Below are 57,906 nucleotides of genomic sequence, written 5' to 3' on the forward strand. Positions count from 1 at the left end.
GCACTTGTTAAAAACTAGAGGCTCAGTGCATGAAATTCGTGCACTCACGGGGGTCCTTCAACCCGGCCTCTGCCCTCTCGCAGTCCGGGAGCCCTCGGGGGATGTTTGACTGCGAACTTAGGCCTGCTCCCCCCAGGTGAGCTGTGGAGGTGGGAGAGGCTCCTGCCACCGCTGCTGTGCTCACCAGCCATGAGCCCAGCTCAGGGCTTCTGACTGAGCGGCATTCCCCCTGTGGGAGTGCACTGATCACCAGGGGACAGCTCCTGCATTGAGCATCTATCCCCTGGTGGTCAGTGTGCATCATAGTGACTGGTTGTTCCACCGTTTGGTCAATTTGCATATTAGCCTTTTATTATATAGGATGATTGGATAGATCTATTTGTACTGGTATGGAAAGATATCCATGATTCATATTTGACACCATTTTTATATTTAAAAAATATATGCATAGCCCAGCTGGTCTGCCTCAGTGAATTGAGTGTTGTCCCATGGACCAAGAGGTCCCTGGTTAGATTCCGGGCCAGAGCAAAACCCAGTAGGGGGCATGCAGGAGGCAGCCATTCTATGTTTCTCTCTCTCTCCCTCTCCCTTCCTCTCTATCTAAAAATCAATAAAAACACATTTTTCTAAAAAGTAAGATATATATGTAGAGAGAGAGATTTAACCAGATTCTTTTCTATGCATACATTTTTAGAAGTATTTTTTAAATGTACACAGTTGTGTAATCATTACTACAATATAATTTTAGAACTTTTTTTTTGTTAACCCCCCAAAAGTTCCCTCTTGCTCATAGGCTTAACTTTCACAGTAGTTAGGTTGGGATTGAAGTTGGGTAGCGGGGAGGCAGAATGGGAGAATTACAGGCAGGTTCCTAATTTATCATTTCTATATTATTTCATTTAATTTACAACAAGGATATACTATCTTTTAATTTGAGAAAACAGTAAAAGTTTTTCAATTTTGAAAATATCAAAAAAAGGAAACAGACTTAAACCCTTTGACCCAAATTTGCTTCTGGTAATTCCCTAAGAAAATAATCAAATATGTAGAAAAGGATTTGTAGAGATATTCATCAATGTTTTATCTAAAGCTGAGAATCTAAATGTTTCATGTTTTAAGGAAACAGTTACTAATGGAATGGGAATATGAAATATGTAGGTTGCAAACCTTTATATTCAGTATAATTTAATCCATGTAAATAAAAGTCCATCCACAGCCAAAAAGTCCTGTTTGGAATTGTATTATATTTCCAAACAGGACTTTTGTTTATATCTGGATGGTAGAATTAAAGTATGTGTTTGCTTCTTATTTTATTCTTTGTGCATTTAAAAATTTTCCACAATGAGTATGTATTACCTTTACATCTAGTGCCACCTGCATAAATAATAATAGTTAAAAATAGATTAGTTTTTATTGCCACAGGTGTATACATCTGTCAATACATAAAATCGTATATTTTAAATATGTACAGTTTGTTGCATATCAATTCTACCTTAATAAATTATGAAAAAAAAGAGGGATCTTGAGAAACAAAATAATTTTAACCCTCTCACTGGAAGAAGAGTTTTGGGGCTGGAGAAAAAAATGGTTGGGCCTTATATAGATAGCAATTTGGCCTCTGCTCCAGATAACTTCCATTCATTCAAGGGATCTGCCTTCTCATTATATGCCAGGAATGTTGTCAGGTTCTTGAATACAATGATGAGTAACAAGCCACTGCCCTAAAAGTGCTCCTTTCTGGTGGAGAACAGGAAGGCAGGTCACTATCTGGTAGATTCCAGCCAACGCCCACATGGCCCAAGCCTTCTCTCACTCATGCTGCCCAAGGGGCCAGAGGCAGATCAGGAAGCCGAGGTAGTAAGTGGTTCAGATGGAGTCAGGAAGGGTGGCACGGGAACACGGCTGTTGAAGCGCCCAGCAGAAGGTAGATTACCCTCAAGGAGGGTCGTGGTCATCATTCGAGAAGTGGGTTTACATGCTTCATATTATCTATGTCTATCTACCTGCACACTTAAAAAAACATTTTTTAAAAATTGATTTCAGAAAGGAGGGAGAGGGATAGAGAGATAGAAACATCAAAGATGAGAATCATTGATCGGCTGCCACCTGCACACCCTCTATTGGGGATCGAACCTGCAACCTGGGCATGTGCCCTGATGGGGAATTCAATAGTGACCTCTTGGTTCCTAAGTCCACGCTCAACTACCGAGTCACACTATCGGGCTTACCTGCACACTTGTAACAACAGCAAGAACTAAAATTGAGCAGGGACCGCGCAAACGGCTTATGTCCATTGCCTCATTCACTCCTCTCCGTAAGAAAGGAAAGGTTACTGCCCAAGGTCACAGAGCTGGTAATCTCTGGCTCCGAAGCTCCCAGCCATCACACGTGCTCCCCTCACTGTACTCCTGGGCCCATTTGAAAGCGAAAAAATCCTTTCGGGCCCCCATCGGTACAGCTCAGCTTTCAGTGTTTACAACATTTCTCAGATCCAGAATGGAGGCAACATCCGCTAGCAACGTCGACAGGGTCGTGCCCGCGGGGGCAACTCCACCCAAATCCTGGACTGAGAGGATGTTTAGGGCTTAGAGGGTAAATGGGGAACAATGCGTAAGGAGCGAGGAACGCTCGAGTCCACGTCGCACCCCGGGCGGGACGCCTACGAGCCCCTCCAGGCCGCCAGCAAGCCGAGCTCAGCGCGCGTGCGCGGGGCCAGAGGGCACGCCCCCGCGCGAGCGCGCGTTGAGCGGGGCGCGCGACCTGCGGAGCGCGCGGGCGCGCTGCGGCATTGGCGTCGGCGTCGGCGTCGGCGCGCGCTCCAGAACGAGGCAGTGTGGGCTGGGAAGGGAGCGAGGAGGCGGCGGCGGCGGAGCCCGGGAGCCGAGGGGACGCGCGGGCCTCGCGCCGCGGGAGCGGACAGCTGCGGAGGGGACCCCGGGGATCGAGGCCGGAGGCGGGAGAGCGCGGCCTGTGGACTGCCGGCCCCAGAGGTCGCCGGCCGCGTCCCTTGCCCGGAGTGGCCGCCGCCCCTGGAGACTCGCCGTGACACGGGCCTAAGTCGCGGCGACCGCGGGCGTCTGGACCGCTCGGACCCATCGGGCTGGGCCGGTTTGGGACAGAGTCGGGGCAGGTGCCGCCCCCCTAGGGCCGACAGGGGGCAAGGCGCCCACCGCGCGGCCCGCGGGCCGGGCTCGGCCGAGGGACCGCCCGCGCAGCCTCTCCCCCGCACCCCCCCGCTCCCACCCCGTGGGTCGGAGCCCGAGTCGCGCCCCGCCTTCCCCGGGACGCCCAGCCGGAGCGGCGGGAGACGGGAGAGCCCGCGCCCGCCGCCGCCGCCGCCCGCCGGGCTCGCGCGGGAGAAGAGGGAGGAGAAACTTTGCCTTTTATTGTTGTTTTAGTCCTTAAGTGCCAGGAACTCTGTTGGGAGGAAAAATGTCCTTCTTCAATTTCCGTAAGATCTTCAAGTTGGGGAGCGAGAAGAAGAAGAAGCAGTACGAACATGTGAAGAGGGACCTGAACCCTGAGGAGTTTTGGGAAATTATAGGAGAATTGGGCGACGGAGCCTTTGGGAAAGTGTACAAGGTAAGAGGGAGAAAACGGGAAGTTGCGCTTGTGAGAGAAAACAGCCAGGGTCCTGGAGCGGCGAGAGGACCCCCCCCCCCGCCCGCGCTCCCCCTCTCCCCGCCCCTTGTCCCTTTCCTGTCTCTTGCCCATCCTTTGACTTCGGAAACGTACATCGGAACTTTATCCAGGCTGTCATCCAAGGAGCAGCCGAGACACTGGGGTTTAAGGTTGAACTTTAAAGAGTGATTGCTAAAGGGAGGTGGGGTTATTATTCTACGGGCTGCGCTGTCAAACTTTAAAGGAAGTGGGGGGCGGGGGGAGCTCTAATTTAAAGCAGGGATCAGGTTGTGGCCTTCAAAGCATTTTAAATCCATACTTATTATAGGAACTCATACTTTTCAGTGGCTTTATATTTGTCCACTAGCTGTTTGCAATCATGTGTATGATTGCGCTAAACCAGTCTCTTTTTTAGAGTCAGGGCATAAGCTTGGTTGTGTCTATAGGGAGTACATACATAACCCACGTCTGGGGGCGAGAGCACAGTGATTGCTACTCGCACACTATTCCTGAATTGGTTGCTTCACAGCGAACTATAAAATGGAGTGGAATTTCTGATAGAAAATTTCCAGAAGAAAACCTGCATTTAGTACTGGTTGCAGAGGAAGCATTGACTGGAAGTCAATACCAGTGCTTAAGAAATTAAAAACAGCACACTTTGTTTGTTTATTTATTTATGTTTCAGTAGAAAGAGTCTCGATGTTTCAACCTGAAGGCATTAGTGTGTTAGCAGTTTACTACCCCGTAAGGGTATATGAATGATGTCATTAGAATATTTTCATCCTGAAGGGTGAGGTTTTTATGAGACACAGGTTTGGGGGAAAGATCCACGTGAAAACAAAAGAACTAATGTTGATACAGGTTTTTTGCGGTTTTTAAAGCACTTACACATAATTTGGCCCACGAAAGTCCGGTGAGGTAGACAGGTCGGTGGTATGTACATTTCACAGATGAGGACACCGAGAGTCAGAAATTGTTCAAAGTCACACAAGTCAGATTTAGTCCGTCTCACAGTTTAGATTTGAACTCAGGTTTTCTGACCCAGTATGTACTGTTGTTTTTTACTTGGATGTCCATTGGTAAAAATGATAGAATTTCCCCCTCCTTTCTAAGCACCAGCGCACCTCTGCCTTTGCTCTGCCTCAGATGCATCTCACAGCCCCTTGCCTTGCTCATTCTTTACTCAGGCTGAAGCATACACTCTCTGTGTGCTTTCAGAACACATTCTTCACAAGGCGACTATGGCACTGTTACATGTTATAGTTAACATGTTTATGTTTTTATGATAAAACCGGAGGCCAAAATTATGATAAACATTTGGGTTCATCAATTGCCTTAGCACATGTGTATCTCTCTGTATTTGTTGAAATGAGAGAATGTATGTTACCTCATCTGAGTGCTATTGAAGCTATTGTATGCTGTGAAAGTTGGCAAAGTAAACTTCAGAGCTTGTGTGGAGGATAGAGAATGGGTTCCAAAGGGAGTTTACAGTTCAGATGTATGTAGGAAGAAGGGCTTTTAGTGTGGTGGGAAGATCACTCTGGGGAATTGTGCTTTAGTGTTGGCTGTCACAAACCAGCTCCGGGGTCTTGGACAGAACACTTAACTTCTCTGGACCTCCATTTTCTTAGCTGGAGAATCATAGATTTCCCCAAACGTTTGTTTTGATTTCTTCACATAGCAGAATTCTGAGTATGCAGTTATCTGGGCAAGGCAAAAATAAGTTACTCAAGGCACCTGGAATCCGGTGGTTAGAAGGTGGTAGGTGATTATAGGCAGTTTTCATGGTATAAGTGTCTTATTGAATAGAACATTGCAGTGTTAAAACACTGGCCCTGGAGTTGTACTATATCTTGGCTCCCTCAATAGCAGCCTGTGAGTTTGGACAAATTACTTAATCGTTTCATGTCTCACTTTTCCTGATCAGTAAGACCTGCTCTTAAATGTGTGAAAATTAAAGGAGATAGTAAATATAAGGCACATAAAAAGGGCTCAGTAAATGGTAGAAATTACTGTTATTATATTTAGAATTCAGAAGCAAACTAGGATGGGACAGGAAAAGGGACCTATGAAAATAGTGAACCATTTTCTTATTTTCCCATGGCACAGAATGATTGTGTGGACATGTTAATAATGCTCTGGGATTTAATTATTTAATGACTCTTTCTGCAAAGTGTAACATATTTTTCTGTAGTGAGATATCAATTGAAAAATTTCTGAAAAATAAGAGACTCCATATAGTTGAAACACTATAAAATTGTCAAGGATAATTTTTATGGGCTTCATGACTATTTCAGTGTGATATTTGAAGAGCTTGGATCCTTTGTATCTTTTCGTTTTACTGGTCTGTGCTTCCAAGGCTCTGAGTTTTTTTTCTTTTAAATTTTTTATTGAAAGTATTATATATGTCCCCCTTCTCCCCCATTGTCCTCGCCCAGCCAAATACTTCTTTAAAAGAAAATTTAAACTTATCTGACCCGTTTTTTCTCTTTTTCCTGAAAGTTTCTGTTTTCCAAGATATGCTAGAAATTTTAAATTTATAAACTTCCTTCTGTGTGGGGGAAAAAGCTATTAAACCTTAGTATTGTATGAAGTAGAAAACTATTTCTAAAATTGATTGTAACCATCATTTACTTATGGAAATTAGTAACTGTTATAAAGATTAAATTATAAACAGGCAATCATCTTGAGTACTTAGTTTATTTGAAACATTTTTCCATCATATACTTGTATTCTTTCTACTCAGTTCACTACACAAATCTGTCTTTCCTATTTTTAATCTATTTTCTATTTTTTAAGTCTCTGACTTATCTATTTTCAATGTTCTCTTTTCAATGTATTATTTGACATATAAATGAAAACATATATATCTCTTAAACTTTTTACTTTATTTATTTATTATTTTTAATCCTTACCCTAGGATATTTTTCCATTGATTTTTAGAGAGAGTGGAAGAGAGAGGGAAAGACTGAGAAATATCTATGTGAGAGAAAACACATTGATTGGTTGCCTCCTGCATGAGCCCTAACCAGGACCCTGGTTGGGGAGGAGCCTGCAACCGAGGTATATGCCCTTGACCGGAATTGGACCCAAGACCCTTTGGTCCGCAGACCCATGCTCTATCCACTGAGCCAAACAGGCTAAGGCTTATTTTTTATTATTTATTTACTAGAGGCCCGGTGCATGAAATTCGTGCACTTGGGGTGGGAGTAGAGGTCCCTCACCCCAGCCTGTGCCCTCTCGCAGTCTGGGAACCCATGGGGGATGTCTGACTGTTGGCTTAGGAGCGGTCCTAAGCTGGCAGTTGGACATTCTTAGTACTGCCACAAGAGCAGGAGAGGCTGCCGCCACTGCGCTCACCAGCAGTGAGCCTGGCTTAGGGCTTCTGGCTGAGCGGCGCTCCCCCTGTGGGTCAGTGCATGTCATAGTGACCGGTCGTTCAGCCATTTGGTTGATTTGCATATTAGCCTTTTATTATATAGGATTTTTTTAAAAAAATATATTTTATTGATTTTTCACAGAGAGGAAGGGAGAGAGATAGAGAGAGTTAGAAACATCAATGAGAGAGAAACATTGATCAGCTGCCTCTTGCACATCCCCCACCGGGGATATGCCCGCAACCCAGGTACATGCCCTTGACCGGAATCGAACCCGGGACCTCTCAATCCGCGGGCTGACGCTCTATCCACTGAGCCAAACCGGTTTCGGCAGGATTATTTTTTAAAATTTAAATTCCATTGTGTAGATATACCACAGTTTTTTAATCCACTCATCTGCTGATGGGCACTTAGGCTGTTTCCAAATCTTAGCTATGGTAAATTGTGCTTCTATGAACTTAGGGGTGCATATATCTTTCTGATAGGTGTTTCTGATTTCTTGGGATATATTCCTAGAAGTGGGATTACTGGGTCAAATGGGAGTTCCATTTTTAATTTTTTGAAGAAACTCCATACTGTTTTCCACAGTGGCTGCACCAGCCTGCATTCCTACCAGCAGTGCAAGAGGGTTCCTTTTTATCCACATCCTTGCTGGCACTTGTCATTTGTTGATTTGTTGATGATAGCCATTCTGACAGATGTGAGATGGTACCTTATTGTTTGATTTGCATGTCTTGGATTATTAGTGACTTTGAGCATGTTTTCATATGTCTCTCAGCCTTCTATATGTCCTCTTTCGAAAAGTGTCTATTTAGGTTCTTTGCCCATTTTTTGATTGATTATCTTCCTTTTGTTAAGTTGTATGAATTCCCTATAAATGTTGGAGATTAAACCCTAATCGGATATAACATTGGCAAATATGTTCTCCCATGCAGTGGGCTCTCTTGTTGTTTTGTTGGTGGTTTCTTTTGCTGTGCAGAAGCTTTTTATTTTGATGTAGTCCCATTTGTTTATTTTCTCCTTAGTTTCCATTGTCTAGGGCTTATTTTTTTTAATGTTTGGATTTCTGTTGTTGTTAATGGGAAAAAAAGGAGTAACATAAAATTATGTGTTGAATTGAAACTGACCTGACTGTATACTGGATGAAAGTGATTATTTTTATGACACTGATGGGTGTACACCTTTAAAAATATAGGTAATTTGGCATACAATTACCTAGAGCTGTAATTGTATTGAAAAGTATAAAAACACATGTACATTTATTAAATAATTATAATATGACAATATTAATCATCAGAGTCAAGGAATTCTGCCAGCACCCCAGAATTCCTCCCACCTTTCTTCTGAATTGACCTCTCTCCCTAAAGGAAAGCACTACCCTGCTTTTAAGTTATTCATTTCTTTTCTTTTCTTTATAGCTTACTAACTAGGTATGTAACCCTAAATATTATAATTTAGTTTTTTAAAGAATATATATTTTTATTGATTTTAGAGTGGAAGGGAGGGAGGGAGGGAAATAGAAACATCAATGATGAGAGAGAATCATTGATTGGCTGCCTCCTGCACGCCCCCTACTGGGGATGGAGCCTGACTGGGAATTGAACCTTGACCTCCTGGTTCATAGGTGGACACTCAACCATTGAGCCATGCCAGCTGGGCTATAATTTGAACTTTATATGAATGGAATCATATTGAGTGTCTTGCCTCTTTCAAAATCAGCATTATATTTGTGAGGTACACCTTTGTTATCACCTAGAGCTGTAATTACTTCATTATTGCATAGAATTCCATTATATGGTTACTCTTAATGGTAAAGAATGGGTGTATCAGTTGTTTCCAGTTTTTGGCTTTTATACACAATACTGATGCATCTATGCATGAGTTTCACTAAGACAACTCAGGAGTAGTATTGCTGGGTTATAGGGAAGTGTATCTTTAATTTTACTAGATGATGCCAACGTGTATCAAGTTACACTCTTACCAGCAGCATATGAGAATTTCCTTGCTCTGCATCCTTGACAACATTTGATATTGTCCAAATTTTTCAGTTTTGACAATCTAATGATATATATATACACACATATATATATGTATATATATATATAATTTTTTTTTGGTGGTTTTAATTCATCTTTCTCCGCCTACTAATTACTAATAAGTAATTCTTTTCATAGCTTTATTGAGGTTGAATTTCTTCTTTTAGGTTCAGTTCTCTTCATGTTCCTATTAGATGTCTTGCTCTTGTTTATTTGTGTATTGTGGATTTTAACCATTTTGTAAATCACTTTTATACCTTGCCAGCTACTCACTTGTAGTTTTAACGATAATGGAGCACTAGAGGAAGGCTGTAAGGAGGTGGATGAAGAAAGGACTTTCACCTTTTTCTTTTTCTGTGGGCTTCCTGTCTGTTTTCCTGTTTCTATAACCATCATCCTAGTGGAAATTCCTCACCCAGCGACAGGAGTGGAATCCAGTTTGTAGTTTTTGCAACACTCACAGAGCTAGCCTCATCATAACCTTTCATAACACCAGCTCCAGTTGGCTGGCCCCCTCTTCCTCAAAAATTCCATAAGACCCTCCTTCCAAGTTCAGAGAGGCCAGCAGCATTCTTGTTTTTATTAACATTTGTTTAGTTATTTTATTGTCTTTATGTGAAGATGAGATTGTTTCTTTATTTTTTCCTCAGATATTTTATTGATGTTTTACAGAGAGGAAGGGAGAGGGATAGAGAGTTAGAAACATCGATCAGCTGCCTCCTGCATATCCCCTACTGGGAATGTGCCCGGAACCAAGTTCTGAGCAGTACTCTCTCTCCAGGGATCTGAGTTTCAGCTCTGCAGAACCTTTCCTCCAAGCTTCTGAGTTTTAATAATTCCAATCCCTTGGCTCCGCTGGTCCTAGGGTAATAGTCTTTTCCTGCAGTTGTTACTTCCACCTCCCAGACTCTCTTAATGTTCTTTATTTTTTAATTACTAGTTAACAACAGAATCAATAATTATTTATATCAAATTCTCTCTTTTAAAATGATCAATATGATTTCTTTCTCCTGGCTGGACCCTGATTGGTTAAATAAACTAATAAATAAGCCACAGTTGAAACAAGAGTAATGTAAAATGATGTAATTTTTACACTACTTCATTTAGATTTATAACATGAAAACAGTACAGGAAACTTAAAAATCATTATGTTTCCCTGTAGCTCCTAGTTGTTTATGTAAAGTGGCTAAGCTCTATTCATGATTTATAAAAATTAAAGCAGTGAATTTTATGTGATCATTGATCTCTGAAAACATTTTATCAATTTCAAGTACTATCTTGGTGTGTGTATCCCATTCTTGTTTTTATTAACATTTGTTTAGTTATTTTATTAAGTCTTTATGTGAAGATGAGATTGTTTCTTTTTTTTTTCATATATTTTATTGATGTTTTACAGAGAGGAAGGGAGCGGGATAGAGAGTTAGAAACATCGGTGAGAAACATCAGAAACATCGATCAGCTGCCTCCTGCATACCCGCTACTGGGAATGTGCCCGGAACCAAGTTACTAGTACATGCCCTTGACTGGAATCGAACCCGGGACCCTTCAGTCCTCAGGCCAACACTCTATCCACTGAGCCAAACCGGTCAGGGCGAGATTGTTTCTTTTTAACACTAATATCCATTATATAATTTAAAATGTAGAATTACATGCTTATCAAATGTTTATTTCAGTTTTGAGTTTCAGAGTTCTTTAGAACCAGATTCTCATGAATAATAGTTATTTTAAAGCAATAAGTAGGAGGCACTATACTTTCTAATGTAACTTCTATTTATTATATTAAACCAAAAGGTTCCATTGTTGGTTTAATCAGTATCTCCAGGGGAATGGTATAATTAAATTTGTTACTATAAAGAACTTTAGAGATTATATAGTATTATTTCCTCCCTCTTGATGCTATTCCATTCATAAGTAAAAGACATCTTTAAAATCTCTCAGGACATTAGTAGAAGCATGAAGAAGTAGAATGACTTTTAACTCCACTCACAATATCCTTAGTCTACTACCAGGGTTTATATTTTATAGTGTGCCTCTTCAAAGACAGTTCCTCTGGTCTCTTTCTTCCCAGAGTATTATCTATAATAATAAAAGTGTAATATGCTAATTAGACCAGACATCTTCTGGACGTCCTTCTGAACAAAGCCACGGTGGTGGGGGCCGAGGCAGAGGCGGTTAAGGGTGATCAGGCTGGCAGGGGAGGGCAGTTAGGGGTGATCAGGCCGGCAGGGGCGTGCAGTTAGGGGGCGATCAGGCCGGCAGGGGAGTGCAGTTAGGGGGCGATCAGGCCGGCAGGCAGAGGCAGTTAGGGGCGATCAGGCAGGCAGGCAGACGAGCAGTTAGGAGCCAGTGGTCCCGGATTGCAATAAAAATATTTTTAGTGATTTCAGAGAGGAAGAGAGAGGGGAGAGAGAGATAGCATCATTTAGGATGGGGCCTAAACTGGCAGTCGGACATCCCCTGGGGGTTCCTGGATTGGAGAGGGTACAGGCTGGGCTGAGGGGTCACCCGCCCCTCCTGTGCATGAATTTTGTGCACTTGGCCTCTAGTATTAAAATGATGAGAGAGGAGCTTATGTTTCACTGGCATATTTCTTCTGACTTAGGGAGGTGGTGAGTTCTAATTATTATTGGCTCAACTGTAGTATCTTTCTTAGAGATACAACATAATGTTGTATTTGCACCAGTTATGACAGATTTCTTGATTTTTAACATCTCTGAAATTGGAATATGTCCTTTATTGATTGATGCCTTGGTATTATTGTTGGCCTGGTAGGGGTCATGTTATATCTGCCATTGAACTTAGTTGTATCACTGGTGTTAGTTGCAATCCCTTGATGTTCAATTAATAAACTATTTAAGGACCTTTTGAAGAAAAAATCCTGGTTGTTACCTAAAAATCTTTTAGCACCTGTGGTAAGATAAACAAAGTAGTATCATTATAATTGCAAAATGGGAGACAGTGACTTCAAATAAAATTTTGGAGATAGTAGTTAATTTAATGGCCAGAGAATGATATTGTGAGGACATTAGATAACTCAGTGAATAAGTGATTCAAAGAGTAGAACTTCAATATATGAAGTATTTAATTATATGTGAACCAGAATAATATACAATAACAATTTTTGTCTAAATATGTCCAAAAGTTCTTTAAAAAGGCATAATATAAAAATTCTAAATGAAAAAGTGTTGATATAGTTTAATTGGAAGTTTTTCTTCCTTAGTGAAATATAAGATATCTTAAAAGACATTGGAGATTTGTTAAAATATGATAGCTGAGAATATTCTTCTAGATTGTAAATCAGTATGAAGTCTTTTTTAAAAAGAAATATTTTTATTGATTTCAGAGAGGAAGGGAGAGGGGAGAGAGAGATAGCAACATCAATGATGAGAGAGAATCATTGATTGTCTGCTTTCTGCACACCCCCACTGGGGATCGAGCTTGCAAGCCCAGCATGTGCCCTTGACCGGAATCGAACCCAGGCCCCTTTAGTCCACAAGCCAGCTCTCTATCCACTGAGCCAATCCAGCTATGGCTGAGTCAAACCAGCTAGGGCTGAAGTCTTTTTTTAAAAAATATTTCCTTATTGATTTCAGAGAGAAAGGGAGAAGGAGAGAGAGAGAGAGAGAGACATCAATGATGAGAGAGAATCATTGATCGGCTGCCTCCTGCACCTCCCTACTGGGGATCGAGCCCGCAATCAAGGTACATGCCCTTGGCTGGAATCGAACCTGGGACCCTTCAGTCTGCAGGCTGACACTTTATCCATTGAGCCAAGCCGACTAGGGCTAGGGCTGAAGTCTTTTGTACAAAACGTATTATTTGAATCCTAAACATTAGGGTTACTTAATTAGTAATTAGTATTTTTGCCCCTATTTTTTTCTAAGGAAGTAAAATGTAGCAATAATGTACTTAGAAAATGTTAAACAAAAGAGTTCACAGCTAAAAGTTTCTTGAAAGAAAGGTTTTAATGAGCCAAGTGCTAGCCTGGAAAGGACCAGGCTTTGAGGCATGAAGTCTAAACCACCGGTAATGTGGCTAGATGGAAAAGTTAGCATGTTAGTACTGGCATTGATGGGCGCTTGTGTACATTCTGTTTTGGGGAAGAAAGATGTAAGTTGTTTTGAAAGAATATACATTGGCTACAGGTAAGGGAGGGTGGGAAAAGGTCAACTGGGGGCAATTTTGTGATAGTTACACAATCTATAAGGAAGAAATATTTACTAGTGTTGTTTAGTTACTGGCAGCAGTCCTGAAAGTTCATGCATACTTGCTAGTGGTTGGCTAGTAGACTCTGGAGATTGATTTAGAGCTCCAACACATATTCAGGAGTGAGAGCACTCTTTAGTTAGTTGGCCCACAACTATTAATTGGTTAATTGTTCCAGTTTCTTTCTCTGACTCTCCTGTCTACTGTAATTTAATTTAGGACATACAGAATTTTTCTTTTGACAAAAAATTCCCATAAACAGGCTCTTACCTGTTTTGCTTATTCTTTTCTTCATTATTGCCAAGATTAGATAATAGATCACTAAGAAATCTCCCACATACTGATTTTAAAATGCTTTATGGCGTCTGTAAAAATAATACATGTTCATTTTTAAAAGTTCAAACAATATGGTATGAAATACAGAAAAAGTCAAAAGCACCTGAAATTCCACCATCCTCACTAATGAAGTCTTTCTAGATATTTATGAAGCTATCCATATGTGAAAATAGATGTATAGTTTCTGTAAAATTACATATCTTTCATGTTTAATAAGTTGTGTTTTTTTCCCAGTCACTGATGTCTTATGGCTACTATTCCTTCTTAAGAAATATTAATTGGTTAGTCAATTCATTTTGGCTGTGTAATGTCTCATTGTAGAGTTATATTGAATAATTTAAGCAGGTTCTTGTGAATGGACATTTAGGTTGGTTCATTTTTCTTATTGTAAATAGTACTTTGATGAATATTTTTACACATGCATATTTTTTATTTTATAAAATTACCTCCTTATGATCAATTCTTAAAAGTGGGATTTGGACTTTTATTTATAATTTGAAACACTTATTAGTAGCTTTTAAAAGTTTGGTATTTTTTTCTGTTTTTTTTTTAAGTAATTAGTTTTGCTGAAATGATAACATAATATTGAAATGTTTTTTTTAAAACCTAATTAGTATTTTAAGATCTGATTAAGATATGCAGTTAGCATGGTGCATAGCATGCATTAATTAATATTCATGTTTAGGCTATCTTTCCAAAATAAGCATCCTATATAATAAAAGGCTAATATGCAAATTGACCAAACAATGGAATGACTGGTCGCTATTATGAGCACTGACCACCAGGGAGCAGATACTCAACGCAGGAGCTGCCTCTGGGTGGTCAGTGTGTTCCCACAGGGGGAGCGCCACTCAGCCAGAAGCTGGGCTCACGGCTGGCGAGCACAGCGGTGGTGGTGGGAGCCTCTCCTACCTCTGTGGCACCTGCCCAGTAGAGAGGAGACAGGAGCTGCTGGGGCTCCTCACAGTAGGAGTCTGTCCTCTCTCCTCACGCAGAGGCAGCCCCTGCAGATGCGTGTTTCTCTATGTGCCTCCTCGCTGATTTCACCTCTACTTTTTGAATCACAGTGGATCCAGGGAAGCTCTCACCCATAGTTTGGGTTCCTTGTTCTTTTGCAAGAGTTTTTTTTATTCTAAACCTCAGAGTGAGGGCTCTCAGACTGTGAGAGGGCGCAGGCTGGGCTGAGGGACCCCCTCCACTCCCAAGAGCATGAATTTCATGCACTGGGCCTCTAGGGTACAAATAGAGACAAGCCACTAATGGGAGAAAATATTTACAAAATATATCTGATAACCTACTATTCAAATATATAAAGAGCTCTTAAAACTTAACTATTAGAAAACCAACAATCTGATTAAAAATGGGCAAAAGATCTGGGCAGACATCTCACCAAAGATTTACAGATGGTCAGTGAATACATTAAAAGATGCTCAATACCATATGTCATTAAAACAAGTAGATACCACTATACACCCATGTTAGAATGGTGAAAATCCAAAACATTGACAACACCAAATGCTGTCAAGAATGTGGCACAGTAGGAACTCTCATTCATTGCTGGTGGGATTGAAAAATGGGAGACAGTTTGACAGTTTCTTACACAACTAAACATATTTTTACCATATGATCCAGTAATTGTGCTCCTTGGTATTTACCCAAAGGGGTTGAAAACTTATGTCCACACAAAAACCAGCACATGTATGTTTGTAGCAGCTTTATTTGTAATTGCTGAAACTTGGAAACAACCAAGATGCTTTCAGTAGGTGAATGGATAAATAAATTCGCACATCTATGTAATGAACTATTAGTGCTAAAAAGAAATGAGTTGTCAGACCATGAGAAGACATGGAGGAATCTTAAACGTATGTTACTAAGTGAAAGAAGCCAATCTGAAAGGCTATATACTATGTGATTCCAACAAGATGACATTCTGGAAAAGCAAAACTATGGAGTGAAAGATCAGTGGCTGCCAGGGGTTATGAAGAAGGGAGGGATGAATAGGTAATGTATAGAGGATTTTTAAGGCAGTGAAACTATTTTGTATAATATAGTGGTGGACACATGTCATAACATTTGTCAAAATCAATTGAATGTACACCAAATGTAAACAGTGGTCCGTGAGTGATAATGATGTGTCAAGCGGCCATTAATTGTAACAGATGTACCATTCTGGTGCAGAATCTTGATAGTGCGGGAGGCTCTGCATGTGTAGAAGCAGGGAGTATATGGAAACTTTGTACTTTCTGCTCAACTTTGCGGTGAACCTAAAACTATTCTAAAAAATGAAGTTTATTAAAAATAAAATAAACAAGTATGCATTGGGATATTTTTGATCTTACATTTTTAGGCCCAGAATAAGGAGACCAACGTTTTAGCTGCTGCAAAGGTGATTGACACCAAATCTGAAGAAGAACTTGAAGATTACATGGTTGAAATTGATATTTTAGCGTCTTGTGATCACCCAAATATAGTCAAACTTCTAGATGCCTTCTATTATGAGAACAATCTTTGGGTAAGTATTTTCTGTTGATCTGTAGGAGTAGACAAAATGAATTAATTGTCCTAAAGAGGTTTATAAGTTTTGAAAGCCTATTTTGTATATAACCTCTTTTGTTTAGTCACTTGTGTTAAAGTTATCTGCGGATGAGAGGGTCATTGACAACACAGTTACCCTTCAACAGATACAGGGGTGGGCAAAAGCAGGTTTACATTGACTCATATGGAAAAAGACATGAAAGTTATGATTATTACAATAGCTTTATTAACTCTGTGTTTTGCTACTCACAACTGTAAACCTACTTTGCCCACCTGTGTATTCAGATGTGTATTTCAGATTGTACCATATTTCATGATTGTTTGACATTGGACCCAAATGGAGAAACTTGGTTAGAATATATATATATTTTTTTAATTAAATCTTTATTGTTAAGATTATTACATTTGTTCCTCTTTTTTTCCCCCCCATAACTCCCCTCTTCCCAGTTCCCGCCCCACCCTCCGCCCTCACTCCCCACCCACTGTCCTCATCCATAAGGTGCACGATTTTTGTCCAGTCTCTTCCCGCATCTCCCACACCCCTTTCCCCCCCAAGAATAGTCAGTCCATTCCCTTTCTATGTCCCTGATTCTATTATAATCAACAGTTCATTCTGTTCATCAGATTATTTATTCACTTGATTCTTAGATTCTAGAATATTAAATTTCCTAAACTATGAAATTAGATAGCCTTCTCTCATTTTTTTAAATCTTAGCATTTACTTAAAAATTTTAAAAACTTCTTTTGTTTATAATTTTATTACCCTAAATTTTTACTAAATCATGTAATAAATTATAAAATGCTTACTAGAAATGTTAAATATTTATCTTATAAAATCAGGCCCAGCTTTAGTACATGATATAAGTGGTTCAGGCTATATGTATAAATTATGTTCATTTTTAGAAAATATTACACAAATAAATGTAAAAATTAATGTTTATTATAGTAACCAGTCTCTTGCTCTGCACCAACACTAATTTAATCAAGAGGGGTTTTTGAAATGGAGTTTTTCTCCTTGAAGGAAGAAGCAAAGTGTTATGACAGAAGAGTAGGTAGTACAAGTAATACCTGACTAGGAATCAAAGGCTTATATTTTTCGATCCTGGTGTTTCTAGGAGCTTAAATAAATCAATTAACTTTTATGAGTCTGTGTACTCATTATAGGATGAGTTAATGACCTACCTTCCAAATTATTTTTTAAATGATATAATGCATTTAAAAACAATTTGTAATTGGCAAGCATCTGTGAAAAATAAATTGTTATTGTTGTTATATAGAGGGAAAACAAAACAGGTATGTAATTTGTTAATATTTGTAATTTTAAAAAGTTATATTTATTATTACTGTGATATCTTTTAATGTAGCTGATCAGGTCTCTTAAAAAATGTTTCCAGAGATTATAATAAAAATGAACTCCTAGACAATTTAATAAAGAGATAAGATATTTATTCAACACTATTATAAAATAAAAAGTTGGACAACTGTGAAGGGATAGGTTAGTGGGAGAGGTAGACATTAATTAACCAAAGCAACATAGTCAAAATTACAACTGTGATAAGGGTTAAGAAGGAAGGTATATGTTGGTATGTACCAGGGAGGTCTGGGAAGGCATCCATCAGGAAGTGATAATTGAGCTAGGATCTGAAGGTTCTGTGTATATCGTGTGTTTTTTTTTTAACTTATTCCTATTAGTAAAGCTACAAATACTACATTTGATCACTTAAATCACAATAGTTATCTTAAAAATGAAAATAATAAAACCATTCAGTAGTGATGAAATGGATATATAATACTACCTGGCCCTGGCTGGGTTGCTCAGTTAGAGTGTTGTCCCTATACATTAAGATAGCGGGTTTGATCCCCAGTCAAGGCACACACAAAAGACAACCAATGAATGCATAAATGAGTGGGAAAGTGGGTCCATGTTTCTCTCTCTCACTCTCTCTCTCTCTCTCTGTCTCTCAAATCAATAAATTAAAAAAATACTATCCTGAAGAAAAATTCTATGCCTGGTTATTTTAGAGAAGCAGACACGCTAAAAATGGTGATTAACAAAAAAGCACATACTTCCAGAATGTGTTTTCTGTGTGCTTTCTCAAATGGTTATCATTAAGACTCAACACTTTTAACACTTTTATGGTTAGCATAATATTATTTCCATAGTCCAGTTAATTTGACAGTTATTTTTTTTATCCCTTTTGCTAAATTGAAGAAAAAATACTCAAACTCAATGCTGTATTAAACACATGCTTTTTTATTTGCCTGCAGATCCTCATTGAATTTTGTGCAGGTGGAGCAGTGGATGCTGTGATGCTTGGTAAATACCTTTTTTCCTTTACGTTCATATCTTAAATTACACTTAATAAAAATTGATGGATTTCAAACATTTATACATACCTTATTGTTAGGTGAAGTTCAATCAGTTAAGAAATCAGCTTAATTATATTTTTATATTCTTAGACAATTGTAATAAAATTCTAAAATTAAACGAAGAGTATAATATGTGAGGAAAGTAACCTTGTAGATATTCAGTTCTTCTAAAATAAATTCACTGTATAAGATCCTTGCCAATGATGGTAAAAGTAAGAGCCTGCTGACATGTTTTCACTGTGTAAAAATGCAGATTTGTTTACTTTTTCCTTACAGAACTTGAGCGACCATTAACTGAGTCCCAAATACAAGTAGTTTGTAAACAGACCTTAGAGGCATTGAACTACTTACATGATAATAAAATCATCCACAGAGATCTAAAGGCTGGCAACATTCTTTTTACCCTAGATGGAGATATTAAGTTGGGTAAGTTTATTTCCTTAAATAAGACATTTGAATTTGTGCTTTTTATCTTTTTTCATTTTTTTATTATGGTGAAATATACTTAACAAAATTTACCATTTAACCATTTTTAAGTGTACAATTCTGTACCATTAAGTTCATTCACATTGTTGTATAACTATCAGCACTATCCAGAACTTTTCATCTTCTCCAACTGAAACTCTTTAAACATTAGCTCCTCATTGCTCTCTCCCCAACAACCTCTGGCAACCACTGTTAACTTTTTCTTTCTATGAATTTGACAACTCTAGGTACCTCATATAAATGGAATCAGACAATATTTGTCCTTTCGTGTCTGGCTTATTTTACTTAGCATGTCTTCAAGGTTCATCTATTTTGTAGCGTGTGTCAATTTCCTTCCTTTAAAATCTAAATAGTATTTTCTTATATGTACTAGTATATACCACATTTGGTTTATCCTTTCATCCATTGATGGACACTTTGGTTGCTTCTACCTTTTGGCTCTTGTGAATAATGCTACTATGGATATGGGTGTACAAATACCTGTTTAAGTCCTTGATTTCAATTCTTTTGGGTATTCCCAAAGTGGAATTGCTGGATTATATGGTGATTCTGTGCTAATTTTTTTGAGGAACTACCATATAATTTTCTATAGTAGCACCATTTTACGTTCATATCAGCAATGCACAAGGATTCCAATTTCTCCATGTCCTTGCTAATATTTGTTATGGGTGTGGAGTGGTAATGGGTATGAATTTGTTTATCTGCTATTGCATTCCTTTTAATTTAGTCTTTTTTTCTTTTTTTAAAATTTATTTTATTGATTTTTTACAGAGAGGAAGGGAGAGAGATAGTCAGAAACATCGATGAGAGAGAAACATCGATCAGCTGCCTCCTGCACATCTACTGGGGATGTGCCCGCAACCCAGGTACATGCCCTTGACCGGAATCGAACCTGGGACCCTTCAGTCCGCAGTCCGACGCTCTATCCACTGAGCCAAACCGGTTTCGGCAGTCTTTTTTTCTAAATGATTTTTTATTTCTAATTTTCTCAAGTTTTGCCACCTCATTTCTGAGTTTTTGTAATTCTGACTTAATGTTATTCTTTTATGTTTTACCTCACTTAAGGATATATTTTATTGATTTAAAAAATATATATTTTTATTGATTTCAGAGAGGAAGGAAGAGGGAGAGAGAGAGATAGAAACATCCATGATGAGAGAGAATCATTGATCGGCTGCCTCCCACAAGTCCCCCACTGGAGATCAAGCCCACAACCCGGGCATGTCCCCTTGACCAGAATCGAACCTGGGACCTTTCAGTTCTCAGGCCAAAGCTCTACCCACAGAGCCAAACCGTCTAGGGCAGTGATGGCAAACCTATGACACGTGTGTCAGAGGTGACACATGAACTCATTTTTTTGGTTGATTTTTCTTTGTTAAATGGCATTTAAATATATAAAATAAATATCAAAAATATAAATCTTTGTTTACTATGGTTGCAAATATCAAAAAATTTCTATATGTGACACGGCACCAGAGTTAAGTTAGGGTTTTTCAAAATGCTGACACGCTGAGCTCAAAAGGTTTGCCATCACTGATCTAGTGCTTGATTTTTTTTTTTTTAATAGAAAGGAATTGGGAGGGAAGAGAGAGAGAGAGAGAAACGTTGATGTGAAAAACATTGATTGGTTGCCTCCCATATGCTCCCCAACTAGGGACCAAATCTGTTCCCTGACTGGGAATTGAACCCACAACCTTTTGGTGTACAGGACAACGCTCCAACCAATTGAGCCACCCAGCTAGGATTGCCTTACATCCTTTTTTGAAGTCTCGTAGCTCATTTTGAAATAGTTATAATTTTGATTCATTTTTGGTGATTGTTTTTCTGTAAATATATTAAAACCTTATTTGAATATAAGAATATACTGTTGTGTAAAATAATGTATACTTTAAAAAATCAGTATGTTTTTGAAGATTTAGGAATGCCAAATAGTTTTGAGTTGGTTGACATTAAAAATAGTTTCAATTTCTGTTTAATTAATTTGAAAATATAGAGAACTTTCTATTTCTTTTATACCCTGTTCAATATATGAAGAAGTATAGAATTACACTATCCTCAAGAACCATATTACAATACCCCAATTTTTATGATCTTACTGGGTACACATAATTGCAAATGAAAGTAAGTATGTAAAATGCTATTTTAACAGATTAGTGTGTATATGCCGCATCATTATAAGTAGAAATATGAAGCACATAGCAAACTTAATTTTTCCCTTTGCACAGAAAAAACAAAGATGTCTTTTGTACCTCCTGTTCATTAGAGTGCTTGGAGAGGTATGAATGTTGACAGTAAACAGTTGTTGTTTAGGCCTGTTTCTGGACCCCCTTCCTCAGTTATGTTCATAGGGGAGAGAGTTAAAAAGAATAGTGTTAATAGGTTCTAGGAAAACAATGGAATAATTACTGAGCTGACTTTACCTGAGTCCAGAACCTCTTCTGGCAGAATTTCATATTGTGATCTCAACTACTTCCTCCAGGAATATAAGAGAAGCTTATAAGTAGAGGAGGTGGGGGGTGGTAATAGGGGTGAGGAGTTCTGAATAATTCTATATTGTATCTTCTGTAAATAATATATTCCAAGTATAATATGTTCTGTTTGCTTACTCATTTATTAATTTAATTATAAAACATTAATTAAATATCTAATGTAATGAAAGATTTTTTACACTACATTAGGAAGCTTGAACTTCATTCCACAGGCAATAGGTAGCTGCTTATTTATGTTTAAGCAGGAGAACTACATGGTCAAAAAAAAAAAAAAAGAGAGAGAGAGAGAGAGAACCATATAATAAACACAAATAATTAGATTACAAAGCAGGACTTAATGAGTTTTAAGTTCTATCAACAAAATATCACAAAAATTAGAATTATAGATATCCTATATAATAAGTAGGTAATATACAAATTGATCATCATGCCCTCACAAGATGGCTGCCTATGACCAGGCTGGCAGGGGGGTTACTGAGAGAAGACCAAACGACTGAACAAGCAGGCTGCTTGGGGCGACCAGGCAGGCAGGCAGGTGAGCGATTAGGAGCCAGCGGTCTAGGATTGTGAGAGGGATGTCCGACTGCTGGTTTAGGCCTGATCCTGGGATTGGGCCTAAACCGGCAGTTGGACATCCCCTGAGGGGTCTGAGATTGGAGAGGGTGCAAGCTGGCTGAGGGGACCCCCCCCCCCACCCCTGTGCATGAATTTCGTGCACTGGGCCTCTAGTGGTTAATAATAGTAGCTAACATTTACTGTGCCAGGCCTTGGGGTATAAGTACTAAATGCTGGATTTTGATATTTAATTTTGAGAATTGTGGCATGTCAAACATGAAACCTTGAAAGATAGATATATGTATGGAATGAGGTAATTTAGGCAGCAATAGCAGTTTTATGTTACTATTAATGGTTGTCTGAGCTGTAAACTTAAAAGATGGTGTTTAACAATGGCTTTATATTGTTGCTGTTCTCTAAAAATTTTTATTATTTATTTATTTATTTATTTATTTTATTGCTTAAAGTATTACAAAGGGTATTACATATGTGTCCTTTTTTTTTCCCCCTGCCCTTGACAGTTCCCTGGCCTCCCTTACCCCCCAGTATCTTATGTCCATTGGTTATGCTTATATGCATGCATACACGTCCTTTGGTTGATCTCTTACCCTCCTCCCTCCTGCCCTCCAACCCTCCCCGGCCTTCCCGCTGCAGTTTGACAATTTGTTTGAGGCAGCTCTGCCTCTGTATCTATATTTTTTATTTTTGAGTGGCTTAAAACAATATAGATTTATTCTCTTACAGTTCTGAAGGTCAGAAGTCCTAATGTTAAGGTGTTGGCAGGGCTGCATTCCTTTTAGAGACTCCAAGGGATAATCCATTTCTTTAGCAAAAGCTTCTGGAGGCCGCCTGCATTCTTTGACTCATGGTCCATCCTCCATCTTCAAACCTAGCATCTTCTCTTTCTCTGATTCAGAACCTCCTTTCCTTCTTATAAGGAACCTTGGGATCTCAGTGACACACCTGGATAATTCAGGATAATTTCCCTGTCTTGATTAATCACATCTGCAAAATCCCTTATGTGAAGTGCTGTGATGTACTCAGTTTAGAGGATAAGGATTTGGACATCTTTGGGGACCATTATTTTGCCTACCACAAGGGAAGGGGCAAGCAATTTGGCAATATCTGCCAAAATTATAGATACAGCTCTGGCTGGTGTGGCTCAGTTGGTTGTGCATGTCCTGAAAGGTTGCTGGTTGGATTCCTGGTCAGGGCACATGCCTGGGTTGTTGGCTCAACACCTGTAGGGAGCGTGCAGGAGGCAGCTGATTGATGTTACACTCCCATTTCGATGTTTTTTTTTTCCTCTATCCCTTCCTCTCTCTTAGTCTCTATGCAGTCTCCACTTTCCATCCTTGGTTATTAGGGTTCTCTCCAGCTAGTCTTCAGTTGATTATTCAGGGGTTTTTTGTTTGTTTTTTGTATTTTAGTTGTAATTCTAGTTTGGTTCTCAGAACATGTCTGTGTAGTAGCATCCACTTATTCCGCCGCCATTTTTAATCTCCTCTGTGCTCTATAATTTAAATCAGAAAACATGGTTCCTAATTTTTTTCTTTGTAATATAATTTTCTGAGGAAGTTAGCAAGCCATATGCTGTCATAAAGGCTGCTTTGGTATAATTTCTGTTTTTTACACTATAGAAAAATGTTTATATCTATTGATTCAATTATAATATAGCACAAGTTGACATTTGTTTTGAAGTGGATAGACTGGCTGTTTTAAAGTTACAATCTTGTTCTTCAATCTGGAGAATTTGTGATCTGAAGATGTATAAAGATGGCAGTATTAAGTGTGTTAATGATGGAATCTTTTCTGCATCATTTTTGGTGAGTAGGTGTGATAGGAAGAGGGTGGTCAAAATTAGGATGGTAGAGAAGTTATTTTTCTTACCCTTTAATAAGAATGGCCTTATGAAGGACTTGATATGCTTTTCCAAACTTCATAGACTACAGGGAACTTTGCTTAAACAACTATCATTAACACTTCTGTATAATTATTTATTTCAAGCGGATTTTGGAGTATCAGCTAAAAACACAAGGACAATTCAAAGAAGAGATTCCTTTATTGGCACACCATATTGGTATGTATTCATTTTTATGGATTTACAGATTAGTTATGTCAGCAGTTATTATACTCACTAATTTGTTCACATAATTAGTGATCCTGTCTCTCTTTTATGAGGGTTGCAATCACTATTCTTAAGTTAAGCATCTTAACTTTCAATTTTCTGTTTTCATAGGATGGCTCCTGAGGTAGTCATGTGTGAAACATCGAAGGACAGACCCTATGACTACAAAGCTGATGTTTGGTCCCTGGGTATCACTTTAATAGAAATGGCTGAGATAGAACCACCACATCATGAATTAAACCCAATGCGAGTGCTGCTAAAAATAGCAAAATCTGAGCCTCCTACATTAGCACAACCATCAAAATGGTAAAATATTCTAAACAAAGTTTTTTAAGAAGCAAAACTTGACGCTTTATTCTTCCAACTTTCTAAGAATATTTAAATTTATGGTACAAAGACTATATGAAGTAGAAAACTGATTTTTGGTATAGTTTCAAGACTTAAGGACCATTTAAACTCTTATAACTGACTTTTCCCATAACTTTTTTTTTAATCCTTACCCGAGGATATTTTTCCATTGATTTATTAGAGAGAGTGAAAGAGAGAGGGAAGGACAGAGAGAAATGTCATTGTCAGAGAAACACATCTATTGGTTGCCTGCACATGCCCTGAACGGGCCGGGTGGGGCGGGTGCCTGCAACAGATATGAACCCTTGACTGGAATTGAACTTGGGACCCTTTGGCTCTATCCACTGAGCAAAACTGGCTAGGGTCCCATAACTTTAAAAAAAATCAATTTTAGAGAGGGAAGGAAGATGAGAGAGAGGGAGAGAGAAAGAAAGAAACATCGATGTGAGAGAGACACATTGACAGTGGATCAAACCCACAACTTAGGTATGTGCCATGACCTAAGTTAGGAATCAAACTTATGACCTTCAGTTGCCAGGACTACTCTTCAACCAGCTGAACCACACTGGCCAGGGCTTTTCCTATAAATTGGAAGATACCAGTGACTTGAGTTCTACATGAAAATAGTATTTTCTGTACTATGTGAAAGTGAGGCATATATCTGTTTGATCTATATTTGTGGAATTTAATATAGAAGAATTTTTGTGACTTGGCATACTTGTGAATATATGGTTATATCTCATTGGTTAAAACTTTGAATCTACTTACTTACATGTCTAAATTGTATTTAAAAATAAACTAGAGGCCCAGTGCATGAAAATCATGCACGGGGTGAGGGGGGGCGGTGGTTTTCCTCAGCCTGGCCTGCACCCTCTCCATTCTGGGACCCCTTGGGGGATGTCTGATCCTGTGGGCCTAAACTGGCAGTCGGACATCCCTCTCACAATCTGGGACTGCTGGCTCCTAACCGCTCGCCTGCCTGATCGCCCCTAACCACTATACCTGCCTGCCCGAGAGCCCCTAAGCACTTGCCTGCCAGCCTGATTGTCCCTAACTGCTTTCCTGCCTGCCTGATCACCCCTAACTGCCTCGGCCTCATCCCCTGCTGATGTGGCTTCATCTGGAATGACGTCTAGAAGGTCATTCAGCTGTCTGGTCTAATTAGCATATTATGCTTTTATTATAGATAACTAATAAAATCTTAATATTCTCATTAACTAGTTTTTTATGTTGAATACTATTGCATACATAATGAAACTTAATTTATTAGAGTTTTGTTTGATTTTAATAACATGAAAGTAAAATAGAATGCCATTAAAATTTTATTTTGAAGGTCTTCGAATTTTAAGGACTTTCTAAAGAAATGCTTGGAAAAAAATGTGGATTCCAGGTGGACAACATCTCAGCTACTACAGGTAAGATAAGATTCATTCATTGTGCTCTTTTTCCACTTGAGTTTCTTTGTGGAAACTCAAAATACATTATAGTAGTTAACATTTATTTTACCAACATATAGATGATGCCATTGCTAAAAGGTATTTAACTTATAAGTCATTCCTTCTGTGCTTTTTTGATTGAGTTTGTGTTCTTTCATTTTGTTAGTTATTTCCGCTTTGTTAGTTGCTTCCATTTTGTTTCTCATCTCTCTTGAGGGTAAATGTTAAAATAGTGTTAAAGTGATTGGATAATTTTGATTTATAGCAGGACCTATTTATAATATTGAAATAAAACTTAGTGAAATAATTAATATTACAGGTGAACAAAAAGAATGGCAAATATTGAGGCACTTACTGTTAGGTTGAGTTATAGGAAAAGTTAGTTATAAGTATTTATGTGGTGCGAGGGGGGAAGCAATAAGAATTCCCTGGGACACACTTACTTTTATTATTTTACTACCTCCACATTTGAAAGCCTTAGTCGGTGACAGACACTGTTAAGTGCCAAGTACACAGAGATAATAAAGTGTCTTCTTACTCTTTTTTTTTTTTTTTAAATATATTTTATTTATTTTTTACAGAGAGGAAGGGAGAGAGATAGAGAGTTAGAAACATCGATGAGAGAGAAACATCGATTAGCTGCCTCCTGCACACCCTCCACTGGGGATGTGCCCGCAACCCAGGTACATGCCCTTGACCGGAATCGAACCTGGGACCCCTCAGTCCGCAGGCCGACGCTCTATCCACTGAGCCAAACCGGTCTCGGCTCTTCTTACTCTTAAGAATATTAGAATCATGAGCATAACCAATAGACACAGACAGTATTGGGGTGAGGGCATGTGCTGGGGAGTGGGAGCGGCTGGGGAGAGGTCAATGGGGGAAAAAGGGGACTTTTGTAATACTTTAAACAATAAAGAATTTAAATAAATAAAAAAGAATATTAGAACCATGTCAAAAAAGCAGGTGTTTGTAGACACTTTTAACTTTAAAATTTTTGTTATTTTATTGAGGCTTTAAACTGGATTTATATGTATTGCTACTTTTTTTTTTTTAATATATTTTATTGAGTTTTTACAGAGAGGAAAGGAGAGAGATAGAGAGTTAGAAACATCGATGAGAGAGAAACATCGACCAGCTGCCTCCTGCACACTCCCCACCGGGGACGTGCCCGCAACCAAGGTACATGCCCCTGACCGGAATCGAACCTGGGACCTTTCAGTCCGCAGTCCGACGCTCTATCCACTGAGCCAAACCGGTTCCGGCAAGTATTGCTACTTTTTAAGAACTGGTATTGTACAATTAACTTGAACATACTTTAAATTTTAATTTAATTTTTATATTACAAGATTTTCAAACATACACAAAAGTATGTGTACTTACAGATATAATGTCATTATTTTTGACATATTTCCTTCAGATTCTTTAAAAAGGTACAAGTAGGGGTTGCAGGCCCCTGTTCAATCCCCTTTGCCTTCTTCTTTCCTAAATGTAATATTACTTGGTAGTGTTTGTATTTTTCCTACCTATGTGTTTGTATTTTTACCATATAATAATGTGTTTTATGTTTTGAAACTTATTTTATGAGCAAGCATTTCAGATGTTATTGAGCATGCTCTTTTTAATGATTTAACAGCATCCTTTTGTTACTGTGGATTCCAACAAACCAGTCCGAGAATTGATTGCAGAGGCAAAGGCTGAAGTAACAGAAGAAGTTGAAGATGGTAAAGAGGAGGAGGAGGATGAAGAAACAGAAAATTCTCTGGTCAGTATAATAGAAAGGAAATTTTATTTAGGTAATTTTTAGAGTTGGGTTTTGAGGTATGATTATACCTGTATTTAAGGATTAATTGATGAGTAGCAGTACAAACCTTTAATTTTAGAGGTGAAGATTAATAGCAAGTTTACTCTTGCTATCCATCTTTGTCATATGTATTATGTGAAGATTAGTCAGTTCTTTAAACTACTTTTATAACTTCATCAGTTTTACTGGATAAATATACTAAATCATTATATATGAAGTAAATAACTTTAAAATATAAATACATAAAAAAAGTAAAATGTTGTTTTGGTTACCATCTTGTTTTAACACTAAAAATATATAAAATCTTTTTCAGCCAATACCTGCAAGTAAGCGTGCCTCCTCTGACCTCAGCATTGCCAGCTCTGAAGAAGATAAACTTTCACAAAATGCTTGTATTTTGGAATCTGTCTCAGAAAAAACAGAACGTAATACTCCTGAAGATAAATTTAACAGCAGAGTTCTTAATGAAAAACCCACTACTGAAGAGCCTGGAAAAGCTGTGGAGGGTATTGATGAACATTTAGGAGCTATGGATGAACTCCGTACTAGAACAATAATAATCAAGGAAAATGGGAGAGAGGAGAAGAGACCCAAGCTTGAAAATCTGCCTGACACAGAAGACCAAGAAAGAGTAGACATGAAGTCAATCAACGAAGGAAAAGAGAATAGTATGATAACTATAGAAACAAATATTGAACAGAGTCTGAAACCTGAGGAAGAAAGGGATGAGGAAAAGCAACAGATATTTGAAAATAAGGTTATAAAATCTGAAGAAGAAATTAAAGATACTACTATTCAAACAATGGATTTAGTTTCTCAAGAGACTGGAGAAAAAGAGGCAGATATTCAAACAATTGACAATGAAGTTGAGCTTACAAAAGAAGACACCCAAGAGAATTTGGGAAAAGATGAGAAAATGAAAAAAGATGTGATCAGTGATACAAGTAATGCAATAGGAACAAGTGAGGTCGTAGATGTTGCTCAGAAGGCAGTTGAAAACAAAGCTAAGGACGCTCAGAGTAATGATGGGAAAGAAATGGTTGAAGCAGGTCAGGAATTAGCAAGTAGACCCATAGAGGGTCCTGAGATTGGTGGTACTGAGGAAGTTTCTCTTAGAGAAATAGTTGAAACTAATGAGATAGATCAAAAATCTATAGAAGGCAAAGGCGAGAAACAGTTAATCAGCAGTTCCGAGAACATAGTGGAGACCACTGAGGAACCCAGGACAAATGAAGTTGAAATTACTGAGTCAAGTAGCACTGAAGAAATAGAAGTCAGAAGTGCAGTGATTCATACTGACGAAAAGGCTTCAGGAAGTGAAACACAGGATGCTCATGAAGCCACTACTCTGACAGAATCAGAGCAAAAAGAGATTCCATGTGAAGTGCCAATTAAAACAGAACCTGATGTTACTGCCACTTCACAGCCCAGTGAACCTCAGCCTGTTCCAATACCTAGTATTAATATCAACTCTGATGGTGCAGAAAATAAAGGGGAAATAGGTGCTTTATCAAAAATTGAAACCATGTTGCTACCAGAATCTGAGATTCAAAAGGAAAATGATACTGATTCAGGCACTGGTTCTACTGCTGATAATAGCAGCATTGACTTGAATTTATCTATCTCTAGCTTCCTAAGCAAAACTAAAGACAGTGGATCAATATCTTTACAAGTAAGTGTACATGGGTCCTTGTTTGGGTTTTTCTTTGTCATTTTGGCAGTTTTAGAGTTTATGTGAAACTGATGTCTTGAAAATAAGGCAGCACTAAATCAGTGTAGTATTTATTTCTCCTATAAAATACTTAAGGCCTACAAAGGCAATCAATTAACAGAACCAAGGAGAGAAGTTGTGGATGTGACCTTTAAGTTTTTTGGTAGTACCTACTTATTTTTGCCAACTTGATATAAGCAGTATATATTATTGCTTAGTGTGATTTGGGTTCTCTTATTGTACATTTTAGCAAGAATCAATAGTATATGAGAGAATTGAGAAAGAATGATCTTTTTTAAAGCACGTTTAGGGTGTAAACAGTCCTTGATTTACCACTGGCCCACACAGATGACCACTGTTGCTTCTTCCTCAGTCATAGCCATCACTACTGCCATGAAAACCATTGTGGGAAAACAAACAAAACTAAAACCCAGAACACTTGCAGCCCCTAAATATTAGTGTGCTTAAGACTTAGCAGAGGGGAGCTATGCAGGAGTATGGAGTGGGGCCCAAGAATCAGTATTTGTAACAAAAGACCCCATGGAATTTTGATGCAGGTGAACTGTGGACAGAGAGTTTGGGTTGACAGGTAGCAGAAGACAAAACTGTGAAAAGCAGAAACAACTTAGAAAAACCGACCTTAGGGACAAGACCAGGGCATGACCAGTCAGCCTGCCTATCTGCCCCAGGCTATTACGCCTTGCCTGGATTGTCTTCAGTTTATTTTGTTTCACTGACTGAAATTCTGTTAATCAGAAGTCCATCCACTGACTTACTGAGTAATGTAACTATGTATGGTAACTTTTTAAGTTACACTATAAAAATATACTAATTTTTTTAAAATGCAAATATTTTGAGAATTAAGGTCATGTTAATTATGGATATTTTAGGATCTGAAGAAATGGAAAGTTTGGAGGTTATGGGGATGTAGATCTGTTTTGGGGGGGCAAGCCCACTTTAGATTTTAGAGGAAGCCTGGTTAGGGTGCTTAGGCGGAGGAGAGGAAACTGGAAGCCTGGAGAATAGAACAATAAAGGGATTGCAAAAAGGTGACTGGAAAGTGACAAAGACAGTTTAAAATTCTAATGCATTTTGAGTTTAGTATTTTCACATTCTACTTTTGCTCCCTCTGCTTTCTAAGCTTTCCCCCATATCAAAACCTAGTAATTATCTGCTCTCAATATTTGTATTTTTACCATGTTTATGTATTTGTAGGAGTGTTATACTTCTATTATTTGTTTACATTTAAAAAACATTTGGGTATCAGTTGAGGAATCAAGAGTTTGGTCTTTTTTTTTTTAAGAGTTTGGTCTTAATAAAGAGTGGGAGGCAGTTCTCCCTCTCGGGTTTCCCTCCAGGCATGCTACCTTTCTCTTTCCCTCTCCTAAGCTCCAAGGACCCTCTGCCTCTGTAACTTGTTTCCTGAGCTTAGCAGTCCACTGGCTCACTTCTACTACCTTTGTATCTTTGTAAATAAACTTTCTCTTTTAGTTTGGAAAAAAAAAAAAAAAAGAATGCTAGGCAATAGCTAGTGGGCAAATATGGTTCTTTTGAGGTGCAGTAGAGAGTGCTATCTTGCTAGTAACTCTAAAATCACACATTCATTTCCAGCCCTGAAATGGAGAGCAGAGCTGTTGATATTGTTGCTGATGAAATAGCTTTTGATTCCTAGTGCTGGCAGTGTTTAAAAATTACCTGGGAGCCTTTTCAAAATACAAATTCCCAGCTATCCTTAACCCTATTGATTTAGAGTCTTTAAGGGCTGAGCCCCAGAAATTCAATTTTGTTTTGTCAGTGGTTCTAGAACTGAAAGCAGAGGTATCTGAGAACCTACAAGGTGAAAAGAGGAAGAAAAAATAATGGTTAACATGTAAAAGTTACACTAATTAGTCACTTAGGTAAATTGATCCTTACCACTGTAAGAATCCTTATCTGATTATGATGTGGTATCATAAAAATTATACATGCACATCATGAAGTCATACTTTCACTTGAAAAAATTTAGATTTCATCTGTAAAGTCAAATGAGGTATAAGATGATGTAACTGGTTCTACATGTGAGTCTTACTGCTTTATATTCTTTATATGTGTAGTCTTAATGGCTGTTCAGTTTTTTTTTTTTTAAAGAAGAAAAATGCTTTCTATCTCGTATTGCTCATATAAAGCCTAACTAAAATAAAATCTCACTCAGGAAACAAGAAGACAAAAGAAAACATTGAAGAAAACACGCAAATTTATTGTTGATGGTGTAGAAGTGAGTGTAACAACATCAAAGATAGTTACAGATAGTGATTCCAAAACTGAAGAATTGAGGTTTCTTAGGTGAGTAGAGAACAACTTAATTAAAACTGGTTTTATGACTTCTTTTTAGTCTCTGCAAAGGCTGAAGACTAGAGAAGGGAATAAAGACTTGGCTAATTTTGGACCATTCTTTTATTACTTTTATGTTTGAAAAAAATTACTTTTAAAGTTTTTTTTTCTGAAAGCATTATTTCAAAGGTGTAACTTTCGCTTTCTGTCTCTGTCATCACTATGACATTTTATTCAGACGCCAGGAACTTCGGGAATTAAGATTTCTTCAAAAAGAAGAGCAAAGAGCCCAACAACAGCTCAATAGCAAACTGCAGCAGCAGCGAGAGCAAATCTTCCGGCGCTTTGAGCAAGAAATGATGGTAAAGTCTTAAATACTTGTACCATTTTGTTAATTATGAAATTCGGTGCTTTAAGAAAAAGCCCACTAGTGGTTTTAGATCTTGTTCTCTGATGACTAGATTTTTCTGACTTTATGATGTATTTTTGCCCCAAAGGGTCCATTCTAGTCTTCCTATCACTGACTTAGAGTGTAATCGGTGTCCTCATTTTTCCTTGATTAAAATCCGTCATGAAAACCTGGAATCATGAAGATGGTTTACAAAGTTCTTTGGTGTGCCTATTGCTGGATCATTTTTCATTGTTACAGTTTGACCTCAGATTTGGAATCCAAGATTTTAAGCCAGTCTAGAACATTATCTTTAAACCTTGCTGAGTATTAGAACTTCTTGGGGGCTTTTTCAAAATAAACTTACTTCTCTGGCAATTCACAGCTGCTAGATAAATTAGTGCTGATTAGTCAAGGGTAATTGTAACTGACTCTTGGTTTAACCTTGTGCCCAAAGTTACAAAAGGAATTAGTAATGTGGTAAAACATTTTGATAACTTATGTTGAACATCTAGCTTAATGTAGGTTAGAAAAAGGATAATTTGAAATGTTACAGTGTTTATGCTTTAAACATAGTTCTTTTGCTGTTTTTGTAAGTGCTAAGAATTGTTTTGTGTGAAGTGCAGTATTATTGATTACATTTGTTGGATCATAACAGAATTCCTAAGAAAATAATGAACTTTTTTTCTTACTGAGTATTTTTATAGTACTTATATTCTATTTTCCAGAACCTTATAAAAGCTGTGTTTCTTTTTCCCCCCAGATATTTTTCAGAATGTTTTGCTTTTTAATATGTTAAAGAAAACACCCTTTATAAATATTTAACTCTCTTATCCAAAATTGCAATGTTACTCAAGTTTTATATAAGCAGCAATCTTTTGTTGAAAGCGTAGATTTATAATTCCAAAAGATTTGTTTCAATGGTATAAGATGATGATTTTAAGAAATTAATGAAGGAGGGTAAATCTGAAAATGACAATGGTACATAATTAAAATAGACTTCAGATAAGACCTTTGATTTATCAAACATCTACACTAATGAAAGACAAACATGCAAATTGACCGTACCTTCGCTACGCCTTAGCCTCACCCACCAGCCAATCAGAGTGACTATATGCAAATTAACCCAACCAAGATGGCGGCTGGCAGCCACAGAGCTGGAGCAAGCAGGAGGCTTGGTTGCCCCAATGATGGAGGAAGCCAAGCTTTCTGGCCACGGCTGGCTCTGAGCTCCACTCAAAGCAACAAAGTTTCAATTATAGAAGATAAATAAACCCCAGTTACCTGCTTTCAGCTGGCTGTGGCCATGGAGCTGGAGCCTTGGGTTGCCCCTGGCGATGGAGGAAGCCAAGCCCTGGCCAGGCTCTGAGCTCCACTCCAGGCTACAAAGTTTCAATTATAGAAGGTAAATAAATCCCAGAAAAAAAAAAAAAGAGAGGCTGGGAGCTTCCATTGCCGGGGAGGCTTGGCCAGCCTGAAAATGGCCCTCAGCCCCTCACTCAGACTGGCCAGGCACCCCAGTGGGGACCTCCCACCCTAAAGGGGGTGTGGCCAGCCTGCAAACAGCCATCAGCCCCTCATCCAGGCTGGCCAAACCTCCATGGGGTAAGGGTCCCCACTGGGTGGGGGGCTTGACCAGCCTGTAAACAGCCATCAGCCCCTCACCCAGGTTGGCCAGGCACCCCAGTGGGGACCCCCACGCTGAAGGGGTGTGACCAGCTGCAAACAGCCATCAGCCTTTCACCCAGGCTGACCAGGCACCCCAGTGGCCCCCTAGTGGGGACCCTCACCCTGAAGGGCAAACCAGCCGGCCCCCACCCATGCACCAGGCCTCTATCCTATATAATAAAAGGGTAAATAGCAAACTGACCCTAACAGCAGAAAGACTGGGAATAGTCACTATGACACACACTGACCACCAGGGGGCAGATGCTCAACGCAGGAGCTGCCCCTGGTGCACGGTGGAGCTCTGCTCAGCCACAGGCCAGGCTGACGGCTGCCAGTACAGCGGTGGTGGTGGGAGCCTCTCCCTCCTCCTCAGCAGCACTAAGGATGTCCAACTGCAGCTAGGCCTGCTCCCCACTGGCAAGTGGACATCCCCCGAGGGCTCCCGGGCTGCCAGAGGGATGTCTGACTGCCAGCGTAGGCCCAATCCCCCGGAGAGCGGGCTTAAGCCAGCAGGTGGTCATCCCCTGAGGAGTCCCAGACTGTGAGAGGGCACAGGCTGGGCTGAGGGACCCTCCTGAGCGCACAAATTTTTGTGCACTGGGCCTCTAGTTATACTAATAAAAGGGTATTATGCTAATTAGACTGGGTCGACCGGACAGCTTCTGGACAAAGCCACAGTGGCGGAGCCAAGGCAGAGGTGGTTAGGAGTGATCAGGCTGGCAGGGGAGCATTTAGGGGGCGATCAAGCTGGCAAGCAGAGGCAGTTAAGGGTGATCAGGCAGGCAGGTAGAATGGTTAGGGGCGATCAGGCAGGCAGGCAGGCAGGTGAGCGGTTAGGAGCCAGTGGTCCCAGATTGCAAGAGGGATGTTCGACTGCCGGGATGGGGCCTAAACTGGCAGTCGGTCCCACAATGGAGAGGTTGCAGGCCGGGCTGAGGAACACCCTCCCTCCCCCCCCCCCCGCACAAATTTCATGCACCGGGCCTCTAGTATTGTATAAATATATTTTTTTTACTTTAGTACTTCATAGCAATTGGATATTCTCCTGGATTCTCTAAAAATTTGCAACATTCTACTGCTTGTATAATAGAAAAATGTACAGTTGACCCTTGAACAGTGCAGGGTTTTAGGGGCATGAACCTGCAGCCCTGTCCCTTCCCTTGTGCAGTAGAAAATCCATGTTTAACTTGTAACTTCTTAAAAACCTAACTGCAGTTGTCCCTGGGTATCTGCGGAGGATTGGTTTCAGGACCCCCCCCCCCCCCATGGATACCAAAATCTGAAGATATAGAACAATGCATACAATAGGCCTTTGCATCCATGGATTCCCAACCATGGGTTGAAAATACTGTTTTCAATTTGTGATTGGTTGAATGTGCAGATGTGAAACCCAGGGATACAGAGAGCCAACTGTATATTTATTGAAAGAAAAGAATCTGTATATGAGTGGACCTGTACAATTCAAACCTACTTAGGGGTCAACTGTATTTATTTTCCATGTTAGAAGAAAAGAAATGCATGACTTTTTGAAAAATTATATATTTTAGTTCATTTGACTTGTTCAGTACTACAAAGGTTATATTCATTACATATAAATTAAAATGCTAGTTATGTCCTCTTAGTAAACATCTTCATTATAATAGTTAATATGAGTGATAGAAAAATAAAATGGTGGCCCTTATCGAAGCTACAGCTGCTTCCACGTAGCTGCTGCGGTCAAAAAGGAGCCCAGAGTGACAGTTTTCCTTGACGGTCGCCGTTCTGTTTGCTGTAACCGATCTGCAACATTTCAGGAAAAGACAGTTCTCATGGAAAGAAAAAAAAGAAAAAAAAAAAAAGAAAAAGAAAATGATCTTGAGCTACATTGTTTTACAGAGCAAAAAGCGACAATATGACCAAGAAATTGAGAATCTAGAAAAACAGCAGAAACAGACTATTGAACGTCTAGAACAAGAACACACAAATCGCTTGCGAGATGAAGCCAAACGCATTAAAGGAGAACAAGAGAGAGAATTGTCCAAATTTCAGAATATATTGAAGAACCGAAAAAAGGAGGTAAGTGTAACTACTGTTTTTAATTATTCAAGCTACTTTTATTAGTTAAATAGGACTCTTTTTTTTGTTATCTTCCCAACAGTTATGTAGGTTAGTAGTAAGGTCAGGTGTTAACCCATTTTACTGCTCAGGAGGCTGGAGTAGAAGAGGTTTTAATGGCCTCTTCAAGTTCACAATCTGCCAGTAAGTATCCAGCTACACGTTGAACCAAGTCTTCATTTTTCTTCCAAATTATCATTTCTCTTTTATTAATACAACATTTAAGGCCTATTACAGAAGCATTTTTTCAAGAAAACTTAATGTTATGTTTGTAGGAGGCAATAATATATTTAATTCATACTTAAAATATTCTTTTTATTAAGTTAATTGCCTCTCTTTGACATTGTACCGAAACAAAAGCTAAATAATCTGAAATTCAAATTCATCAAATTGTGAGATACTTTGAAGAATCAAAGGTAGAAAACATCTGTAAAATCATTTGAATAGGATGAATTTTTTCATTTTTCCTGAAACTATTCCATATTGTGGTAGAATCTTGTTTGTGGTGTGTAAGATTGTCATTGATTGAGAAAGAAGACTTATATATTGGATTAGTATGTCTTTTTCTCCCCAGACTAAGAGAGCTTTATATATTAGCAGCTTTAAGAGATAATTTTATGATTTATTCTGTACCTTTAGTGTAGGAGGAGAAGTACCTTTTCATGATTATAAAGGACCCAGGAACAATAATTATGATATATCTATTAGGATGGAACCAAAACATCTCAACCAAACTAGTGAATGCATTTTCACTTTTGTATGTTTCAAATACCCAGCTCCATTGACTTTAACATTTAAATTATGCAGAAAATTGAACATCATATTGCTGAACTTGAGGATCTACTTTAAAAAGGATAGAATCAAACATTAATAAATATAGTGTCTTCAATGATTTCTTTAGGTAAAGGTGAATGAAATGGTATATAATTTTATTTGATGTGGCTATCATTTCTAAAAATTACTGTTTTGTCTCATATTTTACATAAAATGGCTTTGTATATCATGGTGTATGACTTTTACTGAGGCTACATGTTAATTCTCTTGAAACCGTGGGTAGTTTTCATTGAGAGGTTATTTAAAAATATATATATTTTTTCATTTCAGAGTGGAAGGGAGAGGGAGATAGAAACATCAATGATGAGAGAGAATCATTGATCAGCTGCCTCTTGCCTACTGGGGATCAAGCCCACAACCTGGGCATGTATCCTGACTAGGAATCAAACCGTGACCTCCTGGTTCATAGGTAGATGCTCAACCTCTGAGCCATACCAGCTGGGTGAGAGTTTATTTTTACTAGCAAATTAAATAAATAAAATTTTACAGGTAAATAATGTGATTTAATCCTAGATACATGAGTCTCTAGTTATTGTTACTGTTTTGGGTAAGGGAATTTTAGCCAGTGAATATGTTTGAGATCATGATAATGCATATTTTAAATAATTATATTATGTATTTTTTTTCCTTATCACTAAACTTCTTGCATTTGGAGAGTCTCTTCCTTTAATGGTGATTTGGTTTCATGAGGAATTACTGATGGGAAATTTTAAATACCCTGTTAAATCAAAATCAGTCTCTTTCACAAACCATCAACAGCATGTGGTGATTTGGAATCTGGTTGCTTTTGGTGCTTTTACTTGTGTAAATACATGATCATTTTTCATAGTTGGATTACAGGTCTGTTTTTAGGTGGAATACATAGCTAGAATTTTGAAATGATTTAAAAGAAAGAACTCTAAATTATACTTCATTTTATGATATGTTTTATTGGGTATAATAAATCATAGCAAATTAAACTTATTTTATGAGGGCTTATATTACTGATTTTAAACTTGACAATTAAGTTTGGCTTAAATTGTCAGCAAAGGAGAATGTTATTTTAATCCAACTCAAAAGTGTCAGATATATTTATTTTTATCACACCGTGTATAAAATGGTGTGTTATATAAAAAAAAGAAAATGTAGTATCCATTTATTTCTCCTTTGTGTGTCCTAAGGCTTACTTACCCTGTTGTTCTTTTGATCTCATTTAGTGGATTTTATTTAAAATTATCAAGCTAATTATGAAATGTTTCACTTTTATAAGGGGCATTAGCTTTCCTTATGCCCAATATTTCAAACAGTGTCAATAGATATAATTTTATGATCTTTCAAGAAGGTCAGTTGAGTTAATTATCTTAGTTTAGCATCAGTACTGTAAGTAATCCTTTATTGATTGTCTTTGGGTCTTTAGAGGGAATGATACGTAGGGATAATTAAGCAACTAATTACCTTCTACATGGCATAATGTCCCTTTTCTGCACTGAGATTAAGCATGTTCTGTCCTTTCATTCTTTTTCACCAAACTAATACCTATGCTAATGCATGTTCAACTTTTTAACAGCTTTAATATTTGACTTGTAGTTTGCTCACATAAATGCTTGCTGTGGAGAAAGTATTATTTCCCCACCTCCTGCATGCTTATACACTGTAGGTTATAAATGAAGTGGAGAGTGCACCCAAAGAGCTGAGAAAAGAGCTCATGAAACGCAGGAAAGAGGAGCTTGCACAAACCCAGCATGCTCAGGTAACAGCAGCAGCTTAATGCTACTAAAAACAGAAAGCAGCATTATTCTAACAGCTCAGTAAACCATGGTTGAAAGGGTAATTTCTAAATGTAATTATTATGTTATTGACTTTGTATGTCATACAAAGGTTCCCAGGGCATTCTTATGTAGTACTAAAGGCACACTAATGGTGACATTTAAGTTGCTAATATGCTCCATGCTGGGGATCGAGCTCGCAACCCGGGCATGTGCCCTGACCAGGAATCGAACCGTGACCTCCTGGTTCATAGGTCTATATTCAACTACTGAGCCATATTGGCTGAGCCCAATTTTAAATATAAGTCTGTTGTTTTTCTTTTTGACTCAGAATCTAGCAGTTAAAAAAATAGACTATTTTTACCCATATAAATTTGATTCTAGGTTATAAGGCTGAGCCAATTAAGATGAGTGAATTCTTTATTAAATTAGATAAATTAGTATTTTCAATATATTCTTATATAGAATTTCATGTGACTCTACAAGGAATCATTTTTCTTTTAATTAAGTTTGCACTCAGCTTGGAGGCAAAGAAAAGTGAGTTCAATATATAGTTAATATGTCAATGAAAGGAAGAAGAGACATGGATTATATATTAACTCTTGCTTTATATTATCTTTTAAATGTGGTTTTATGTAATTTCAAAAGTGGTTCTCAGACTTTTAAACTTTATAGACCCATGAAAAGGAACACAAAATATAACCAAAAAACACTGGGGACCATGACAAATGGATTGCCATTAAAATTTTATTTTTGCCAAGTAAGGATATTTTAAAACTGTCATTTACTTGTCACCATCATTTCAAAGGAGAGACTATTTTAATACCATAAAAAAGAATAAATATCTCAGATTAAAAATTTTAATAGTAAAAAGTTTTCTTTTGACTGGTTTGGAGATGACTAAATAGCAAACATAGCATTTACTATGTATCAAGCACTGTTCTAAATGCTTTACCTGTATAAACTCATTTCTCCTCACAATATATGAAGTAGTTTCTCTTATTATCTCCATCCTACAGTGAGGAAACTAAAAGCACAGGAAAGTTGAGTGACTTTTCTAAGATCACACATCTGGTTAATGGTAGAACCAGAATACTTGTCTAGCCAAGTTTAGTTCCACATTGAACCACCATAACATACTTACTGCCTCTCATATTTAAGCTACCCTTTTTGTGCTAAATATAAAATCTTAGCAGTTTAGCTTAGTGGTTGTTGGCCATTTCTTGTTATTAGGTGGAAGGGAAGTCCTTGCTGGTTGTACGTTTTTGAGTAATTTGGATTTTAAATCAGATAATAATAATAATACAGTTTTTGCCTTGTAAAGGAATGTAAACTTTTTAAATTCCAAAGGATAATATATCAGATTATAGAGTTGAAATTGAGAATTTAGCATTGAATGAATTAGGTCATCCTATACTTTAGTAAAACTTTGTTGGTGATTATTCATATAATTTTGTGTGTTAGACTATATTTTCCGATGAAAGCTGAAAGTAGTTATTTTTGTAAATTTAATGAAGAATTTAGTAAAACAAATTTCAAAAGTATTTCTCTTTAGCTACTGCTTTTAATGAAGGTGCTAAGACTTGATTACAGAGTCTATTTTAAACTTTTTTTGAGTGTTTATAAATAATAGCCATATATTCATGGAGCTAGAATGTATTTGATCATCTGGTCCAGTGGTTTTCAAACTGAGCCTCCAGTAGCTCTTGAGATTAGAAGAAGTACCTTGAGAATCCTTCAAAAAGTGAGGACTTTGGGGCTCTCGGCCCCTGCTTCCACTTCAACTCATGCAGCACCACTTTATCTGTTTTATAAATTTTATGTATTTTTGGTGAGTTTTTTAAAAGAGGGCTTGACTGATTTTAAAAAAATGCCAGCAAGAGTTTGGAAACCATTATCTAGTTCAAATCCTTCATTTTACAGAGGAGAAAGAGGCCCCTCTGTTTCACGCCTCAAGAAACTCAACATTTGTATAATTATTTTTTTCCATTTATAAATAGTCATTCAGCTATATTCTCACCTGGGAGGTGCGTTGTATTCTGATCCACAGGGTCTTGCTCAGGCCATGATTCAGTCTTTTCAGTTGTCATCTTGTGCAGTCTTCAACGCCCAAATGCAGGACGTAAGTCCCGCGTGCCTGTAGGAGGATGCCTTCTCCTGTTTTACCTGCTTTTTCTTTGGCTCACATGTGCCTTTTCATTGTTAGTTTTATTTGTTAAAACCTTAGAAGATTGATAGATGATAATGTCAGTAATGACAATAACTAATAACTTGACATGACTTTTAGTACATATTCTTCAGAGTTTTCACATTTTATTCTCACTGCCACCACCCTAATGTAGGGATGGAGTGTATTCATTTTACAGATGAAGAAATCAAGGTTCAGAAGTCTAAGTGATCTGCCTAAAGTCACTAAGAGATTAGAACTAGAACACTTCTAATACAGTGTTCTTTTCCTATCTACCCCACCACAATTTTTAATTTGAGATTTTCATATTTTTAAGAAATATCTTCCCAATAGTATTTTATGAACTTTGCACATGTGAGAAGTTGAATGCTGTGGTTAGATTTTTATCTTTGTGTGAAGTGACATTTTGATTGCATATATATTTATGTAGCTGTTTTAATTATGGATATGGTCAGAAAAGACATATTAAAAGTGGTGATTGTAGTTCCATTTAACTCTAGTTTTCACTATTCAATTTTCCATAATGAATAGTGAATTGCTATTCTTCTTGTAGTTTTAAATTAAGTCTGGAATTCTAGGCTGTATTCTTTCTCACAGTTTCTATAGGGAGTGACTAGCTCATTTAACACTCTAATTTTTGTTTGTTACGTTTGATATATACAACTGGAGTAGATAGAATACAGCTTGATTTCAACCCCCTCTTTCCCCTCTCCTGAAATTAGACTAATTTATTTTTATTGGTAGCTGTTGGACTCTATAGTTTTCTAAAAGAGTAAAAAAAACATTAATTTTTTTAACGAGAGGGAGAAATTATGAATTACGATCACTTTTCTGATCATTACCATTTTTAGCTTTTCTTTTGTGTTAAAATGATCAAATTCTGTACAAATAGCCCAATATATTATAACCCTTTCTTACAGTTTTCTAAAACACAGAGTTGTATTTTTCATGTTCATAGATATCTGATGAATATGATAAAATTAAAATTACTTACCAAATTCAAACTTGTACATTTAATGGGCACTCATTTTACAATTTATGTGTCCTTTTAAAAAGTATTTACTTCCAGTGATCAGATTGATCTCAATTTTTTTATTGGATGAATGTAATTTGTACAGTCTTTTTGGAATGTAACATCAGTTTTCATCTAGAGCCTAAGAGTAATTTCTAACTAAAAAATTCCATTGTGAACATGTTGTACTTGGCTTATGGAGTAAGGAAAGTTAATGAAAGCTCAATAATATTAAAATTTCATTTCTTTTGAGGTAATAAAATGTATTAATTAGTATGTAAAAGACCTTTCAGGTAATTTTTAGCTTTAATATAAACAATTATCCGAGCATTATTCTTGACTGTGTAATCATTCAGACTCTGCTTAATTATTCAGGTTCATAGCTCTGTAAGGCAGCTGGTGTTTTTGCTAACTAGTTATTAGGAAGCACTGCCATATATTGCCTACCTTGACTCTTTCCTGTTAGTCCTGTATTTTACCTTCTGGAGCAGAGCAATGCTAGTTCTGCCTGCTTTTTGTTGTGCCTGCTTTTTGTTGTTGTTAATCCTCACCTGAGGATATTTTTCCATTGATTTTTAGCGTGAAAGGGAGGGGGAGAGACACACAGAGAGAAATATTGATGTGAGAGAGACACATCAATTGGTTGCCCCCGCATGTTTCCTGATTGGGGCCAGGGATCGAGTCTGCAACCCAGGTACATGCCCTTGACTGGAATTGAACCCGAGACCCTTCAATTTGAGGGCTAATACTCTATCCACTGAGCCAAACTGGCTAAGGCTACTGTTGAACTTTTGAACGTGTAATACTAAGAGAAGGGGCTCACTGCTTACTTAAAGGTTTTCTTTTAATAGAATTCATATATTGTTTATCTAGACATAAATATATAACAGTAATGTGACCAAAATTGGCATTGACAAAAAATTGCGTTTGAGTGGCACTGATTTGTATATACCTTTTTAATTTTCAATATAAATGCGTATAAATAAATATGTATTTGCCCCATCTTGTATTTTTGCACTTGATATTTTTGAGCCTAAATGTAATATTTATATTTATGCTAGTTAATTTGGACCCATCACACATAAATATTTTTTTTTGTCCTCACCTGAGGATATGACTTTTTGTTGATTTTTAGAGAGGGAGAGAGAGAGAGAGAGAGAGAGAGAGAGAGAGAGGAGAGAGAGAGAAAGAGAGACACAGAGACATTGATTGGTTGCCTCCTGGTATGGGACGTTGCTCCAACCAACTGAGCTACCTGGCCAGGATCACACACATTTTTTTAAAGTTTTTTATGCAAACCAATGACAAATAATGTTGAACAAAAGAAAACCCTTTGATATGTCTGCCAGCTAATGTAGGTTTATTTAATAAGTTTGCATATAGAAATTTTATAATGAAATTAGAGAAACAATTTAATTTTTATTACAAGTGATATTTACTGTAGGACAAAGAGAAGCTTGAACAACTTTCTTTGTTGTAACTGCTTAAAAGATAGGCTTGGAAATTTTGCATCTCTTTAAATAAAACTCAAAAGACCTTATTCTATATAGTTGAATTTAAATATTTAGTTTTATTTATTTTTTGCTGTGATAAAGTTATATAGGTATCTGTAGTCAAGTTGACAATTTTATTTATAGAGGCAATTCATTAGTCTTTTTGCTACTGTATATTTGTATTTTTGCTAAAATACAAATTATGATGCAGATGAGATAGTAGCTTTTGTGACTCCGAATTACAGGATGTCATGAATGGTAAGACCTGATCCTCACCTCCAGGGACAGTAGTAAGGCAAGGACTTGAGGAGCACTGCTAGACTTGTTCTTTGTGCACTGAAGCCAGGCTGGTTGTGATTTAGATCTATGAGACTCTGTTTGAGGCCCAAAAATTAGTTCCAAAAGGATGTTAGGGTTTTATCTTCTCTAGGATATGCAAGAGGAGGAAATATAGGTGAAATGGTGCTTCAACACTAAATTTTTAAATCTACACTCATATTGATCAGAATATCCTTTGAGCTAATCACAAACTGCTCTAACTGCCAAGAGAGGGGTAGAAATCCAAACATTTCCTGGGCAAAATTTACATTCCTTCAATTTGGATATTGTTCCTTTTCTTATGTAAATGTATGTTCTAGCATAAAGATCATAATTCACTTTATCCTTTCTTACACAGTAACCAAAGGGTATTTTTAAAGCATAAATTTGGTATGTACATACATAGTATGTACTCAGTAAATATTTGTTGGATGAGTGAGTGAATCCCAAACATGTTAGAAGAGTTCTCTGATTATAAGGAATTTTGTTTATAGATTTATAAATGTAGCTTCACTTTCCTATTCCTAGTTCACATTTCTCTAGCAATGCACTATTTCTTATTAAGTCCTCAAACTATTGTTCTTTTTAAGCACAGGCTGTTGACACAGAAACTATCTTTCTCTATTAGTATAGACATGGTATTTCTTCCTAACTGTTTGTCAGAAAAATCGTGTTTAAAGTTCTGACATCTGTTTTATTTATCTGCTGTTCATGGCCTTTCTTTCCAAAAGGCATTTCTTGTTTGTTCTTGTTTTATCTACACCATACTGGAATGGATAGTCAGTTTTAGAAGATGTAAATTTATTATTTTCCCAAAGATGCCAGTGTAACCGGGCATTTTAATTATGAGTGGATAATAGACTTCTTTTGTATGTGTTAGTCTTAATGATGAGTTTAGAATATTATGTATTCTAGTACTTTTTTCATAGGCTTGAATTGGGTGACTAATACATTTATACTCTATATAATCTTAGTATTTAAAAAATTTCACTAACTTTAGAAACTTGGTTTAGAAATCTTGATAACCACTAATATATACAGTCATACAGATAAATGGATGTTTTGCTCAGTAAATATGTCTTAACTGATGGTTAACTATGTCTAATAGGAACAAGAGTTTGTTCAGAAGCAACAACAAGAATTAGATGGCTCTCTGAAAAAGATCATCCAGCAGCAGAAGGCAGAGTTAGCCAATATTGAGAGAGAGTGCCTGAATAACAAGCAGCAACTCATGAGAGGTATATGAAATTATGCAGCATATGTGTACCTATAAAATGTTATCTCAAAAACATTGTGGAGCTATACCTTGAAAATTATTTGAATGCTTTCCTTTGCTAGAGTGGTATAGGGATAGATAAAGTTGAGTAAATAAGAGGAAAAAATTTATAAAATACTGTGAGTTATAGAATTCCTTTATGACAGTTCAAGTGAAAATAAATATATTCCTTAAAACATCTTTTTGTCCAGATGATGCTAGAAATGTACCTGAATAATTTTACATACTCATTATGTCTTATAATTGTTGGTATACTTAATGGCTACATGATAGAACGGGATTTTAACCACTTATTTCCCCTAAGTAACAGCTTAGATTTTTTTTTTTAATTTCTCATGAAGATGATTAAATAGAATTTTGGTTTTGGGGGTGTGGCATTCTCTGTTATAGGACATTAGAACAGAACTGAAAGTAGTAATAGATGTTATCTTTACATTGGTAATATTTTATTTATAGCTCAGAATGTCAGCTTGTATGTAAGTGTATATAGATAACTTTTATGTAAATTTATGTAAAAAAATGAAATCCAAAGTACATTAGTAAAAAGATCAAAATGACATTTTGAAAATTGCTTTCTTCTTTCTAGCTCGAGAAGCTGCAATTTGGGAGCTTGAAGAACGACACTTACAAGAAAAACACCAGCTGCTCAAACAGCAACTTAAAGATCAGTATTTCATGCAAAGACATCAGTTACTGAAGCGCCATGAGAAGGTTAATGAAAGGAAAATTTATTTACTTTTTTGTTCATTTTAAAGTTTGCAGAATGAGGATTTCATTTTTGAAACTTATACGTCTTAGAGAATGCGTTTCAGATTTCTTTATTTTATCCTAAAATGTCTTTGATGAAGTTTGGAGTAATTAATTGTATGTCGATCATGATTGCAAACTTCTTTTCTACAAATTCCATGGAAGGTAACTAATTATAATGCCTAATGGCCTTGATAATCTTCATCTTGTTCTCTCAAAAGTAGCTATTGTGGCTCTATTTGTGGTTCATGTATCTTAAAAGTGTTGACTCCCTATACTTAGTAAAAGAGAGCTTCAACATAAGACTCTTATTACTAATAGCTTCATTTTTCCTAGAAGTTATTTTTTGGCTAATATTTTGCTGATTTTTATGCAATAAGGGAGAGAGTAATTTTGGGAAACAACAACAAAATGGCATGCTTGAACATATGCGTGGGCACTGAGTGTTAAATTATATCTACGTCAACTGGATTCTGTTTAAAACTTTCTTAGGAAACAGAACAAATGCAGCGTTACAATCAACGACTTATTGAGGAATTGAAAAACAGACAGACTCAAGAAAGAGCAAGACTGCCTAAGATTCAACGTAGTGAAGCCAAGACTCGAATGGCCATGTTTAAGAAAAGTTTGAGAATTAACTCAACGGCTACACCAGATCAGGACCGTGAAAAAATTAAACAGGTAAATAAGCAAATTACTGTCTTCTCTTTTAGGTTAAGAATATTTGAATGACTTTTGGAAGGGTCACATGATTGTGTTGTAAACATTTATTGCACTTATTGATGTTCACTTTGGCTCTGTGGGTTGGGGGTAGATATATGGCATGTACCAACTTAGTCTTTCTAGGGTGATGGCCACAGAGGGCAGAGCCTTCTCTCCTATGCCCCACACCAGGTCCTGGATTATAGTGGTCCTAAAATTAGCCTTGGGAATGAGATGACTTGGACAACTTTTAAAGTAAAAACATAAGACTTCACTATATTTCAGAAGTCACACACACAAATTAACTGAGGTCAGTCACTAAGCTGATGGGAGGAACAAGGTTGTAATCAGAAGTCCTCCCCTCCCCATAAAATAGACTCCAGCTTGAGTCACAATATATTATTACAAGCATCTTTAATTTATTGTACTTTAAGCTTTAGTAAATTTCTTAATTAATACCTTTGGAAGATAAAGAAATTGTATTGCTTGTTAACCATATTTGCTTTTATTTTTCTTATTTACAGTTTGCTGCTCAAGAAGAAAAGAGGCAGAAAAATGAGAGGATGGCTCAGCATCAAAAACATGAAAATCAAATGCGGGATCTTCAGTTGCAGTGTGAAGCCAATGTCCGAGAGCTGCATCAGCTGCAGGTTAGATATGGAAGCTCTAAGACAAAGCTGGTAATAGATGAGCATCACCGGGTTTGGGAAAATAATAGCTAACCAAAGTAAGCTTCACTTTACTCATGAAAATGCTGGAATCTGTTTCCTATTACAGACCGAAAGTAAGATCACTTTAGTATCATAGGCACTTGTTTGTATTATATGTAACTATAATATAGCATGAAGCTAAATTATAAATAACCTAAGAAGTTGAGTCTTTCAAAAGTAGTATTGAGTATTTTTAATATATTTTGCAAAGAAGATGAACAAAGTTTTCAGAATGATCTAAGCAGTTTCATTACCAGATTCTGAATTTGAAATTTCATTTAGGGAGAAATAGCTTATTTTCTTCTAGGTTCATGAAAAAGGTGATAAACTAAATATATGAGAATTTTTCCCTAAGAAATTTAAAGATTACTTTAGAGAGGACTGTTTTTGAACCTTACCTGGAATATGCAACCCAATCTAGAAGATAGCCTAAAATGTTTAGAATTTCAGTGTAGTGTATGCATTTTGGATACTCTACATATTTGCTTAATTTACCAGAATGGAAGATTTCTGAATCCTATATTTTGGTAACAACGGGTAAAATGTATACAAGCTGCCTTCTGAAGTGTCAGTTTTATGAGTAAACCTTAGAAAGGAAAAGCAGGATCAAACTAATCTACCTAGTTAAGTTCTTTTCATATGGTAATAGACCTAGCTTCTAAACTTGCAAAGATGAAGCTATGACTCATTTCCTAATTCTTGGCTCTTGGTTTTTAGAGGAGAATTTGAACCTCAGTAGTAGCCTAGTGTTTGATGAATAATTTATTATTTTGGAAGATAATGTATTTGTGAAAAGTTACTTTGTTGATCTGAAGTTTTTTAACCCAAACTTTTATTTCCAGAATGAAAAATGCCATCTATTGGTTGAGCATGAGACTCAGAAACTAAAGGAGTTAGATGAGGAGCACAGCCAGGAATTAAAGGAATGGAGAGAGAAATTGAGACCTAGGAAAAAGGTAATTTTAAAAGTTTTAATTAAAATGTTTGCATCCGTCTGTCCGTCCATCCATCCATCCACTCATCCTCCCAGCTATTGGCTCTTTACCTAATGAGTGTCAGATGCAGGAGATACAGGGGAGAGGAGATAAAATCTCTGTCCCCCAAAGGTTCAGAATCTGGTGACAAGCAATTACAGATCAGTAGGATCATTGCTGTACTGAAGGAGTTAAGTTCAAAATACAGGGGAGAGGAGCACAGTGTGCAAGCCAAGGAAGAGTGCTTAGGTCTTCGTGGGGGACTCAGGGAAGCTTCTGAGAGGAGATGCCTTGTAAGCCAAGAGGGGCTTGAAGGATGAGTAAGAGCTTACTGGGTGAACAGATAGATTGGGGTGGGACGAGGCAATTTAGGCACAGAGAAGAAAATGACTGAAGGTAATGTGTACAGAAATTATAAGTAGCTCCCCATAAGGGGAGTGTGTTCATATGTGTAGGCATTAGAGAAGGGGAGAAGGAAGTAATGACAGCTTGATCTAGACAGATTGACAGGGAGCCAGATTGCAAGGCCATGGGGTGTTATGTAAATTGACAATAAAATAGGAATGGCTTCCCTGCCTTTATCTAACCAGCTACCCATTTTCCTTATTTGCACTTGGCTGTCTGATAGTCTGGTCCAGTTGGTCAACCATTCAGTTCTTGTTATCACTATGTGATCCTCTCCCTTTGTTAACTCTAAACTTAAAGCTTTATTTTCTCTTGGGCTTCTTGCCTGCTGTACATTTCAACCATTCCTTTCTTCTATTCATCCAATCAGTGAATTAGTTGATAGTGTGGCTTTTTAACTTAAATTTTATTTTTAAATTCTTGAATAGGTTATACAGTCATATGGTTCAGAATTCAAAAGACATGGAAGGGTAAACAGTGAGAATTCTCTTTCTCTAGTTTCTTTTAACTCTTTGCAGTCTAGCTTTCACTTCAAACTCCCAAATTGAACTTTAACTGGTCACAAGTGAGTTGGTAATAACCAGGTCCTATGACATTATCTAATTGTTCTGATTATAAATCTTGTTTCTTAAAATTCTCTTCTTGCCTGACTTTTGTGATACACTCTCTTCTTTGTGCTCTTTATCACCTTTTCTTTGTCATCCAGGCACCTGAAGTGTAAACATTTCCCAGTTTTACATCCTTAGTTCTGTCCTCATAGCTAGTCATGGCTTCAACTGTTGCATATTTAAGGACAATCCCAAAACTTGTATAGTAGGGGTTGTATAGAGCACAAATTCTAAAGTCATGCAGATCTGGATTACAATATCATTGTTGACACTGATTAATTTTGTTATTTAACATTTCTAAGTCTAGTTCTCCTTATTTGTAAAATTTATCTTAGTGGGGTTAAGACAGTTAAAGGAAGTGCTGCATGCACAGCAGTGGTCCCAGTACTTGAGCGTGGTCAGGGTTCAATGAATGGTTATTACTGCTATTACCAGAGGCCCGGTGCACAAAAATTTGTGCACTCGGGAGGGTCCCTCAGCCCGGCCTGTGCCCTCTCACAGTCTGGGACCCCTCGGGGGATGACCACCTGCTGGCTTCGGCCTGCTCCCTAAGGGATTGGGCCTAAGCTGGCAATCAGACATCCCTCTGGCAGCCCGGGAGCCCTCGGGGGATGTCCACTTGCCATTGGGGAGCAGGCCTAGCTGCAGTTGGACATCCTTAGTGCTGCTGAGGAGGCGGGAGAGGCTCCCACCACCACCGCTGTACTGGCAGCCGTCAGCCTGACTTGTGGCTGAGCAGAGCTCCCCCATGGGAGCACACTGACCACCAGTGTGCCCCCTGGTGGTCAGTGTGTGTCATAGTGAACAGTGATTCCAAGTCCCTCTGCTGTTAGGGTCAATTTGCATGTTACCCTTTTATTATACAGGATAGAGGCCTGGTGCATGGGTGGGGGCCAGCTGGTTTGCCCTGAATGGTGTCCCGGATCAGGGTGGGGATCCCGCTGGGGTGCCTGGCCAGCCTGGGTGAGGGGCTGAGGGCCGTTTTCAGACTGGCCACACCCTCTTCAGGGTGGGGGTCCCCGCTGGGGTGCCTGGTCAGCCTGGGTGAGGGGCTGAAGGCCGTTTTCAGGCTGGGTGCCTGGCCAGCCTGGGTGAGTGGCTGATGGCTGTTTGCAGGCTGGCCACAGCCCCTTCAGGGTGGGGGTCTCCGCTGGGGTGCCTGGCCAGTCTAGGTGAGGGGCTGAGGGCTGTTTGCAGGTTGGCCACAGCCCCTTCAGGGTGGGGGGGTCCTGCTGGGGTGCCTGGCCAGCTTGGGTGAGTGGCTGATGGCTCTTTGCAGGCTGGCTACAGCTCCTTCAGGGTGGGGGTCCCCACTGGGGTGCCTGGCCAGCCTGGGTGAGGGGCAGAGGGCCGTTTTCAGTCTGGCCACACCCCCTTCAGGGTGGGAGAGTCCTGCTGGGGTGCCTGGCCAGCCTGGATGAGGGGCTGATGGCTGTTTGCAGGCTGGCCACAGCCCCCAGCCACCCAAGCTCCCAGTGGAGGCTGGCTAGAAGCAGGTATCTGGGATTTATTTAGCTTCTATAATTGAAACTTTGTGGCCTTTTGCGGAGGCCACAGCCGCAGGCAGGAAGCTTGGCTTCCTCCATCGCTGGGGCAACCAAGCCTCCTACTTGCTTCAGCTCTGTGGCTGCCGGCCGCCATCTTGGTTGGGTTAATTTGCATATATTTGCTCTGATTGGCTGGTGGGCGTGGCTTGGGCATAGCAAAGGTACAGTCAGTTAGCATCTTTGTCTTTTATTAGTGTAGATTGTTTATTGTTTTATCAGTTCATTCTCAGAGCTCCCATTTTCTACCTGAATGTTCCATTCCTCATTTCATTCAGGCCTCTGTTCCAATATCATTTCATCAAAGGTTCTTTTTTTGGATCGCTATATATAAAATAGACTCCATACCCACCTCAAACACTCTCTATACCCTCACCTTTCTTTGTTTTTCTTCATAGCATTCATCACCACCAGATACATTTGTTTATTGTTTGTCTTCTCTCACAAGAATGTAGGCTCCTTGAAAGCAGGGACATTATCGCTTGGTCACCGGTACATCCCTAACTTTTAGAATAGTTCCTGCACATTATAATGGTCATTATACACCTGTTGAATGTTGACTAAAGATTTTAAACTCAGGGGAGATAAAACTAAACTTAACATCCTTTTTTCTTCACCTATGTCTCACCTTTTCCCTCTCTCCATAGTCCCTTCACCAACAGATGTTCTTCCCACATTCCTGTTCTCTTGACATCTAGGCTAGAAACCTGAATTATTTTTTATTTCCATGATACCCCACATTCAATCATAATATTTCTCTTTTTCATATTATCATCTTACTACTTGCTTAACATTGTTCAATAATGTCCTAATGGCCTTCCGGTCTCTAGCTTCTTTTCTTTTTTCCTACTTGCCTACCATCACCAGAATATTTACCCTCAAGAACATTTCTGATACTGTCATAGTGGTACTGATAAATCTTTAGTTCTTTCAGAAAAAAATGTAAATACCTCAATCTGACTTTTTTAAAAAAAATCCTCACCTGAGGATATTTCTTCCATTGATTTTTCAATGAAAGGGAGGGTGAAGGGGAGAAGAGAGAGAGAGACAAATATCCACGTGAGAGAGAAACATCAATGTGAGAGAGAAACATCAACGTGAGAGAGACCCATCAATTGGTTGCCTTCCTCACGTTCCCGAACCTGGGGTCAGGGCTCAAACCTGTGACCCTTTGATCCACAGACAGATGCTCTAACCATCGAGAAAACTGGCCAGGGCTCAGTCTGACTTTTAAGCCTTCATAGTGCCACACATTGGCCACAGTCAACTTTTCTAGCTTCATCTTCCTCTAACCACTTTGATCCCAGGTTCCGTTTCAGTATCCTCCTTCCTATATAATAAAAGCCTAATATGCTAAGTGTCCAGTCGTCTGGTCATCCGTTCAACCAATCAAAGCGTAATATGCTAATGATATGCTAAGGCCGCTCAACAGCTCGCTATGACATGCACTGACCACCGGGGGCAGATAGTCCACTGGTCAGCCAGTCACTATGATGTGCACTGACCACCAGGGGGCAGATGCTCCGACCGGTAGGTTAGCTTGCTGCTGGACTGATCTTGACTGAGGGAGATAGGCTGGACATGCCCTGGAGCCTTCCTGCGGTCCCTCCCTGTCTGGCCAACCTCTTGCGTCCTTCCCTGGCCCTGATCGTGCACTGGTGGGGTCCCTCGGCCTGGCCTGTGCCCTCTCACAATCCAGTACGTCTTGGGTGATTGCGGTTGGAGAGCTGGTTTTGGCCCGATCCCGCAGGCCAGGCCAAGGGACCCCACTGGTGCACGAATTTGTGCACTAGGCCTCTAATAGGGTATAATCAGCGTTATTCAAACCAGTTTTGCAGTTTCCTGCCTCTGCATTGTTTCAGCTCTTTGTCTGGCATGCCTTCCCCATCCTGTCTATTAATTTCTTATCTTGACTTCAAGACTAAATTCATGTTTCATTTCTTCTGAGAAACCTTCTTGTATCCTTCCATCTTCTTCTATACTTTGTACCTCTGTAGCAGCACTTTATCCCTGAATCACTTTTCTGCAAAGTCATTGATACCTCAGATATTTATCAAGCACTTAAATTTGCTCTGTATTATGGGGATATAATGTTGAATCAACAATTTATAGTCCAGTGTGGTAGAAAAAACATGCACATCAATAATCAAAATAAAAAATAGACAATAGTAAGTCACATGGGAGTGACAGATAATAGTAGGTGCCATCTACTGAGTACCAAGTATGTGTTAAGTACATCATCATCACATTTAATCCTCATGCAGCAGCCCAGTGAGGTGGGTGGTGTTTTCCCTATTTATAGCAGAAGAATGAAATGATTCTGTAAGATAGAGAAGTTAAGTAATTGACCCAAGTTAGCCATTAGTATGGCTGAGCCAAGACTTGAATTGAACCTAGGGCTGTGCACAGCCTTTGATCCTAACTATTGCGCAGTCTGGTCTTCCGTAGGATAACATACAGAGAATGGGTTTGGGGCAAATAGTTTTATCTTGGCCACCAAAGTAAATTCTGTTTGAAATACCAGTGCCTAATTTCCTTTTCCCTTCCTTTTTAAGACACTGGAAGAAGAATTTGCCAGGAAACTGCAGGAACAGGAAGTGTTCTTTAAAATGACTGGGGAGTCTGAATGCCTTAACCCATCAACACAGAGCCGAATTTCTAAATTCTATCCTATCCCTAGCTTGCATTCCACTGGATCGTAACAATGGGAAGTATTCTGTGGTCTAGTTTGGCTTTTGAAATATGTAATTTTGTTCTCTTCATCTTCTGCCACAGTCTACATTAGAGAGTGCATGAAGACAATCATCTGCCTCACCTTCTAGGAGTTTTTTTGTTTGTTTTGTTTATTTAGCAAAGATGAAGGGAAAGGAACTAAGACAGATGCTGGGCCATGTTGGCAGAGAAGCATTTTGCAGTAATTCCCTAAGGTGATTTTGTATATTAATCTTAAAGATTGTGTTCTTTAGACGCTGTTACCTAAAAAACTCTTAGAAATATAATGTTTAAAGTTATTTTAAAAAACCTGTTATTTCACTGAGTATTAGTAAATACCGTTTTCTCATTGATGCCTGAATTCTGTAGTTGGAACTCTGCTGTAGAGAGTTGGAATAATTTTCTTTTGGTGAATCAGCTCTCATGAAAAACCTATGAATTGCTCAAAATATAATACTGATTCATTAAATAAATCAATTTTATCTTTAAATATCAACAAACCCTTTTAAAAGAGAAAAAATATTTCAGTAATCTAATATAATTACCTGTTTAGGCCTGAGCTAGTATTCAAGGGTGCTAGTTTTATTAAAATAGTGCCTAAAACACTAAATTTCAATTGAGTCTAAAATGGGATTTTCTTTTTTGATTCAACAGGGACAAAACATTCTTAGCATTAAGCATTATAATTTTTAAAATCTTGGTTCTTTTACCATTTGATAAAAATTTTCATCCTAAACGTGGTATACAAGGTTGAAAACATGAAAAAAAGAGAGAATTTTTAGATGTCCAAATTGGAAATGTATTATTCACCAAATTAAAAAAATAAAAAAGATTTAGCTCTCCCAGCTTATTTTTTAAAATAATACATGAGCTAGTTAAATGACTTTTCCCATCTCAGCAAATTCTGTTCATTGAAAACTGTCAGAGGCCTTCTGGCTGAGTTATATTTATAAATGTATTTTCTGAAATTGATTTTAAAAGAGGCATTTATTCAGAATACTTTTTAAAAAAATTAAGTAAAATATTTAGGCAAATGTTGGAAATGACTTAGCTGTTTTGAAATAGTCATTTATATTTTGGTTTTATTTTGTTCCATGCTTAAATTATTTGAGTGGGAAAGCCTGAAACCTTTATCCATGTGGTTGCTGATATGTGTAATTATTAATGAAATGATCACTCCTAGTCCCTCTAGAGGCTTAAAATTTCAAGCATGTGTCAGGTCAAACAGTATTATGAACTGTACTGTGCTGTGTGAGACAGTAAGTGATGCTGCCTGCCATTTGCAACCTTTTCTCTTTTAAGAGTACCAGGTACCAAATTGTACAAGTTTGTTTTTGTTACATTACATTTGATGCTGATGAAAATTTAAATGTAACTGTGGGAACACTTATTAAGGAAATGTAAATATCTGTAGCACTTTCTTGCAGTTAATTTGAAAACTTTGAATGCTGAACCTTATTTTGTTAGTGGTTTAGAGGATTTAAATGCATGTATGATTTTCATTTTGTAATTATTTTGACAAGCATAATTTACTTTGACAACTTTGTAGGTAGCCTTAACTTCTGGCCAAGTTTGTTTTTATATATATATAAAATATACATATATATATACATATATATTATGTATGGTTGTAAATTCATACACTTATCACATGAATGTGTTACTGTATACAAAACTCCTTTAATGCTTTATTCTCAAATGCTGGGTTGAAAAATGTTTTGAAAGCCTTTTAAAATATATATCTTTATAAAGTAATATTCAGGATGATGGAAATTGTTTATATTATGATAAAAATGACAGTATAAAGTTACTCAGTGTATTTAATGATTTATTTTAAGAGGGAAAGAGGAAGAATGCTCTCCTTTGAAATTTTCAGTGGACATTTTTTCAGTATCATTTAAATTATATTCTGTATGCTAAATAGTTTATGGCACATAATTCATTTTGGTCTGAATATTTGATTCTTTTTATTCCTTTCAACTTGACATTCAGGGTATTGAGTAAAGGAAAGAGGTTCAGAGTAGAACGGTTGACACTCTGGTAAGTTTATTTGCAACTGTTGGTATCTCCCTTAAAACTGCCCTTTGGATTCAGTATTTATGCTTGAGTCTTCTTTCAAATATGACCATATTCATGTGTCCGCAGGACTACAGAGTGATACATATATAGAGCTGAAACATTCATTTTAATACTTAAAGTTACATAAATCTTTTCAAAAAGTGTTTCGTTACAGCATATGCTGTTTGTACCCATCCATGCCCATTTCTTCTTAGGCCCTGTATTCAAATAAATAATAGTGATCTTTCTTTCTTGCATGTAGTATAGATGGGCAGTGGGGGAGGGGCACAGACTTCTTTGAAATCAAAGAATACAGTCAAATCCATTCCTGATTTGGTTGTTGTTGCTGTGGCAGAATGTGCTGTGAAATGCATAAAAGAAATTGTTCATATGTGTACCCTAATTGCTCACCCTTCCCTCTTCTCCCTGTGTGCTGTAGACACACCAGACTGTCACACTTCTGCAGGTCTAGCTCTTAGAGCTCGTTGCACCAGGTTGCCTTTCCTAGTCCTGTCAATCCATAGTTGAGTGAATTGCTGAATTAGCTGCTATATTATGTGGAGTCACAATTAAGCTTTTTCTTACCCTTTTCTATGGGGAAGCTATAGGGTGGGTCAGGAGGAAATTGAGTGCTTATACTTTGCTGAAAATATTAGAACTTTCCTCTAACAGGATACAGCAAACTGTAATTAAATATAAACCAGAACCAGAGCTACCTCTAAGTAGTGTTTCCTCAAGCACAAAGCTCTCAGGCATATGAGACCCACTTTAATGGAGGGTCTCTGATTTCTCAAGCATCAGCGAGTTTCAGAAGCAACTGTCTTTTGTACTTCTCTAAGTTCCCTTGTAACTACACACTTTTCCCATTCCACACTGTGCTTAAATGACAGTCTCTTCTGAGAAGCCAAATTCTGTCAAATGATTAGCTAGAGATAGTATTAAAGGAAACCTAGAACTGAGGTGAAAGGGGAGAGTTAGTTCTAGTGCTAATAGCCTTCTGATTAAATAAATCAGTTCTTTTCTGGGAAATGTTCTTTTATGGGAAATGGGATATTTTAAATGCTTAAGTTTAAGGCACAACAGTTAATGCCTCTGTTGCTTTTCTGTGGCTGACATGGTTTTGATATAGCTTTACACTTTCTGCTACTAAGCTTCGGGTAGAATGTTATACCAGTTTTAAATGTTGGCTGCAGCTTTTTGTGATCCTTTGATTTGCAGTGTAATAACTTCACAAACTAAATTTTCAAAATTTTGTTCCAGATTATGCCTCTTGTCTACTTGGGAGCAATGTGTCTTTTCAATCATGGGGTTGACAAATGAAAAATAAAGTTGTTTCTTAATCTATGTTGAGAAAGCAGTCTTTTATTGAGAACCATTGAAACAGGATTGTCATATGTGAGAACAGTATGCAGCTTCTTTTGGGCCTACATTTTTAACACTTGCAGTCCTCTAGGTCTTCTGGCCTTTCAGACTTATTAGAGGTGCTTACAATATTTCCATCAACATATGTATATATATATATATTTTTTATTTCCCTTTTCCCCCTTGGGATGGATTCTTTTTCTCACCAAATATTTCACAAGCCATATGACCTCACTTTTGCTAAAAATAACCTCTTTTTGTCATTGATATGTTCATGCCAGATTCAGTAGACACTAGGCAGCATCATTTGGTAAGTGTTCAGCTTGGCTGGAGGGAGGCAAAGCATGTCATTTTCTAATCCAGGAGTATCGTACACTATTGAGCTCATTCTTAACTTTTGTGTGTGTTTTTAAATAGAAACAAAAAGGCTCAGAGTTGTAGGCATCCAGCTGAGGACATATCTGCCTGTTTTTTTCTGGGTCCTGTCCAGAGAAGGTAAGCACGTTTAGACTTTCACCTAATTCACATGGTCTTAGGATTCTGTGAAGACCTTGGATATCTTAGAAAGGTAAATCTATTAAGTAGGGGAAAAACTCATATGTCTGAGTAATCAAGATAAGAATCATTAAAGGGGATATAATACCCTTAAAACTGCTATTACAAAACTAAATGGACTAAGACTTTAGGTAAGACTTTTTTTTTTTTTTTTTTATAAATTTTATTGATTTTTTACAGAGAGAAAGGGAGAGAGATAGAGAGTTAGAAACATTGATGAGAGAGAAACATCGATCAGCTGCCTCCTGCACATCTCCCACTGGGGATATGCCTGCAACCCAGGCACATGCCCTCGACCGGAATCGAACCTGGGACCCTTCAGTCCGCAGGCCGACGCTCTATCCACTGAGCCAAACCGGTTTCGGCTAGGTAAGACTTTTTAGGTAAAACTAAAATATTAAAAAGGTACAATGTAGTCATTTATTATACACAATAAGTTTTCATTAGGAAGTAAAAAGTTTGAAATTCTGAAGGCCTTATGAACTCATTATTTTAGAATTCCTATATTGATTCACATCAGGTAACTATCAGGATATGAAAAAGGAGGCAAACAAGACCATATAGAATGTTTGGTGCTTGAATAGTGGTTGCTGCTAGCAGTTGTTTGATATAGTGGAATTAAGTGTCATGTTTTCCCCCAGGATAATATAGGAGATACTCAGTAGAGGCCACATAAAAAATAAATGGTTCAGTCTTTTAGAAGAATAGAGGTGTAGAAGTAGATTTCATTTAACCCCACTTTAAATTATCCAGTAATTGAGCATCACA

The 57,906-nt window shown here is 37.9% G+C and overlaps 1 protein-coding gene across 2 annotated transcripts; it reads left to right on the plus strand.

The window, feature by feature from the left end:
- The first annotated feature begins 3,187 nt into the window (after window positions 1–3,187).
- On the plus strand, window positions 3,188–53,979 carry SLK (STE20 like kinase). 2 transcript variants are annotated; one of them, XM_081104511.1, is made up of 19 exons: window positions 3,188–3,582; window positions 15,924–16,088; window positions 18,380–18,428; window positions 18,758–18,907; window positions 24,019–24,091; window positions 24,251–24,445; window positions 25,821–25,902; window positions 27,557–27,685; window positions 28,038–29,396; window positions 31,627–31,757; window positions 31,984–32,107; window positions 35,677–35,856; window positions 38,366–38,458; window positions 44,594–44,723; window positions 45,348–45,472; window positions 46,001–46,189; window positions 46,735–46,860; window positions 47,763–47,876; window positions 53,007–53,979. In XM_081104511.1, exons 1-19 carry the CDS (start codon window positions 3,433–3,435, stop codon window positions 53,151–53,153), a joined length of 3,711 nt encoding a protein of 1,236 aa, XP_080960637.1. In that variant the 5' UTR covers window positions 3,188–3,432; the 3' UTR covers window positions 53,154–53,979. The 2 variants fall into 2 exon arrangements, with proteins under 2 accessions (XP_080960637.1, XP_080960638.1); XM_081104512.1 differs by lacking the exon at window positions 38,366–38,458.
- Window positions 53,980–57,906: the final 3,927 nt, after the last annotated feature.

Source organism: Myotis nattereri (assembly GCF_964212035.1).
Source record: "Myotis nattereri genome assembly, chromosome: 13".
Taxonomy (NCBI): Eukaryota; Metazoa; Chordata; class Mammalia; order Chiroptera; family Vespertilionidae; genus Myotis; species Myotis nattereri.

Bases quoted from the DNA above. Each gene is read 5' to 3' on its own strand.
- SLK (XM_081104511.1), top strand. From the start codon at position 3,433: ATGTCCTTCTTCAATTTCCGTAAGATCTTCAAGTTGGGGAGCGAGAAG. The intron at 27,686-28,037 runs GTCAGTATAATA...AATCTTTTTCAG, and splicing joins AAGAAACAGAAAATTCTCTG to CCAATACCTGCAAGTAAGCG. The intron at 47,877-53,006 runs GTAATTTTAAAA...TTCCTTTTTAAG, and splicing joins AATTGAGACCTAGGAAAAAG to ACACTGGAAGAAGAATTTGC.